This window comes from Coturnix japonica, chromosome 4, assembly GCF_001577835.2.
Source record: "Coturnix japonica isolate 7356 chromosome 4, Coturnix japonica 2.1, whole genome shotgun sequence".
In the NCBI taxonomy this organism is placed as follows: Eukaryota; Metazoa; Chordata; class Aves; order Galliformes; family Phasianidae; genus Coturnix; species Coturnix japonica.
Window position 1 is genome coordinate 48,306,617 of NC_029519.1, and position 59,706 is coordinate 48,366,322.

Consider the following 59,706-nt stretch of genomic DNA (forward strand, 5'->3'; position numbering starts at 1 on the left):
TGCTTCAACAGATTAGAAGGAAATCAGGGCACTTTCTGATCCTGCAAATCAAGCCAGCTGGGTGGTTTTCGTGTTTTTCCTGAGCTTTACGTGCACTGGATCAAGAAACGGTGGACAAAAGATTTAAAGTTACACCACAATCAATAAATTCGCCGTTTTCTGAAGAAAAAGCATCACTGGCTTTAAGACAAAGCACGTTAAAAACTTCATATAATGAGATGGTAGCGTCTTATTTTGGCAAAGGCGCTACGTTCCATTTGAGTTGTACTTCTCCTCGCGCCTAGCGCTCAGCTGGATCGCATCGGTGCGGGTGAGGGAGCAGCTAATGGAAGAGCCGCACAGCCCACCTCCCCCTTTGGGAGGCACTTGGACCCCTGAACTGCTCCCTCTGTAAGACGCTGCAAAAGTGAAAGCCCTCGCAGGGAGTTTCACGTCCGAGCTCACGCTTCTACCCTGGGGCAATCCCCGCCTTGCGGCCACGGGGTCCCGGGCAGGGAACACCGCAGCCACCGCCCGCTGGAGGCGGCCATGGCTCTCCGCCCGCCCGGGGCGGTTCCTGGCCCGGCCCCCGGGTGGAGCAGGCAGCGGCGGGGCCGGAGCTCGCTGCTTTTTCTGCGTCTCACTCGGCGCTCCCTGCGGCTCTGGGCGGCGGCTCGACGGACGCTCGCGGTGAGGGAGCTGCCCGCGGTCAGGGGCTCGCAGCCGCTTTGCGAGCCGGGCGCTCGCTGTCGCTCACTGTCGCTTCTGTCTTTGCAGACTCGGATTCGGCTCCAGCCCCGACCCTGCGAACCGTGGAGATGGCGAAGGTGAGGCGGGAGGCATCGCGGAACGGCCGCCCCTCAGTGGGCTCCCCTGCCTGCGGGCACGGCTCTCCTGCAGTTTCTGGTTTCTTTCAGGTCTTCCTTAAATCGGCCCATCCCCGAGCCTGGCGGGGGATGTGGAGAGAAGGAGGAGGACGGGGAAAGTGGCCGATCATGTGAGGGACACGTCATGCGCTGCTCACTTTTTTTTTTTTTTTTTTTTTTTTTTTTTTTTTTTTTTTTTTTTTCTTTCTTTTCCCGTCAGTTTCCACTAATTTGGCCAACTTTTCGGGGCTGCGGGTTTACGCCGTGCCTGGGCGGAGGCTCTTTCCGCTGGAGGAGGAGGGAGAAAAATCCCGGGGCTTTGGGCCTCCCTTACTCGCTCTGTTCTTCTGCAAGCTTTGCAGCCGCGAGTACCGCTCTCCCTTCCGTCTCCGCGCAGCGCCCTGCCGATGTCCCTGTGCTTGAGCCTGGAGCGGGGCTTGCCATACGAGTCAGCCACATCGCTTGTATATACCCCATCCCTGCTCTGACCGGCAAAATAGGAACTTAGTTGCTTATCTGTGGGCTTTGTACGGCTGTAGAAAGTGCAAAGCGCTTCCCAAAGGTCGCGGTGACTGCGGTTCTGTCCCGTAGCTCCGTGGCAGTTGGACTGGGTGCTCCGCGAGGTCCCTTCCAACAGGACTATTCTATTCCTAAGCAGTAGCGTTATAGCTAGGACAAAGTTTTGAATGCCAGGAATAATAACAGCCCGTGGGAGTATCATTGAATGAAAGTGAGCTGAGTCAGTTATTTATTATTCATAAAATGATTTGACTTATGTTTGGGATTAAGTGCTCTCAGATGAATGTTGGGATTAATTGATAGGAAGACACACTTGTGCGCAGGCACTGAAATGTGCATTTGTGCTCTGGTTTGTCTCACCTTTTGAAAGGATGTTGCATCTAGAGGAAGGAACTTTGTAATTTATTTGCTACTTTGCAGCCAGTGCATGAACTGAGTGTATGATGATGATTGCTGGTATTTGATTACATGCTTAACGTATGAATAGACAGCCAGTTAAGAACTGCTTGATAAAGTTGGGAAAGGAGGTTCAGAGGAAACTTCCTCATAGTAAAAGCATGGAAGTTTGCAATTTGTTTGTAGCCTGTTCCTCTGAGGCATTAATTCTTGACCTTTGTTGAAGCCCTTGGAGCTGGTGGTGTTTGAGAGATGTCTGGATGAGGTGCTATGAGATATGATTTACTAGCTTAGAGGTAGTAATGGTAATAGGAGGACAGGTGGACTAAATGATCCTGTAGGTCCTCTTCAACCTTGTGATTCTATGATTCTATCGAGCCTTGTACCAGGGAGGTCTTGCCTCCTGTTCCCACATTCAGGTGGCTGCTTCCCCCTGACTTTTGTGGCACTCTGCATGTGAGGTGATGCAGCCAAGAAGGAGAGTGTTGAAGCTTTGCAGCCTATCATTCCTTTTAAAAAACAAACTAATATGCTCTGATCCTCGTGGCAGAAACCTGTTTTTAACTTCGTTGCACCATGGAGCAGTGGTTAAGAAATGAAAATAGGCATAAATTAATATCAAAATGCAGAAGATCAATTATCGTTAGTTACTTATATGTGAAACCAAAGGTTCAGCATTTAGAAAGGCTGCAGAGCACAGAGTACTAAAGTCCTGTATAGGCTGGATATATCAATGAAGAATAAAACCTCTGAAGAAGGTGAGTTGTCTTTGGAGACCCTGTCACTGCAGTACTTGTTCACTCTCAGGCATGGCAACAGTTCGTTTTTTTTTTTTTTTTTTTTCCGTGTTGCTGAGGGATTTTCTGTGCTCTGTGTCCAGGAGAAAAAAAGATTCATTCATGTTGTGGAAAACTGCAGCATGCCATAGTGTGCTGTACTGACTGGTCTCTCCATGCCTGTCTTTTTTCCCTTTGACTGGAGAAATGCTGCAGTCCTAAGACACAGGTCTTTTCCTACACATCCATATGCGTAGTGAACTTTGTTTAATGCGTAGACATGTATGAGGCAGTCCCTTCCCACTTGATAAACTACCTGCCTTGGAAGTGCTATTTCATGTTATCTGATTGAGAAATCTTGTAAGAAGGCAACAGGAATATATTCTGTTTGTGTGCTGTGGACTGGTCTGTTTTGGCCTGTTACTCCCCAGCTTTTTGTGGAGACCATTTTGCATCTCCATTTATAAACTGACAGTAAAGGACTGCTTGCAGTTGGTGCAAGTGTAACTGCTGTGTGCTGTACAACAGTTCCTGTTCTGCCAACCTGTGGATGACTTGGTCTGGTGGTTGGTGAGACACTTTGTTTGTTTGTTTGGAAGGCACTTTCCATTTCCATCCTCACCACTCCACAGTTCTTCTGTGCCACCTTGTAAACAGATGGAGGGTTAAAATAAAAATGCTGCTGCGTATCACCTCCTCTGCACTACAGGTTGGGCTTTCCAGTAGGAAACTTCTGTAGCTGCTGTGTAACATCCTGAAGGGGGTTATCTCTTCATGTGTGGGAAACATGGCTACAAGTGGGTGTGGGCCAAGAGTAGCTGGAAATAAATCTGAATCGGTTCAAGTATGGTCTTTTGTTTGCTGACCATGAATATTTTTTAATTGAATAGTGGGTAAGCATTGTGAATGGGAAATTGTGTGTGTGGTAGGAAAAAATAAGGGAACCTCATTAGGTGGCTATTGTTGATGTTACAGATAATGCTGTTACCAGGATATGTGGCCACATGGTGCCAATTTGTAAAGTAAAGCTGTCTTTTGGGAGAAATAATAGTTCTGAGGTGCTGCTCGGGAGCAGTTTGGTTGATGAGGTAACTTCTTGTCCTTCTGCAGACTTCTATTACAGCAGAATAAACAAAGATGTGAAGCAACATGGATTTCCTTGTTGGAGGGGCATGACCTGGATTTTCTCTTGCTTCAGAGTCTTTTGTTCTCTTTCTACCTCTGCCTTTTCATGCCCACTTTGTGTATCCGTAACCTTCACCAGTCCTGTTGACAGGTGTCTTGAGAAAATGGAAGCTGCTCTTTATTTCTAGTCTACCATCTCAAATTGTCTTTGTGCTGCCTGCGATTGCTTAACACTCAGCTTAATGGGGCACGTAGAAAGAAAGACGTGTGGTTAGGCTTATGGTGTTACAACCCTTCAGTATTCTTTCTGTCAAGGTCTTGCCTATTGTCTTCCCTTTGGTTTTACCGCCCTCTGTTTGGAATGCTGATTTCTACTAAGTGATCCAGATTACAAATGGATTTTATATAAAAGTTGATTTGTGTTTTCCTTTCTGTTGTTCTTTGGGTGGAGAGAGGAACTGCTCTGAGGGAGGAAATTACTGACCACAACAATAGTGTCCTACGAGGCTGTACTGTTACAGTGAATCCAATTTGCACAAACAACAAGCTGCTTTCTTAGAGATACTAGAAGTAGGATAATTTATTTACCTCTGTAAAAACTTACAAAGTTTGTAAATAAATCTGTCAGAAACTCTTGTATCAATCTGTTATTTTGTTGAGGACATCTGGTTCATAGCTCCTACTGCTGATTCTCCATGTGACTGCAAGTTGACTTCAGTAGTTCAGATAGTGATGATGGTTGTGAACTGGTGCTTACTCTCTCTTTCTGTGACCCAAAAGAACTGTCTTTGGGAAAGAAGGTGCAGCTTTTTCTTTCCTGGGCTCAGTTTCTTGCCACTGCTGATCTTTCTGCCCACTGATTGTTGTAAATAAGAAGCTGAGACCAGGATAACTGGTAATGGCACACCTTGGACAGTGGAACATTTTTGGATGGATTTGCAATTGTTAAATATAACTGGACATGTACCGCCATACCTTGACTGCTGAGTCACTGCACTGCTCTGAATGGCTTGGTATGTAGCTTCTTGACAGGCAGATCGGCTCAACACTTTCTCAGTGCTGGGGCATGTACGGTCAGCATTAGGTCTTCCCTAATGCTGGATTCTAAAGGTGCTTTTAGAACTCAGATCTGACTAGGTCTGATAAAACTATGTCCAAGGTTGTCTTATATGAACAGTCCCTGCTGGTAGTTGTGCTCGGTGTGTGCTGGTGTACAGTATTAAGGTCAGCACACATAACTGGAGGTTCTCCCACTACAGATGCTGTGTCTGTGGTGCCCCACTGATGAGCATTTCTGTTATCCTGAATGGCAGAGCTGCAGCAGTATTTCTGATGGGCTAGTTAAGTGCCTTTCAAGGAGTCTGTGATTGCTTAAGGGTGGTAGTGTAGCCAAAATCCAGTAAATAATGCATGCTTGAAGAAAGTGTGTGGAACATAAATGGCATCCAGTCATCAAGATAACTTTTATTTTGCAGCTGCACCAAGAACTGCTTATCAGATTTTGTGTATAGTGAGGTTTTCCCCAGTGTGTTTTGAAAGGGAATTATGGAAGATTGCTTGGTTAATAAAAGCAAGAAGAATAATGCAGAGTGATTTTTAATCTAGTGTTTAGTATTTGCTCATACCTGCTCTAGAACAGACAGAGAAATGCTGGGTCATTGTTGCAAGACTTAGGAATCACTCAGGGAAATACCACTTGCTTATAACAAGATAAGCCAAGGAAAACTTTTACTTAAAAACCAGGGATTACTTTATCTGAGATAGATTGACCTGACAGGGATTTCAAAAGGAAGGTCATGGTAGTTGTATAGTGTTGGCTTTATAAAGTGATATGAAGCAAAGCAGTAGGAAATACCCTTTTGAATAACCCCATGTTGGTCAGTATGATAATAATGGAGGAGGAGGAAAATACAGACTTCTCAGTCTTTGCCTGTTCTAGCAGATTAAATTTGATTTTATGATATTGACACCTGAATCCTTGGGATTCCTTCAAGAAAGTTTTTGGAATTACCTAGCAAAAAAGACAGTAAGTACAGACTGATGCACCTACATTTGAAATATCACCTCAGAACATGCTTGTAATGTTTCTGTTGTAATGTTGTAATGTTTTCTTACTGTTGTAATGCTGAAAAGGAGAACGCTTCAGGGGAATTGACATTTCTCTGATGTGTGCTGGCTGCTGGGAAAAGAAAGAAGTTTGTTGTTGTTCTTAAACACAGTTAAACTTTGTGTTCTGAATTTCTGATATAGAGTGGGGTAATCCCAACCTACTACTATTTCTGCTCTGGGAGTGCTAAAGATTCTCTGCTAATAACACACAGATGGCCTGAGAGGCAGCAGTGCTTCAGGGCAGTTTCTGGTTGGTGCTTTCCAGTCCTTTTTCCTCTGTACTTTTCTGGCTGACCTACCCTAGATGGGTACGTTGACTTGGAACTGAAGCACTGTGAGGCTGAACTTGCTAACTCAAGGGAAAGGGAAAGACTGTGTCACAAAGGCCAGATGGTTGTTCTGCCCGTGAAATAATCCGGCCTTATTCTTAGTGGGTTCCTTTGCGTTTCCTTTTGTATTCTTCCTTGAGAGTGGAAAAATGCTCTTCCTATGCTAATTGCTACTTCAGTATGACTGTACCTACAATGAAAGATTTCTCCTGCTGTTAGAAAGCCTCCCTGTTCCCAAAAGCCAGCTGTTTCCCCCTTTGGCTGTTTCTTGACCTCTGTAGTTCTTTAAATTACCTGTATAGATAGAGCACAGCAGATTCTTGAACTGTCACGTCTGCAGCAGGATGGAATCAATTAATGTGATTCAATTGGTGTGATACTGACTGAAAACTCCAGTGCACTTTGCTTGAAGGAAATAAGTTCTTATTTCCAAACACATCTTGGGTCTCTGTGCAGCTTTTCTGTCCCGTGTGGCCTGTGCAATTAATTTCCCAAATTATTCTAAGGTATGATAATTTCACTCATTTTTCTGCTCTCAGGCTCCATTGTGTTGTCAGAACTAATTCTGCAAACTACCCATATGCAAATAAACCTGAATTTAGCTGCTCTGCTGCTGGATGAAATTACGGCAGAACCTTTAGCGAGAGCAGCATTTAAATGCCCACAAATTGCTACTTAGACATGAAGGATGCTATTTGCTTTTGAGTCTTGGATTCAAATTTAGTCTGAGCTCACATACAACTGAAAGACACTTTATCTTCAATATCATATTTTTTTTTTTTCCCCTTTTTCTCAATCTTCTTTTTCTCTAGTATACAAGAGGCACTGTGACAGCATTTGCTCCTTTTGATGCCAGAGCTGATGCAGAAGCCCTTCGCAAGGCTATGAAGGGAATGGGTAAGAAGTATTTAATATTTTAGGGAAAGGGCTCTCACTCCTGCTTTGAAACATCCTTTCTGAACTCATTTTTTACACTAGCAGAAAAGGATAAAGTGTGTGTTCACATGCTACTGATGACAGTCTCAGAACTACAGAAATCTGGGCATGTTCTAGTTCTGACTGTGCTGCTCTCAATAATGTTTGTTTTTAGATTAACACAAGGAAAAAACATGGCTTGGATAGACCTTATTTAAAAATGAATACTCCACAGGTTTCTACGTGTAAGGTTTTATTGCACAGTAAGTTGGACTATGAACTGAAAGGGTATAACTGGAAAATTATTGCAGTGTAGTAGTAGCTCTTGGAAAATGTGCAAATGCTCCCTTGGTCTGGAAGTGAGTAACCGTGTTATGGTTGTGATTAAATACAAAGCACACAGAATGGAGGTAGGCTAAGGAGTGGTCTGTTAACTCAGGCTGTATATTCCTGCCCCAAATCTTTGCCATTATAACAAGTCCTAATTGATACTTTTGAAGCTGCCTGTGGGGATAAGCAGGGAAGGGGAGAATGAAGTTCATTAAACCTCAGGTCCGTTGACAAATTCAGTACAGCCAGCAAGATCCTGTGCTGTGAGGATCACTTTGTAACCTACTGTACATAAACTGGATAGTAGCTCCATACTTTCCTGCCCTGAGACTTTTAGGGGTACTGGACTGAGTTTTTCTGGGAGTTGACTGAGCGTACGGTCTTAAATATACATTATGTATACAATGTCTCAATGCACTCCTAAGTCTCTTGGAAAGCCTGAAAGCAGGGCTCTCTTATAAGCTGCAGCCTGTGTCTAAATGTTCTTTTACCTGACAGCTGCAGAGCTGGGAGCACTGTTTGGAAGTGGGCTCTGATGGAAAGCAGTAAATAGCAGTACTTGGGTCCTCTGCCATATTTTTGCTGTAGCAAAGCACCAAACATGGTGGCTCAGCTAGAGGTCTGGTGGCGCTTGTTATTTACACGATTCTGCTGTTTGTCAGTAGGCTTTTATTTTCAAAGCATCTTTTATTCCTGTTTGAGTTTGTGCTTATTCTGTGGTCTTGTTTTTTTTTCTGTTTGTTTTCTTTGGAGTTTGTTTGTAACTGTTTCTTGTTCTTTCTGACTTCAGGGACTGATGAAGAGACTATTCTGAAGATCCTTACCAGCAGAAGTAATGCTCAACGTCAAGAAATTGCATCTTCTTTTAAAACATTATTTGGCAGGGTGAGAAAAAGAAAAAAAATGAGCTGTATGTGTCCTTTGATGATTAGTTGTGATAGTGAGGCACATTCATCATGGTTTCTGTGAAAGATTCCTTTGAAGAAAATTGAGTTTAGTTTCTGTTCCCCTTTCTTCTTCATATCCTTAATGTCTGACTAGGTTAGAATACTCAAGTTAGATTATCAAAAGAAAGAAATGTTGGTTTTGATTGATTTGTTTCTTCCATGTACACTGTTATAATATGTCTTATGTTTTAGTGCAAAAACTTGCATAGTTTCCTGTTAGTATGATTTTAGTACTGACCTTATCCTCAGTATGGAAGGAATTATTGAATGTTTCAACTTAATATCTGCCATGTAAAGCAATAGCAGGAAAACAGTTTTTTAGAGCTAGAAAATGTGATAGAAACAAAGCATATCAGCAATGAATGGTGTCCCCCAGGGGTCAGTGCTAGGACAGATACTCATTTAATGTCTTCATTAATAGCATTGACAGTGGGGTCAAGTGCACCCTCAACAAGCTTGCAGGTGACACCAGGCTGTGGGTGTTGTTAATACACCTGAAGGATGGAATGCCATTTAGAGGGATCTAGATAGGCTTGAGCAGTGGGCCCAGGTTAACCTCATGAGGTTCATCAAATCCAAGTGTGAGATCTTGCTCCTGGGTCAAGACAACCCCTACTACCAATACAAGCTGGGGGACGTAAGGATGGAGCACAGCCCTGTCAAATAGGACCTGAGGGTACCGGCCAATGGGAGGCTGGACATAAGCCAGCAATGTGACATTGCAGCCCAGAAAGCCAACTATATCCTGGGCTGCATCAAAAGAATTGGCATGGGAGGTGATCCTACTCCTCTGCTTTGTACTAGGGAGGCCACACCTGGAGTACTGTGTCCAGATGTGAAGTTCTCAGTATGGGAGAGATATGGACCTGTTGGAATGCATCTAGAGAAGGGCCACAAAAATGATTTAAGGAATAAAACACCTCTCCTATAAGGACTGAGAGATCTCAGGCTGTGCAGCCTGGAGAAGAGAAAGAGGCCTTTCAGTATCTAAAGGGAGGGGGGCTGTAAGAAATAAATGGACAGACTGTTCAGCAGAGTCTGTGGTGGGAGAACAAGGGGAAATGGATTTAAACTTAAATAGGGTAGACTTAGGTTGGATATAAGGAAAAAGTCTTTTGCAGTGAGGGTGGTGGGGCACTGGAACAGGTTTCCCAGATATATGATGGCTAGCCCACACCTGGAGATGTTCAAGGCCAGGCTGGGCAGAGCTCTAGGCAGCCTGATTGAGCTGTGGGTGTCACTGTTCATTGCAGGAGAGATGGACTAGATGATCTTTAAGGGTCCTTTCCAACACTAAGGATTCTATGATTTCATGATCCAGGTTTTCCAAGTGCAAAAGCATCTTTTTTTTTTCTTTTTTTTTTTTTTTTTTCCCTCCTCTTCATCTGGTTACATTTGTTTAGGTTACATACCAGTTAAAACAAAAAGAACCCAATCCTGTGTCCTTTTCAATGCATCTCCAGAGTCTTCTAACTTGCAGATACACAAGGTGCCCCTTTGAAGTCTTCAGTCATTATTCATTACGGTACTTTTGTTCTGCACTAGGATCTTGTGGATGACCTGAAATCAGAACTTACAGGCAAGTTTGAAACATTGATGGTATCTTTGATGAGACCAGCACATATTTTTGATGCTCATGCACTGAAGCACGCAATCAAGGTGAGAGGGAAAGGACTGAATGTGTTTTATAAAATTTTTGTTCGTATTTTTGGTAAGTTGGTATTTTCTGTGTGTTGGAATGAACATCCAGTTAGTAAAGGGAAAGCTGATAAAGTTCTTTTTAAATTTTAGGAAGAATTGTATATAATATGCTGCAGTAAAGAAAATGCACAGTATTGTTATCAACTAATGCTTTTCTGAAGTCACTCCTGTTCAAGTGTAAGCAGCAGTGGCTTTTCTTACATGCAAAGCAGACTCAGACGTGGTTACTTTGGCTCTTGTGAATTTTATCCTTGTGAAAGTGAGGAGTTCCTGTTGTGGCTACATGTAATGAGAGGGCAGCAACTATTTGAGGGTCTCATTTACAATTCTGTTGTAAAATGTGCTTATTTGTGGTGGAAAAGGGGCAAGGCTTAAACACGGCACAACTGATAGTAAGGTAAAGATCAATGACAGAGTATGAACTACCGCTAAGATGGAAACCATTTGGTTACCTTCATGTCATTGACTGTGACAGTGAAGAACTGAGATGTCTGTGTGTATTTGTACATGGAGAGGCTCATTTGAATCCTGCAGCAGTGAGCTTTTGGTAAGAATTGGGTTAGTGTTTGCATATAATCATACCAGAATTGAAATAAAAAATTCCCAGTTCTCTACTTTCAATATATGAGATAATAATAAGAAAAAATTCTCTGTTTGGTCCAAGTGTATAAATAATGCTTGCCTTTTGATTGTCAAAGGGAATAATTGCTTTCCTGTTGTTATCAAATCAACTGTTTCTACTTGCACCCTAGGGAGCAGGAACCAATGAGAAAGTGCTGACTGAAATTCTTGCCTCCAGAACACCTGCTGAAGTGCAGAATATTAAACAGGTGTATATGCAAGGTAAAATTCAGCATAAAATAAAGTTCTGGGTTCTCATATCAGGTCTTTCAATACGGTTTTAACATGTATTTCAAACAGGACCTATCTGTGAACAGGGGTGTGCGTGCAGCAAGTGGAATTTTGTTCTGCTGAGCTGGGAAACTTCATATTGCTAGAAATTAGTGTTTGAGTTGTAAACAAAAAGTGCTTTTTATTTGGGCCTATGGCTGGGATATGCATTCTTTTGTGCCTTATGCTTAGAATTTGTCCAGATGTATTTCTTTGTCTTACCCAGGGATTTCTGTTTGGAAATTAGAAACCTGGTATAGATTTTCTATTATAACTATTATTATTATTATTTCCTTTTTAATTTATAATAATATTTATTATTATATATTTTTATAATATATAATATTAATATATAATATTAATATATAATATATATAATATATATAATATATAATATATAATAATATATAATATATTATTATTATTATTATTATTATTATTATTATTATTATTATTATTATTATTATTATTATTATTATTATTATTATTTTATCATTTTATTAAAATGCATTTATGCTAGAGCAGGTCCAGCTTTCCGGTGGTCTACAAGAGTACGTGCATTCATCCAATGATCATGGGGGTTTATCTTTCTGAGGCAGTGATTAATTCAGCACATCTGAGTGGGGATTCAGAATCCTGATTCCCAACACAGAAGGAATCCTCATGTTTTAATAAAGTGTAGGGACAAAATGTATGGAAACAAGATTTTTCTGGGCTTACACTTGCTGAATAGATACTGCTGTATTTCAGATTAACCCCAGATGTGTATGGTCTTCAGCTCCTTGAAGAGCTGGGCCTGTGTGTTACCCTGCATTTCAAAATACTTTTAGCACTGCTGATAGCAGGTGTGAGGTACTATCTTTTTATCTTTTTACAATAACGTTATGTTATAAGGCAGAGTATGTCCAGCTGTTAAAGCTGTTTCTGATGCACAATTCCATAATGGTGTTGCTCTTTTGCAGAGTATGAGGCCAACTTGGAGGATAAGATCACAGGAGAGACATCAGGCCATTTCCAGAGACTGTTGGTGGTCCTGCTGCAGGTGTGTATCTCTTCGTATTCATGCTTGCATGTGTGTATGATTTTCTTTCTGTTTTGATGTCTGATGTGTGTTAGTTGTTTTCTGCTCACTGACTAGCATTCATAGGCCAAATTATAGGCAGGACTGGTACTGAAAATGAGTTCCTCTGAACGTACAATCTTGAGCTCTGTTACAGGCTGTTTCTACCCTCCTTGGAAAGCTTCTGTGGTGTTTATGGTATGGATACAGCAGAATGTCTGCCCTGTAGGTTTTTAAAGGTAATAAGGCAAGCAGAATTGAGAAGTGAAGTTGATTTTGAAGAAGGTACATTACAGATTGACTTCTCACAATAACTTTTACAGGCTTAATGTATCAGTTTGACTTTTGATTCAACTATCAATTTAATAGCTTGTATATTTTTCTTTAGGCAAACAGAGATCCTGATGGCAGAGTTGATGATGCTCTCGTTGAGAAGGATGCTCAGGTGGGTGAATGACTCTTTTGAGGGGGAGGAAGAGTGAGCATCTCTACCAGTTCTCTTGTAAAGATCCTACACAAATATAGTTTAAATGTCAGAGAGAATTTTTTGTTTGTTTGTTTAAAATATATTATGCTGTGATTTTATGTGTTCTAGAGAAAAGAAGTGAAAAAACTGGAGTGTTGGGATCAAAACTTTTGTGTTTCAGCATAAAGTATGACTTGTTTTGGTGATTAAGTCACTAGAAGAGAAAATTATGATTGCTGAGGCTTTGTGATTCAGAGATCTCACTGCTGGAAAACTCAGAAGTGTTAACAGTTTATTCTTTAATGCTCAATTTGGGCTTCTCTAAATTCAGCCCTTATGTCAAGTGTAATGTCCTTGTCACAGGGAAATGGTAATGCTAATCAGTGAAGGATGCCTCCAGGGAGGATAAAACAATAAAAAGAGAAAGGATTCCAAATACCCTATGCTACTGTAACAAAATGGCAATCCAATATTTTTCTTCTATAGAGTTTCTAGGGACACACCTGTTGCCATTTGCGAGTATGTTCCTTGGCTGGATTGCTGATCATTAAACTGTGCTGTAGGCGAGAAGAGGAATACTGGCAGTAAACAATATCCTTGAAGAAGTCTTTTGCTAGTTTCTGTTGGCTTTTGTTGTAGGCACAGGTACTATTTTAGTGGCTGGAGTACAGAATGAATGCAATGCATGTTTCTTCTCAACAGTTTTAAATATCTCCATGTACAGATTTTCTTTCATAAACTGTTAGCTAAGATGGGAGAAAACATATGGGTTGTCCAAGATGGCAAGGAGGGAAAGAAGCTCACCAGATCAATTAAAGATTCTTTTGAAAGTAGAGCAAGGTGCACAGAGACATTGGCAAAATCTCTTCTTGGCGCAGGCCTATCATTTGTTATGTGAAATCAGAAAGCATCTTTCTCCTTCAGTTAAAATTCGTATGGGGCCAACCAGAGCCTGGCAATTAGTGAAGCAAATATTTAAATGGCTAAACTGACTCTTTCATGAAACCATGCCAGTTTTACCTTTAGCTGGGTTTATGTAGCTGAAGAAAGTCATGAACCGCAGTCCTTGTTAGATAGGTGCCTCTTTTTGACTGTCTAAATTTAGGAGGCACCCTACCTAAATATAGAAAAATTCCTCCGTTTTTAAAATGTTCTTTGTGGTCTGCTGTGTGCATTTGGCTTGAGCTGGGACCCACACAGGGTGGTGTTCTGTCATGTTTCTCTTAATTATATCTTTGTGTTCAACAGCTAATGTAACTGGAATAGATTCAGAGCATTTTCTAATGATTATTGCCAGGTACAGATGGTCAGAACTGAAGTATGTGACTGCAAATGCAAGACTATGTCTGGCTTCCAGATGTTTCCATTGATTACTATGACATTCCAGGAAGGATATGAAATATTCGAGTACAACTTTTTAAATTCAGTGGTAATTTTCAGTGATCTCAGACAAAATTAAAACCAAACAAACATAATTTAAATAAAAGTGGTTGGGGAAATGACATTTGAGATGGTATTATTATGTAGGGAACTATTAAGAAGAGAAAGTTTAACTATTTGGAAGATGTTTTGTGTTGCTTTTTTAAACTATGCAGTTGAGGCACATTTTGAGTGTTGTGCAGTAGCAAAGCACACAAAAACGTAGTAGTGCGGTTGTAAAAATACTTGAGACTTGTTTTATTATTTATGAACTGTTGTTCCTGGCAATGATAAGATCGATAGAAGTGGCACCTGGTTTATCACCTGTTTTCAGTTTCTTTATAAATGGATGGGCATATCCCTGGTTGTTGGACTCTGCTCTGATTTAATGGGTATTGGAACCATTATTCAGAGTACTTCTTGGGATAGCTATTAAGTACTGGGAAGGATTTTTTTGTGTATCATGATGGGAGAAATGTATTGAGATCCATTATGTGTAACTAAGGAAACATTTAGAGAAGAAATGGGTACACTGGGTAGCTGTTTGCCCCAGTGAGGTGGGAGGAAAAAAGCTATATACTCTGATATGCAAAACCTTTTTCCTGATGTCCGGTTTAGCACACAATTTGAAGAAAGGCTTCTGAGTTTTAGACAAAAGAATTAATTTATTTTTCTGAATTTCTAAAAACATTCTACTTTACTATAGGCTGCAAGTAGCATTCAGACTTAGCTGAAGAGCAGTCACTGTGCTTTAACAGTTACAATTTCTTACCAGTGTAATTCTATATTGCTTAAGAATTTAGCATTTCACAAGTACTGTTTCTGCAAGCTTTTGAATCCATTTTGGCCCCTCTAGTTTGGAAAGCTCCCGAGCCAAGTAAACATAGTTGTCCCATTGAGATGAGTCATATTATAATGACGTTTTGCCAGTTTGATTGAAAAAAGGGAAGAGAAAAAACAATTTTAGGAATAGATTTTTCTCTCTTAGATGATGGCAGTTTCTGAAAACTTGAGGCTTATGAAAGGGACTGTGCACACATTCAATGTTAGGGCCTTAAGCATTATTAAATGCTTTCACAGTCAGTTTCAGAATTTATCATTTATTTGCTTCCAAAGTCACTTTAGTATTTTATCTCATCTTTTCCCCTCCAGCTATTGCTGATTGGTGAGTATAATGCTCCTTAGAGTAAGACAAATGGAACTTTTTTCAACAGGACGTGTAATCACATGACAAATTCTGCTGTTTTGTTCTTTTCAATTTACAACAGGTTTTGTTTAGAGCTGGGGAGCTGAAATGGGGAACAGACGAAGAAACATTCATCACCATTTTGGGAACTCGAAGCGTTTCTCACTTAAGGAGGGGTAGGTGATACGGTTCATGGATGGCTAAAAACTTCTGACTGAAGTCCTGGCATTACCCTGACGATGGTAAAAGTGGTAGTTGTTTCTGGTACTGCATTGGTAAAGTCCAGCAACCTCTATTCACTTTTCTTTTTAGTACCCACAGTTTTGTTTCCCATATTTTTTTCCCCCATAGCAAGAAGCAGAGATCATCTGCTGCTTGAGGGAGTGGTGCAGTAGATCTGAGGGACAGCTGGAGTGCTTCTTGCTGGATGCATGTTTACATTTACTTTTGAAAGAGGTCATGGTAATAAAGTGACGATAACAATCTGTTATGAGTCACCATAATCTGAAACAATCTACCATTTCCTAGGTGTGTTTTTTTATTAGCTCTTAATAAATAAACAATATTTTTTTTCCTCCTTCTCACCTGTTCATAAGTCTGTTTTACCAGGCTGCTTAGGTCACTGGAGTTAATAACCAGTAAGTTTTTTTTTTTCATTCTCCAGTCTTTGTTTTTCCTTTATCTTGGATTCATTGGATTTTCAAAGCTAATTTTATTTGCGATTTTATTTTTATTTTTAAACTGCTGTAGGCAATAAAGTAATCCTAAAGTTTGTTTTATATATCCAACATTACCTAACATGATGGGAATATAATATTTTATAACTACTGATAAGACAGCAGTTTTCTTTGGATGCAGAATAGACTGCCAACAGGACAACCTGGGCAAAGCTAAGTGGATGTAGTAGCCCAGCATAGAAAAGATCTCAGATTCAGCCTGATGGCAGCATTGCTCTGGGTAAAATGTTTAGGGCTTCCTTCAGCTTCTCACCTTCTTTCTTTCTGCAGTCTTACTGGGTATGTTCACAGAATCCCAGTATGATGAGATTGGAAGGGCCTGCTTGAGGTTAAACCCATGCTCAAGCAGGGACATTTGGATCAGGCTGCCGAGTCCCCCTGTCTATTGGTCTATTAGGACCCCTGGATCTTTTTCCACAAAGCTGCTTTCCTGCTAGGATGTCGTCAGCATGTTCTGCTTCATGACATTGCTCCTCTCAAGATATGTAGGAATGTGCTGTATAATAGCAGTCCAGTAAGAAATAGGTATTTAAAATATTTCAGAGCAGAGAAGGAGTGAACAATAGCATTTGCGCAGTGGATAACGAGATACAGATGGCATTAACCTGTACTGAGGAGGATTCTAGGAAAAATGCTGACAATATGTGTGTGACTGTAAGCACGCTTTCTATTTTCCAGTGTTTGACAAATACATGACTATTTCTGGCTTTCAAATTGAAGAAACCATTGACCGTGAAACCTCTGGTGATTTGGAGAAGCTGCTTTTGGCAGTTGGTAATTACCCGAACTGGCCTTCTTTTGTTTACTCCCAAGCCTTCTTAAATTGCAGTTGTTACAGGATTTGGCATGAAAACATGGTTCTTTCTTAAATTACTCACCTGGGGTCTATTTTTGTGTTTAGAGAATAGGCTTTTACTCTTTATGAGATGGAGGCAAGGAGGGGGAGTGGGGAAAAAGTGGGAACAGTGGTGTTGCTAACCGTGCTCTGTTCAGTAGTGCGTACCATCACCAGAAAGTGAGACAGAGCTCTGCCTTTGGTTGAATTCTTGGCATCCTGCTTACCATGCTGAAGTGGGTTTGTAACTGGGAGTGGAATTTGGCAAGTGATATTTTTTTTCAGTTATAACTCTTAGAACCCAAAGAGTTGTAGTGGGGGAACAGTTTAGCTAACTGTAAGCATTTGTATACAATCATATATAATTGTCCATACTGGAGAAAATGATGCAGAAGCATTCAGCTTGTCTTGCCAGTGAAATATTGCCCTGTGGTTGAATAACAGTCAGTAATTTAATCCTTTGCCTTTTTTCAGTGAAATGCATCCGAAGCGTGCCTGCCTATTTTGCTGAAACTTTGTATTATTCCATGAAAGTATGTATATATTTTTCTACATGTCACTTTCCATCTCCCCTGGATATCGTCCTCCTTTTCACTTGTTTGTCATTTCTTTTTTTTCCCCACCGCAAATGCCAATAGGGCACTGTATCACTAAGCATATACCAAAGGTTTGGGGAATGCAGATCAATTCATATGCTGCTTTTTTACCCCTCCCTGTAAATTTCTCAGACCATAAGTATTTTACAGGAAACATCAGTCTCATCACCTGTTTTTGGCCTTGATCTTGTTACGATGGAAAATGTCTGGCTAGATTCACTGAGTACGTTCAGCTAAATAAAGACTTAGTTGCCTTTATTTAGGTGGTAGATATAATTAGGAAGTCAAGATGACCAAAGCTGAACTGCCGTTTGTGCAATCTATTGCTCTTTGCTTTGGATGAGAGTGTTTAGAGACTAAAGGTGCGGTTAACTTTGAAACACAAACATAATGACCATCCTGTTTTGAAAGGGAAAATAAACTTGTAAGAGAAAAACAAAAGCAATCTGAACAGCTATAAAAGCTTTAGCAGGGGAACCCTATTGGTCACACAGCTGTGCTTTTCTTCGCCTCACCTCATCTTGGATGGGAAGAGAGAAGCAGAGAATATATATTACTAACTTACATTGGACAATAGTAATTAAAAGAAGAAGAAATCTTTCCTTTCTTCCTCTTGCTGACCAAACACACCAGTGTGCAAACTTTTTTTTCCCCCTACGGGCTTAAGAATCTTTTTAATTTCTATGATGAGATGCTTTACTAAAGCCTATGAATGAGATCCCAGATATTTATATATATAAATAAGATGGTTAATCTGTTTCCATAAGAAAGAACTTCATCATTAGTAAATTTGGCAGAAGAGTTTATACTCATAATTTAGCGGTTTGGTATGACAAAGTTCTACAGTGTCTGCTTTCATGCTAAGGTGGGGCAGAGCCGAGCTTTTACCAGATTTTACTATCAAATCCTACTCAGAAACAACTGGACTCATTCCATAACTTCTGAGCAGCTTTAGGGCACTTTTAGATGTAACCCAAGAATGTTATACCCAGTCGAAGGATTGAGTGGCCCTGGACATTAGGCTGAAGATGATCGTGGGGACTCTGCCAAGTCCTTCCTTGAGGTGCACTAGCAGGTCAGCATGTGACAATCTGTATTGCTTCAGCTTGTGTGGAGTCTGATGTGTCTGGGCAGGAGGGGTCAGGATGTTGGTCTGACAGCACTTGCTAGTGCAGAAACTTGGAATATTTAAAGCCAGATGAATAAAAGAATTGCATGGTTGGAAAAGGCAGAGGAAGTTTGCCTTCTAATAAACAGCTGGATAACTTGTGGAATGGATTGGTCTGCCTGTGCTCGCATAGTCATTGTTGAGATTTATGTACCCGCTTCCAGAACTCACTGCAGGTTTGCAGTCTGAGACTTCATTGAAAAGATGATTTGTGTGTGCTTCTGGTTGTAGTGATCAGACGTGCTACTGTGTAATCTTGGAACTGGAGGGTTTAAAATTTATCTGGGTGCTCACAGTTGGAGTCTGTGGAGATGTAACACAAAATAAGAGGGTTGAATGTATGGCACCTCACAGACTTCTGGAGCTTAGAGCACCTTGCATTGCTGGTCCTCTGTTCTACACACTGCAGTGTGGATGTCTTGTGGTACTGTCCTATAAATCCCATTTTGGTATAAGAATGTAACGCAGGAGTGTTTTGAGATACCACTTGCTTTGTTGTTGTTGTTTTAATACCGTATTTGTCTGGAACAAACGTATAATGTAATATTTAAAATCTTTTCTTTAGGGGGCTGGCACTGATGATGAGACCCTGATCAGAGTGATGGTTTCAAGAAGTGAAATCGATCTGTTGGATATTAGACATGAATTCAGAAAGAATTTTGCAAAATCGCTGTATCAGATGATTCAGGTAAAACCACTTCTTTGTTGTCAGGGGAAGCAGGGGTAGTCAAGAAGTAATTGTTTCCACTGTTTATGAGAGGGAAGCAGTAATGCAGGACAACATAGGGTGCTCTGAGGACAGCTGTGGTTGGCCTGCAGTTCTGTGAAGTACCAAGCAGCATCATTTAAGTAGGAAGCATTTCTTATGAAAAGCTATTTTGTTTGTTTTTTTTCTCCCCTCAGTGTTCACTGGGAGACTAGATGTGGTCTTCCCAAAATTACAATTACTCTTATTCTTTTTTTCTTCTGCTTTTAGTTACTGCTTCATTTCCTTTTTCTTTTCTGAGTTCCTTCTGTTTTGTAGTGCTTTAGAGAGGGTGATGGCTCCCGAGGAGTAGCACTGGGGGTTGGAGAGGAAATCTATGATTGTGATGTGGAACCTTTAGCACCACTCGAAAGTAGGATGAAATCTCACAGTGGAATGATTGTCTGTGTCAAAATCTCCACTGAGTGGATGTGGAGGAGGAGGAAATGTAGGAGCAAGCAAGAAATCCAGAGCCAGCTGTGAGAGGATTGTCATGGTTTTGCAGCAAACTTAGATCCCAAATGCTTTTTTTCCTGGTAATGTTTTGGGGAATATTTTAAATGCTCTTGCCACTCCTTAGGTGGTGCTCCATCAATTAGGCTGGGTTACAACATAAAGGCTATTGCATTTGGTGCTGCTTCCAGCTTCTTCTTTGCACTTCCTCATTTGCAGTTGAATGCTTTCTAACATGCAGTAGGTAGCTCAGTTCTACTAAAGGTTTCAGGGGTATTCAATGTTTCTGAACTTCTTTCTCTGTAAATATAACTCTGGCAGAAGAGGCAGAGAATTTCCTTCTGCCATTCCCGAGTGGAGAGTCATCGACTGATTGGATTTCCTGTGGATGGGATGTGTGTGTAATCTGTTTAGTCTTTCCTTGGCAGCTGCTTTTCCTTGCATTTCTGTGGCTGTGACTCATGGTGACTGGTTTGTTGTATCAACAGAAAGATACGTCTGGGGACTACAGGAAGGCACTCCTGCTCCTCTGTGGTGGAGATGATGAATAATGGTGGCAGCGACATGAAGGATTTCTTGTACTCCAGCTTTGCAGCCCTTTAGTTAGCATCCCTAGCTAAGATTTTGCATCTTAATGCTTTATGGCTGTTTGAATTTATATTCATATCGCACTTATTAAAACCAAACATATTACTACCCGGCTGATAATCAGTCCCTTCTCCTCAGACATCCCAACCTCTGGGAATTTCAAGTGCCTTCTGGGTGTATGCAAAAGTCGTCTTCATGGAAGATGAGAACTGAACACAGAATGCGGTTTATTTGCAATTGTTTTGCTGAAATATGGAGGGGGAAAAAAATAATCATGTATTTCCACTAATAATTTAAAGACTTTTTTGGCTTTTATTCCTTACATTTCCACTAAATCTTAAACTAGTTCTAACAATGCAAATGAAGATGTCCTTTGTATGTAATATTTGAATGAATTTGTAGAACATATTACAAGCAGTCATTGGAAATCTAAAGAACCAATAAACTTTTTCCCTCTTGGCACTGTTGTTTGTGGTTTTCAATGGGCAAAGATCCATTTTCATTTAATTCCACTGCTTGAAATAGTTGGTGTATTTTTCCTACTAGTTTGCAGCTGCACATCATGATTTCCAGCCTAGTAGCAGGCAGTATATTGTTGCTGTGGTGATGCTGCTATTTGGTATAGCTGGAATATTGAACTACTGATATATACTCAGCACTGCATTCTTATTTTGTGCTGCTTTCTTTTCTTGTTTTCTTTTCCTCCAAAGCTGAGAAAGGAGGAGAGCTGTTAGCATCAGTGCCAGAGTAGAGCTGATATGCTGCATTTGTAGGACTGGTTGAAGATTTCTGGGATAGGCACAGGTGAAGAAGATGGGAGGAAAGTGGTCCATACGTCGGGGATCTTGCATGGAATAAGGATGATGAGAGCATGGTGCTGCAACAGGTTAGCAGGGAGCAGAGGGCACAGTGCTAAAGAAACACTGGTCTGCTATATAAGCTGCCTTAAAATTGCTGCTTTCATTTACCATTTATGAATGGCTCTGAAAATTACATTGACACGTGTGGAAAAGAACAAGGGGATTGTTTAATGCATTATGAAGTCTAAACACCACGGTTCTAAACTTAGCTTATCAGTTAGTCACGTACAGCAGCTGTGCAATCTGCACATTTTAATAGTCCTGATGAAATTGATTCTTCACAGATTTAAACTTCCGTATTGAATAAATGTGAAGTTTGAAGTTTTGGAAATTATAACTGTGATTTATTGCTGTAATATCTTGCTAACAAGCACTTGGTTAGTCAAGTAAAATATGAAGAGTTGTTTTAAGTAAACATGTTGTTATCCACTCTAAAACCTTTACTTTCTGTACACACTCACTCACTGTTCCACTCACTATCTCTGTCTTCCCTACTTTTTTGTGGGGGTCCAAATTTGTTACTTGCAGACTTAAAACCAACACAAATGATTTTCTTTTGGCAGTTAACTGCTTTTCTCAACCCTTCCTGGAAGGTCTGCTGAATTTCCTCTGTCACTGCCTGTACATGAGGTTGGTAAGGGGTGTGTTCTGTGTCAATGAGATGATCTTAGAAATCTTTTCCAACCGTAATGATTCTATGGTTCTGTCTCCACCATAGCTTAAACTGATGTATAAGTGCTGCTGCTGCAATCCTGCCCTGCCTTGTTTGTCAGCCTGCACATTCCCCTGACCCTGTGGTGAACTGCTGGAGGGCCCTGGAATGCAGCCACGGAAATACAGCTGGATGCAATGGTTCAAAAGCATTTTAAATTCCATTTTGAATTGAGAAACAGTCTGCAAACTTGAGCTTTCTCAAAGAAGTCAAACTACATAGAAATACAGTTACTGATTCATGTTTCCAGTATTTGCTATCTAACTTCCCTTTAGGAATATGAAATATAGATTGTTCAATATGCTGCAACAGTAAGGTAACCTTGAACTACAATCACCTGAGAATTAATTACTCTCTCTACGTGAATTGTTTATCATGGCTGTGTTTGTTTTTCGCCTCTACATCTTCTGATTTTGATTCATGAAAATTTATGTTCAGTTTCCAGCACGGTTATGAAGTGCTTGGAAGTTGATTGTCCTATCAATCTCAGTTAAGTCAAGAACCCAAGGTCACATAGAATCACAAGGTTGGAAAGGACCTACAAGATCATCTAATCCAATCATCCTCCCTTTAACACACCTACAGAAAACCATTAAACCGTATCTCCTAGCTCACTATCCAGACGCCTCTTGAACACTGCCAGTGATGGTGACTCCACCACCTCCCTGGGCAGCCATTCCAGTGCCTGAATAGCAGATTCAACCCCCTTACCTACAGAGTTCTATTTTAAAGCAAATTTATGTAGTTGGAGTTGCATATGGTATATCAGACAATTTTTTTGTGTGTATGGAATTTGCTATTTTATTCACTTGATTTTTTTTTTTTTTCTTCCTTTTTTTTTGTTGATGCACCACTTTGGTCCTGTTCATATCATTGCTTTTTTATCCTCTTGCTCCTTTATGACAGCTGGAAAGGAAATGCTTTAACACTTATTTACTCTGAAACCCATCTTGAAAGTAATTTATGGAGAAGGCAATACTACAAGTGAAAGCTTAACTGATAACGTTTTTTCTGCTTCCCAATTTAATGTACGAAGCATTTAGAAGTCTCAGATCAGCAAAATGCATCCAGTGCATTGGTGTGTGAGACGTTATTTTGAAGAGAGTGAACGATAACTTTTGCATTCTGTGTAGGTGTTTTGACATCCTTTAGAAGTTCACCTTGGCTGCATTCACAGCTGGTGCTTTATTCCCATTCCCCTCACCCTTCAGGGAGGAGAGGTGGGGGGCCAGAAACAAGGCAACAGCTTTTGAACTCTACCTTGTGTTCAAGTCAGAGGATGACTAAATCTGAGACAATGAGATTTCATCAGTCCTGAAGTAAGTCAACTACAGGTTTCTCTGCTGAAGCTGCTAATAGCAGTGCTGACTTTGACTTTCTTTTTTCTTCTTAGGTATGTAATGAAGTCTCTCAGAAATTGGCTGTATTCAGATCTCATTATTTCCGTAGCGTCTCAGCTATGGCCATAGCTATGCAGTTGTCTGCTCTTTAAAGAAATTCATATCTGTTCATGGAAAATCTGGACCTTGGTACTCAGGCCAGACAGAACAGTCAGGCACTTACCTTCTTCCTTTTGGCATTCATAAGGGTGTGTGTGTGTGAGAGAGGTGACTGGTGCAGAACGTGCAGCTGCTCTGGGTTGCTCTCATCAAAATCAATACCTTTCTCCTCTGAAATGAACCCTTTCAGTGGTGGTTTGGTTTAACCCCCAGCAGGCAGCTCAGCACAACCCAGCTGCTTGCTTATGCTGCACCCCTGGGGGAAGAATTGGAAAGGTAGAAACAGGAGAACTTGTGGCTTGAGACAGGAAAGCAAAAGATTTATTAGTAAAGCAAAAGCTGTGCTTGCAGGCAAAGCAAATGCATTTGCTGCTTCCCAGTAGCAGGCAGATGTTTCAGCCACACCCAGAAAAATAGGGCTCATCACACATAGTAGTTTCTTGGTGAGACGGGTGGCATCACTCAGAGCATCCTCCCTCCACCCCCTTCTCCCTTAGCTTTTATGTGTGAGCATGTTGCTCTATGGTGTGGGATATCCCTTTGGTCAACATGGGTCAGCAGTCTTGGCTGTGTCCCTCCCAGCTCCTTCTGCACTTCCAGCTCCTCTCTGCCAGCAAGTAAATGTAGCTTGCACTCTGTGTAAGCCCTGCTCAGCAACTGTTAAAACATGGGGGAGTTAGCATCAATGCTTTTCACCCTGAACCCAAAGCGCAGCACTGTACTGCTGGTAAGAAGACACTGAGCTCTATTCCAGCATCTCCCAGGTTTAAAATGCAGGAGATGAGGGGAACCTCTTCAGGAAAGTGTGCAGAAATGTGGTATTATTGCAGTATTATCGAATCCGGAGCACCAGACAGGTCGGTGGGCTGCGACCAAAAAGCACTTTGGAGGTAACGTACCTGTTCAAGCACTTGTACTTCGTTTCTACCGATGTTGCTGTCCCGGTTTCTAACGAAAGGCTTCACCTTCTGGGCTGTTAGTCGTGCTCTCTCTGGTGCCGGCTCATGCAGCGGGTGCGGACAGGGCCAGGTCACAACCGTTCCGTCGGTGCCGGGCACGGGGTGGTGCTGCTGCACAAGCGATGCCGGCAGGATGGCGGTGCTCTTTCTCGCCCCTCGTACTGTGGGCTTTTTTCTTTTGGTTTCGTTTGGGTTTTTTTTCGTTAGATTTGTTTGTTTTACGTGCCTTCCAGATTGCTTCCTCTGGTTTCTTCGACCTGAGGCGTGGCTCAAAGCATTCCTGTTTGTTGTTGTTCTTTTATATTCCTTTAGGATGCTACAGGATGTTCTTGTTTTCAGTAGGAAATGAGAGCGTGCCATCATGTTCCTTGATGAATAAACAATCCATAAGATATAGAAGCTGGATTTAGGCATGGCATAATTTCTGATGTTGAATGCTGACCTTCTGAAGGGTGAGCTATAGAAAACAGCCATTGCTCCTTTAACAACTTGTTAAACTCACTTGTTTCTAATTCATTGTTGTGCAGTGTTTCATATACACACAGATTTCTGATTTCTTCTCCCTCAATTACTAACATGTTTCATAGATCCATGACATTCTTTCTTATCTTTCAAGCCCTGAAGTAATCGCGCTGCTTTGACTGTAGAATCTGAGAGACCGTGAGTGTTCTGATCATAGAATGATAGAATGAATTGGATTGAAAAGCACCATGACCATCTAGTTTCAACCCCCTTCTATGTGCAGGGTCACCAACCACCAGACCAGGCTGCCCAGAGCCACATCCAGCCTGGCCTTGAATGCCTCCAGGGATGGGGCATCCACAACCTCCTTGGGCAACCTGTTCCAGTGCGTCACCACCTTCTGTGTGAAAAACTTCTTCCTCCTAATATCTAACCTTAATTATTATTTATAATTAACAAAACTTAAGTGCTGTAGTCATTGCTTTAGAAATACTTTACCAGTTTCCGAGTATGATGTCACTGGGAGGGAACCACTAAGTTACAGATACACAAGCTCAGAAAATGTTGATTTTCTCTGAGCAGAAGCATTATATATATATATATATATATATATATATATATATAAACACAAAAAGAGTAAATACTGAAAATCTACAAAGAAGTTTGTTAAATACTTGATATCTGTATTTTGTCATGCCCCATAACCTCTCTTTCCAAAACCCAATTGGGATTTGCAACAAAGGTGTTTCTTTATCTGTCTCTGTAACGATGAGAGAGTCTTTTGCAAATGAAAATGGAACGGGACCCTTTCGGTTGTTAGCAAAAAGGAAATAAAACCCAGGGATCCTGTCCAAGTTGGTGAGAGTTTTCCCTTTCTGGCAGCATGCCTAGTAAACCAACCAGATGCTCAGAACGCTGCACAAATGTTAACTGATGACACATGAGGTGGCAATATTGCATGTGAATTGCTAACAGTCATCATGAGGGAACTCTGATTGGAAGCAGAGAAATTGTCAGGGTTTGTCATCCTAGCTATCATTTTAATAGTAACAAATGATAAATAACTGCTGAGCTGGGAAATGTATCAAAACAAAACGTACTGATCCATGAAGTTTTATTCAGCTGTTGACTCAGTTAAGCATTAGTTCATCTGATTTTATTCTATGAAATATAGTTCTGTGTAGTATGCTTAGTAGAGAGAGCTTGCTTAAGTGAAATGGGTATTCTACTTCATGGACATCTGCTGCATGCAACTGGATAAAGATCTTAGCAAAGTGTTGAAGAAAACCCTGCATCACCAAACAGCAAATGGAAGTGCTGTTTTTTAGCATGTTTTTGCCAGCAGAGGGGGTCTTGAAAATACAATGCTAACATAAAGACAGGATTTCCTGAGAGAGCTGATCACTGTTAGAAGTCACTCAGTGCAAGAAGTGGGAAAAATAGCACGGAGGCAGAGACAATTTCCAACAGGACTTGGCGTTGGTGTCACTGCTTGCACAAAGGATCAAAGTTCTCCTTGTTTTTGATATTGATGACAAGCTCTGAAGCTGTGTAAACAGATGGAACTGCTCTGACAAGAAACCTTGTAATTTAAGCTATTTGGACTTCAGAACTTGCCCGAGTATCTTACAGGAAAAATCAATAGCACATCAACTGGAAGAAATCAGACCTTGACAAACTACCATTTCTGTTATACAGATACCATATATTATATATTTTCACGCATGAACTCTGATAGGTCACAGCTAACAAAGTGAAGGAACTGGGATTGTTCAGTCTGGAGAAGAGGAGGCTCAGGGCAGACCTTACTGCTCTCTACAACTGCCTGAAAGCAGTCGTGACTATGTAGGAGTCAACCTCTTCTCCCATGTAAGTAGCAAAAGGATGAGAAGGATTGGCCTCGAGTTACACCAGTAGAGATTCGGATTGGGTATCAGGAAACATTTCTTTTCTGAAAGAGCGGTGATGCACTGGCATAGGCTGCCCAGGGAGGTGGTGGTGTCATTGTCCCTGAGGGTGTTCAAGAAATGTTTAGTTGTTGTACTGAGGGACGTGGTTTGGTGGGGAAATACTGGTGCTTGATAGGTGAATGGTTGGACTGGGTAATTTTGGAGGTTATTTCCAGCTGAAGTGATTCTCTGATTCAGTGATTTTAAGACGTTATAACTTTTTAATGAGATTAAGGAGAACTTGGGATCATATTTGTTCAATGTGTAATTTCTGTCAAATCTGTCAAATCAAACCATTTGAACAAAATCTTTTTGTAGACATGGTTACTGTTTGGGCATCAATTTTTATAATGAAGTTAAAACTATCTGCTGTTCTTCTTTCACTTCCTTAGGACTAGAGGGGCAAGGCTGGTGTTTCTCCTATCCCTGGCTGTGGGGTCTGAGGGTTCTTCCAGCCTGCCAGTCCCACCAAGACCCCATAGTAGATCTGCTGTGGGGCTTTATGCTGTTTAGCTCCTTCAGGATTGCAGGCTTTTCACTGTAACAAATCTCCCAGCCCTGCCCCTCTCATTCTGGGGTAATCTCTATCCCAGTTTTCTGAGCTGTAGAGATGCTCAGTACCTTCCTCTCTGTCCAAAATTGCATGCTTTTTTTAATGCTCAAGCTACTATGAGTTCAGAGATAGCACTTTGGTTTCTCTTTCCTATAATAGCAGGCATTGGAACACTGACTAGCTGGACAAAATGTTCTCAGATATGATGATAACTTTTAAAATCCATGCGAATCTATGGCTAGTTCTGTGGCAGTGATTTCATCCATGTAACTGAGAGCAGAGATCTAGCCTGCAGCAGCTGCAGTTCCCCATAACTGCTATGATTGGGATGCCTTGAGCTAATTCTGATTTAAATAATCACATGAAATGCAAAAGTGGCTTTTCTCGAAAAGATAAGTACAGATAATCAATATGGCCTTGCCTGACTAATGGTTGAATTGTATTTTTTTTCTTTCTCTCTATTCTAATATTCAGTTGCAATTTATATTTCAAAGAGATTTTATTCCCTAATGCGTAACTTGATCAAATATATGAACATTTTTCAGGGCCTTTAAAGAAGAAAGAGGGAAAGACACAACAGAAATGATGGGAAGTCGTGAAGTAGGTGGAAGAAAAGAGGAGACCTGGAACACATTGACTTTCATGTCGTGTTGGCAGTCACACATCAAGGAGTATCAGGCATATCTGTTATCTGAGGGAGTGTGTTCACTCTGCCGGAAGAATTCGTGTTCCTCCAGGCTAATCAGCTTGACAGTCATGTCCTGAGGCCATATAGATGAGGTACAAACATGGAATACACTGTAGCATGTCCCAGAACAGCTGCAGGGAGGGGAATAGGCAGAGCCAGGACTTGGTATTTGGTCACTGTGGTGCAGGTGAGAAGGGTACACACAGAGATCTCCCACACTGTTTACATTGCAGAAGGAGGAGCTAAGTGAGAAAAGTGGCAGAAGTTTCCCAACTGGCTCTCCAAGTACTTTAGATAGCTTCTGAAGAAGGATCTCGCTTCCATGCACCTACTGCAAAACTGGCTAAAGAGTGACACAGCATTGCAAGCATGGCAGCCAGGAAAGGAGTGTGCCTTTCAGAAAGCATCTCTTTTTTTGGGTGTGCTTAGGTCTGGTCCTGGAGTTCTAATGACCTCTTTGGATTTGGGATGATGCTCCTGCCTTGCCATGCTGCGGTTCTGAGCATTACAAGTGGATGGGTCTCTTCTCTCCCTTCCTGTGGTTTGCCATCTGAGTTGTGTTTGGAGGTGCCACTGTTTCCTTTCCCCTGTGGTCCTGCAGATCTGCATCCAAGCCCTGAGGTTTCTGCTGGGAAGAGGAACAGCAGCTGCTAATTACAGGCTGGGAAAGAGGAGCGCTGCTGGAAGGCTCAGGAGTGTCCTCTCCACACTCTGATAGACAGACTCCTTGCACTTCCCTTAAGCACCCTCTCAGGACAATATTCTGTACTGTGATCTTTGGGTCTGGGGGGAATAAAGGGATGATTTGCAGAGCCTGTGGAGCACTAAGCATAGCAAGTGGATGGGGGAAGTCTTATAAGTGGGTTAAAGAAAAGGTTTTTGGCAGGTCTGCCTCATAGTCTAGGGAAATTGTCTTTGGGGGAAGGGAACATGGTTAGAAAACAGCCTTGTGCGTGTTTTCAGACCATAGCAGGCTACTGAGTAGCCAGAAATAAGAGCTCTGCCTTCCATAATGTAAACTGAGAAAGTAAGTGAGGAAGGAAAGGGGCTTGCCATGACAAACTCTCTATTCTTTTGTGGCAGTCTCTCTCTCAAAGTGCTTTTCAAACACCAGCATTACACAGGGCAGCCCCAGTGTTTTGACAGTGAAAAGTTTTCTGGATGGAGGGTATAAAAACATCCGAGCACACAATTACTTAACAGCCTGAAAAAATGTGGTAGAATAATGAGTCAAAGCAGGCTTGTTTTTTTTGTCGTGATGAGTGCAGTGCATTTTCTGTGCTAGTGATTTGTGCTGTCTTCAGTGAAATACATCAGGGTGTACAGCGCTACCACAAGCGATGTGTACTCTGTATCTTTCACCCTTCTGAAAGTTTGAATAGGATTTAATTTAATGGCTGACATATTTAGTTTGCTTTGTGAAACTCGGCTCAACAAATAAGAAAGTAAAAAAAATGTGAGGGAGACTTCAGTGGAGATCGAGGAAACGTGATGTTGCATGGAATGAAGTGTTAGAGTAGTGTTAGGAGGTCTGTGTGTTTCTAGATTGTCATTCTAATATAAAAAAGCTGAAAAATACAAAGTTAAATGCTACCATGCTGGTATGATGCATAAGAAGCAAGACCTAAGTAAATTTTATGGTTACATATACGTGAACTAATATGGTAAATAGTAAGAAAATGCTTGAAAATCAATGACTGAGGTTTTCCTTCACAATTTTTATTAAGGGGGGGAAAAAAAAGAAAGGCAAACAGTACTCTTTGGCTAAGTAATTCTTTCTGCATGCCATACTATGAATTAGGAAAGCTTCTTCCATTGTAAGTCATTGGTTTGTTCTAATTTATATTCTTTCTAAAAGATGTGTGTTTTTCTTTTTGAGCTCCCAGAATTTGGATAATTTGGATGAGGCGGATGGATGTGTGATGGGAAAAAAAGGGGGAGGCTGAGCGATACCTGTTGCTGGCTCAGGTTAGTCCAAATCAGACTCTGATTTGTGAGTTAGTCACTCAGGACCTCAGAGCAGGTTAATCTGGATACATCTGAACATATTTCTTCAGCTGATTTTATGATAAACTTATTCATAGTTAGTTAATTGCTACTGTTTATTGCTGAGTGAGTTCATGATCTCTGAAGGAGGAAGCTTGAAGCAATGATTTTGCACTATTATAATCTCTAGCAGAGTTATCAGATGTCAATTGATTCACAGAACTACAACTTCAGAATCCAAAGGGCTGAAAATAGAATAATTACACAGAAAAGCTGTGAGGTCATGCATTTAACGTTGCTTGAGTCATGTCATGTCTTATTACTTGAAGGCAGGCAGTTTGAATCATGGAGCTAATTGGCACTCAGAACTCTGCTCCCTGCAGGATTCATCAATGGTCGTGTTGAGTAGGCATATAGCAACAGATCAGTAGATAAATCCAAGCTTTTATTTGATGGACAGATCTGCAGCTATGTCTTTAGGCACAAAGGATGAGTTCTTGCATTAAATAAACACCAAAATCTATTGATCTTACTTTATAGAGCCATTAAGTTTGAGCTAGGCTCACAAAGAAATCCGTGACAAGAACAATATTCACATCTGCTGAGATGTGGGTGTGACTCTTGTGCATGACCATGTAGGGAAGGTCAAGGGAGATTCAGGTCTTAGGGAAAATTTCTTCTCTGAAAGAGCTGCTGGGCACTAGAGTGGGCTGCCCAGAGAGGTGGTGGAGTCACCATCCCTGGAGCTGTGAAAGCAAAGGGTGAATACGGCACTGAGAGACATGGTCTAGAGCTGTCACAGGCATGGGTAGATGGCTGGACTAGATGAGTGGTTTTTCCAACCTTTATGATTCTGTGTGATCTTCAGCTGATGGCAGGCTGCAGTTAGCTATTGGGATGGGATCCCAAAGAGAGCCATGTGTCTGAAATCTTGCTGTGTTAAGGGGGTCTTTAGCCCCCAAATTGTGTTTGGAGGCCTGATGGCTCTTGCAGAAAGGATTGAAATGTGTGGCCTGGAACCCTGCCTTCCAAGTGGGAACCCAAGTTGTTTCATTAAAAATGAGCCGGACAGATCCCTGCTTTAAAGCTACCTCACATTTATGTGGTCCTGAAACAGTTAAAGCTGTATGTAGCAGATTTATCAATTTATCAGTTTTCTTTCCTGTGCAGATGTATTCATGCTCATAAAGGCCAAGTGCAAAAGCTTTTCCCTTCTCAACAGCAGTGAAATGGATCTCTCTACTTGATTTTTATGAGACTTCATTTATTGTGGAAAGTTGTATGTAGAAGCTGTATGGCTTCCTTGCAGATAAGCTGGGGCTAACAGCTTTCCAGGTCTTCTGCATTTCACCACTACATTCCAGAAATTATTATCTGACAACTTACAGCATCAGATGCACTGTGAAGTTCTGGAGTGCTTTAAAAGGCAAAGCCACAGTAAATGCCCTTATGTGTCTGTGTCCCTTGTTTCTCTAAAATGATTTCCCTCTGATTTGCTTCTCAACAATTTTTGAAGCGATTTGGATTGTGGGTTCCTATTCAGTAAATTGGTTTATCATTAAGGAGTAGAAACCTTGAAGATTAATCTTGATTTTCTTTTAGCTGACTTGTTGAAAAGACCATTTCTGTCTGCGATACAGACCAAATGAAAATTGACAAAACATCACCCCAGCCTGGCATCCCATAGCAGCATGTATCAATGGATTAAATGCCTAGTCTTGTGCCTCATTTTATTTCTTGGACTCTTTTCATGCCTCTCATCTCTTTTTTGTCTCCCTCAGTGTTGGAGCTAGTTGCACTGTTATGCTTCTTTTTCATTCAGGATGAAGCCCCCCCCAGCAGGGAGATGGGTATGTTGGAAAATGTTTGGTGATAGAGTCACCCAGCCCCACATGTGCTGTGGTGTTCTGGGCACACAATACTTGGCAGGCACTTGTCTGCCCCGGGTGTTTGCTGTGGCTGCAGCACAGTGGAGAGGAGATGCATTGTTACCTTCCCATTGCAAACAGAATCTCTCACTTTGCCCATCTATTTCTTACATGCAGCGGTTATGGCTTCATTGCTTTTTTATTTCCTCTTTTCAAGTAGATCTCAGCAAAATCCGTCTCTGTGGAGTTAACAGCCTTCCCCTTTTGGTGTCCATCCTATCTGCGTGCACAGCTTAATTCTCAAAGAGCTAAGGCACTCTTCACCTACCCAGATGACATGGATGTGGAAAGAACAACTCAGACACCTGAGCCGTGTACTACTGTAAGCGGGAATTGAATCCTGCACAACATGTAGATTGGAGGGGAGCTCTGGGATTGTATCATTAAACACAGGACTAGCTTTACAATTAGGCTGGGTTGGTAGGGGTCTTGTCCATGTTGGTTTTAATAATCTCCGAGGACATTCTGCAGCCTTCCTGAGCAGCCTGCTCTTCTGCTTAATTACTGTCACTGCAGATATTTTTCCTATGCCTTATCAGAGTTTTGTTGTGCCACGTAATACTGAATTCTGCTTTTAAATCCAGGATCCACATGAATGTGTTTTGTTAAATGGTGCTCAAAAATGATTCCTGTTATGTTTTTATGTCTGCAAAGCACGGCTGCTGTGGAAACCGCAGGACAGCACATTCTCTTGCAGTGTTCCCAGGCAGTTTCTGTCACCCCTGCCCTGCTCTTCTGACTTGCTTGTGCAAGGTCTGTCACGCACTGCACCGTGCCTATGCCACAGCATGACAGAAGCTCATGATGTGAGCCAAAAGACCATGTTTCAGGGCTGTCTTCCTTTCTCAGAGTAGGCAGCTAGGTTTAATCAGAGGAAAAAAAGAAATTAATACTGTTCATTTTGACTCTAATATTTCTGAAACTGAACAAATTCTGGGAGAAGCTTAGAAGAAGCATTCTGGGTAATTCTGGAGTTTGAAACAGGTAAAACACTACGTAGAAGGTGAGAATTTCAATCAATCCCTTTTCTCCAATCTCCTTCCTGCTGTTCCGTGGGAACATAATTCAGGATTTTATTATATGAGTTTGCAGATGCCTAGAGGAAGGAAAACTACTTCATACTTTTTTACTGGCATAAATTAACTCGAGCTTTCTTAGCTGTCAACATTTTATGGATGCCATATAAGGGTATGAGTAATGCTGTAATAATGGCACAGTTGGAGAAAGTGGTGAGAAGCGTGATGGTGACAATATAATGTATACTTTGAAAATGCTTCTGCTGTAAGGAGGAAAAACCTGCTTTTTACCCCCATAAAAGCGTCTGACACCTTCAGATGGGTCTGGCTGGTTTTTGTTTTTTTCTTTCTTTTTTTTTTTTTTTTTAAGTTGTCAAATGCAAGAGTGCCAATAAGCTCTTCCTGATGCCTTGTAGTGGTAATTAGTCATAATCGCGTGCCAAGTGTCAGCGAGTGTTATTAATGAACAGAGAGAAATTGCTTTATGCTTGGTGTGTCTCTAAAGCCGATTGCAAATAATGGCAGCACCTTTCTTTCATTTTCTCCCCAACTTGAATTTTGTGGAGTAACTTTTCACAAATTCACACAGATTCCAATAATGGAGTGGAAGAGAAATGATAAGAATTCTGAACGATCCCAATTTAAAATGCTAGTTTGAATGATGATTCTCTAAAGAGAGCTCAGCAATGTATTGCTCTATGTGATAGACACTGTATTCCAACAGCAAACTGCAAAGCATTTGAAGACCGACAGGACTTTTTTTCTCCCAGGGTATCAAACTGACCTCTGACACTTGACTGCACTGAGTGCAGTGTCTCTGAGATCGCTGCAGAAGGGCTATTGCCTGTTTGTCTTTTCTGCAGGTGCCCCCCATCTCTGTGCTGCGCCATGATGTGTTCATTTGGTTGGCATTCTGTCTCGCATCCCTGCCTAAGCTGTACTGAATAATCTAAAAATAAAACCCAGAAACAGAAATCTGCATTTTTGGGTCGCATAAAAGCAGCTACCACGGTGGTTCATTTTATTTGGATGGTATAAGGCAATACGTTGTGGATTGGCTGGCTGGCACAGAACAGGCACAAAGGGATCAGTACAGAAGAGGTCTTGGGGAACCTGGTGGATGTAATGCTGTCGGTCTGAAAGGATGTCTCACAAGTGGCAAACATTTCACAGAGCAATGAGCAGCTTGGTCGGTTCTGTTTCCTGTCATACACCATGAAAAGCACAGAGTCCTCCCTGTGCTTCTTTCCCTTGTGCCAGCTTTGAGCATGGGTTGCTTTAGTTTTGCACACAACTGAGACCTGCACTTGTGATTTCTATGAGTTCCTTTGTGCTTGTTTGTTTTGATCAGCAAAACCTTATATTTCTAGGTTTTGCTTTCCCCAGTGCTTGTTTTCTTGTGTGTAATTTTAGGGAAATATTATTTGGAGCCTTTTTATTGAAGCAAAGCAATTTTCTAGTGAGCACGTTTTGTGACACTTAGTAATTTACTGAAAATGCTGTACTCGCCCCTGTGAAACTACCAAGGCTTTGTCCTCCCCATCTTACAGATGTTTGCTTTATCCGTTGCCTGTCTGAGGAGGCCCTCAGAATTGTGACAAGCCTCTCTTTTTCATATGATTTGAACTAAGTTGCAATCCATCACTTAGTGGCTAGATCAGTTTTGCATATGTGTGCTGGGTTTGTTTTGTTTTGTTTTTGTTTGGGTTCTTTTTTGGTCAAAGTAGGGGCATTTCCTTATGCCTTCAAGAACCAATTATAAGGTGGGAAAAACAAACTTCAACTTTATTGCTTAAATATCTTTCTAGAATCTCTCAAATTACTTTCTCCGAAGCATCTGTTGGACCAACATCCTAATGACTGTGCAAATCACTCATTCCCGGGGTGTGATTGGAGCTGCAAGCAGTTTGCATAGTAAACAAAGTTTTTTGCCTTACCCTGTGGCTCTAATTATCTGCTCTGATGCATAAAGTAACACAACTGCTTGGGTGAAAGATGCTATTTCCATTTCGTACTGGCTTTTATGTGGAGTTCTTAGCTTTGTTTTTAGCTTTACTTTTGTTTGCAACAAGATGTAAACCACATGACTTCTCTCTGCATAGGCCTAGAATCATAGAATCATAGAAAGGTCTGGGTTGAAGAAAGGATTTGGTTGCTGGCAAAAGGAAATCTCTACACTGGAGCTGTGTTACATTCTTTGAAAATGTTAAAAAGTTGCAAGTGCACATCTGGAATGACGTGTAGACATTCAAATTAAGTTTTTGGGTTTGATTCTGTCTGAACTCTTGTGCAAGAGGTGACATTTCTCTTCCATTTGAAATTAAAATGTGACTCTGAAGTTACGCCCAGTGCTTGAATACTGAGGAATGCTCGCAAAGCAAAAGGTAGGTATGCTAATCTATCTTTGAATTTAGCTTGCACACTAGTAATGGTAATGAAGATGGCACAGTATGGACATCCTGGGCAATATGCTAATCTACCATTTCCATTCCTCCAGCAGCACACACTGAGATCCAGGAAGGTAGTGGCTGGGGTGAGATGACTTCAGCTGATCTGGTTAGTGTTACATGGTAGCATTCAGAATCCAGTATGGAAGCTTAAGAAAAGCTCTGAATAGGATAATGCCAAAAGCAAGGCTGTAAAGTATTGTCCTAACAACTATCTGCAGTGTTTTTTCAGCTTTCATTCTGTCTCTTCAAGGCTGACCTGCAGTCTGCTTTGAGAATCTCTCCAGCCATTGGAAAGCAAAGTGCAGCACGTGTGGGATCAGGGAGGGGTAACACTCTGTAGAGCAAGCTGAGAGATCTCTGCTTGTCAAGAGAAAGTGCAGCCTGGTGAGCTGCAGGCTGCTAGCAGCCCAGCTTTCCTCCCTCACTGTGTTGTGCTGTGCTCACTGCTGAGCTACACTCTGGCTCTGTGCTTCTGCATGTGTGGTGAGGTCCTGAGGCTTTAGGGCAGGCTGACCTAGAGCTTTCCCTTAATGGGAGTGAAGTGAAAAGAGGTTTTTAGATTAAGAAGCCAGTTTGTTTGCAGATGATTAAATGCACATAAATTGGAGTCATTTAAACTAAGTCTGACTGGTAGAGGTGTGACGGAGAACAGGCTGTCCCACGAGAGAGGAGGATCATAAGCAATACACAACAAAGTTTTTAGGTGAGGTTAGAGCGTAACAGAATGAGACTTTTGAGCTGTTATTTTTTTCCCTCTAGAAGGAATGTGTTGGCTTCATAAGCTCTTTCACAGGATTATCTTCATTATCTCTGAAAGTCAGTGATTTCAATAAATGACTGTTTCATAAATCCGTAATAACCAGTGTCCCAAAGGCAAATAAACTGCATAATGTGCAGAGGAAATGTGTAAATATAAACAAACTTATTTTCCCTACTGTTATTGTGCTGCAGACCAATTTGTTTCTTTTGTTCTTCTGTATCTAAAGCCATTTCCTCATGTTTAGCATTGCCTTTGGGCTCCCAGCTGTCATACTGTCGCTGGAGGGAGAAAGAGCTTGCTGTCTGTTCTGAGCTTTTCTCCTCAGCCCTCTGAAGCTTTCTAGGTCAGATGAGTGACTTTCTTCAGTGAAAAGAAATAGTGAAGTACTTCAAAAACTGGTGAGCAGCTTGCTGCCCTGTCCGGGTCAGAGCAGTGATATACAATAATACAACATCCTGTTTCCTGAGCAGAGGTGGGACTTGGTAGCCTTTTGCACCCAACACACAGAAAGGGCATTTCAGACCATAAGCATGAACAGCAATGCAGGATCCTACCAAAACTGGAGTAGCACTGGGAATGTGAACCAGCTGTGAGTTGCATGGGTCAGGTTAAAGCTGCTTGTTGAATAGAAATGCAGTCTGACATGTATAGTGAGTGTGAGGTTGTTCATGGACATGGATGGATGTGTGCTGTGCCTCTGCTCTTGGCTTGGAGGAACTATTTGGGAAGTGGAAAAGGAGTTTTCCAGTTAGCTATACAGCCAGAGTAGGGTACAATATTTAACTAGGAAATGTGCAAAGTAGCATGTGAAAAGAATACTTTAAGTGAGGATACAGATTTGGTGTAGAAAGTAACATGACAAGCCTAAGGACAAACCAGAAGATGGTAGCTGGTGACACATCACAGCAACAGGAGCCTCTTTGACTCAATCCAGGAGCTTTGCTACTAAGCAGGGAGAAAATCCTTTTCCTAATAGATGGTAAGTATTTAGAAGATCTTATTGTGGGTGTTTAATAGAAAGACTTTTGGAAAATTGGATAGAACAGACTGGAAGGTAATGAAAAAAAAAATGATGGATCACAAAGATTAAGCAGAACAGAGTTGAAGGTATTTGTAGAGTCTGAAATAATGGTAGGTACAATATTTAGGCTAAATATTTGGGGTGGTATTTCCTTGTGGTGAAAACTATTATATATATATGAATGACTTCCTGGAAAGAGCTGACATGTTGCTCAGCCTCTTTTAGAATCAGTCTGGAAGAGAAACTGGTAGAGATACAATGAAGAAAACCAAACTCTGATGAGAGAAGGGTGCTGTAGGTTCATTGTGGGGACTTTTCTCTGATTAGAGTCAGTGAGGCAGCTTGAACAGGAAGAGCTTTATTACTGCAGCATAAACACTTTACTGATCCATCAGCTCCTTCTTTTTCTCGAACTTTTTCTACCTTCTCTGAGTTCACAATAGCAGTAGTGTCAGCCTTTGGGGCTCTCCAGTGTGCCTGGAAAGCAGCATTGGTACAGCAGGGAGATGCCAGCTGCAAAGCCCATGCTGCTGGGCACCTTCCTTGGCCTTTCCTTCTTCTTAGGTTATCAGTGTTTTCTTCTCAGATACTATATCACAGAAGTAATGTTTTCTTTTGTAGCTGTATCCCTAAAGCCTGTATCTGATGCAAGCCTGTATCTGGTATCAACCCCTCTGTTCTGGTTCTGCAAGCTGATACATTTCCCCAGTGCTATAGTGCTGATACATTTCCCCAGTGCTATAGTAATATAATTTGAGCAGTCATCAGGCTGATGCATCCTTGTACATTTATTTTCTATCCATGATCCAGAAATCTCTTGGAAAGACCTGGGAATCTGTGGATATATCTCCCATTGCATCTCATGCTGTGTTTTGTTGAGGATGTTATATCTTGTTTTGTTTAAAACAAAATACCCTGCCTGTGTGTGTAATCACATTTTGTGATATTCCATCCTTGAGGGAGAACACTGGGGTTTCAGTTATTTGGCAGATGAGTGACAAATAAGTGGTTTTAATTCAAATCACATGTTTAATTTAATTCTGCAATCAAATTCGCTTCCAAGATTAAAAAATAATAATTCCCCCCCACTTCACCCCTCTCCCAAAGCTATTCTAGGTATACCTTGGTTATTTTTTGCTTCCTTCTCACACCTCTATTCCTTGTTACTTCTCTTTTCTGATATTGCCTGATATACATTTGGGCTTAGCAAAGAAAATGGCTGATTGGTTTGATATATTTAAGCAGGTTTTGTAGTTAATTCTCAGAGGATTCAGTCTGTTTTACAGGATTTTTGAGCTGGGCCCACAGTTTCTAAACGTTTACACCTTCCTGTAAAGCTAATGGAGTCCGGTGCTACAGGTTTAGCTGTTAAAAAAGCAAAACAGAGGTTCCTCTGGCTATTGTCATGGGGCATTATCAATTCAGCCTTGCAGGGGAGGTAAGAGATAGTGCTTGGGAACTTAAAGTAGGGGAATTCTAGTCACAGGGGTGAGAATTCACCCCAAAACTGACAAACTCTGGGAGAAGAGGGGGAGTTTTAGGAGCACAAACAACACAGATATTTAGATAAGAATGCAGAATTTATGTGAAAAAACAAAACACAACAACAAGAAAACAACATGAAAATTGGATGTTTCTAGTAGCTAAAATCCCTCCAAGCCCTCACAGGATATGTTTGATGCTGTCTCATGAGTGAGGACAACAGCTTAATTGGCAGGAAATGTTTGGGCTGTATGGGGAAAATGGGAGGGATTTCAGAGCAGACTGTGCGCAGCAGTCTGGCTTTGCAGTGGAACAGGAGCAGCTCTGCTTTTCCCCCTGTGCCACAGACAGCTCCCTTTTAGAGGCTTTCAAAAGGCAGTGGAAGAGAAAAGCAAGCTTATGTACAACTTTCTTTGACTAAAGAAAGGGAACTGTCAGATATTCATGAAAGAAGGCCCAGGGTTAGACTTACCCTGGTTTCAAAACATTTGCACAAGTTTTGTTCTCTTCATTCAAATCAATCCATGAGTTGCTGGGATTAATCCCAGGGATTTTGCTCTGCTAAATTCCAGTATAAACATATAAACCAGCTCATTCTCAAAGCGTTCTTTCATAAGCAATGAGTTCCATTAAGTGGCAAATATCAAAACATGTTCACTGCCCGCTCAGGGCTCATTCCAGGGGCAGCTGAGCTCTCTGATATGAGACTGGAGTTGCTCTGCATCTGCCGGGATGTGGCCTGCACAGGGATCCAGAGCCTGTGGCTTGCAATTGCCTTTAATTTCCTTGTTTGTTGTTTAATTTATTCACAGTTAATCATCTCCTTGTATTTTTCTAGTGATTTACATTTGTGCAACGTGGCTGTAAATGCTGCAGCAGTTTATGGAATACAGTTGTGCCCCTGTGAATATAATGGAGAGTGTAAAGCAGTGGAGACTCAGGACAAAATATGTGCCGTTCCATCCACTGTGCTGCTGCTTCACATTCAGTTATGTGATCCTGAGCTAAAACTTGCTTAAGATGAGTGCATAAACAATGACTCTCAGCTGTGCAATATTTTTCCACAATAATTAACACAGTTTGGTGCTTGTGATCTTTACCTGAATTTAATCTGCATACTTCTATTGATGTTTTGTGGCTTTTTGTCCTGTTTTGCTCGAGTGCAGCATGAACATTTAGTGGAACATGAGGGGAAAATAAATCAGTGGAACAGGCTCTATTCTAGTGGTTACTATTATAAAAGGGAAATATTTTGTGGAACTTGTCAATCTTGGAAAAGGTCTGATTGGGAGAAAGTCCAGTACAACCTGGTCCCATCTGAACTGCATCAAAGAAGTCTCCATCTGTTGTACTGTTTCAGTGGTGTATTGAATTATTTCCATTGTTTCTGTTTCCATTTCTGTAAGGCATTTTTCCTCTCTAGTGAAATGAAGTGCATTTGCAGTTCTGATTTGAACTGGTAGTTCCAGAGTTCTGAGAAAAAGAATTGGTTTTGTTGTTGTTTCATTAACCAGGAGATGAGGCTGCTGTTGGAGGCAGTTTCATTCAGAACAAAAAGAGTTTCTGTTGGAATTTCCCATATACCAGAAGATCCAGGTCTTTAAACAGCTCAAGTACTTATTTAATCTTTCTGTGAAGACACTTGAATTATTGTAGGTAAGAACTACAAATCCTAGCTGTCATGGTGGTGTATTTTCTTTAAAAGGATAATGGAAGTCTTAGCCATATTTTACATGGTATTTGGAAGTGTCTACACAAGGATCTTGGTAATAGCCAAACAGGGATTAGCAAGTGCTTTTTAAGGAATGCATGAAACTCATTAGCAGTAGTTGTGTGACTGTCAGAGGGGCAGTAACCCTCTCCCTGCATATGGGTGCAGGTTCCTCTTCTGTTTTTCACTTTGATCTCGTGGCAGTTTCTATCTCTGCTCTAGGTTACAGTCAAGAAAAGACCTTTTGCGGTCACAGCTGTGCTGTCAAGAGGAGGATTGCATTAACTTAATACATATTTCATAGCATATTTCATAAAATCTTATGCTGGATTGTATAAGGTCCACTGCATACTGACCTGCCATTCAGAGGGTACGTTTTAATGACCATTGCTGTTTTATTTTAAAATTCTGCAAAACTGGAGCTTAACAGAAATGCAATTTAAGTTCTGGTTATTATGTTATTGTATTATCATAGAATCAGCAGGGTTGGAAAAGACCTCCAAGATCATCTAGTCCAACTGTCCACTCACCACCAGTATTTCCCACTAAACCATGTCCCCCAGTCCAACATCTAAATTGTTCTTGAACACCTCCAAGGATGAAGATTATGATAGTAAACATATGGATTTTTCTTGTTCCAGGTAGCAGAGTAGTTGAGGAAAGTGTTCTTCTAGAGTGATAATGCTTCTCTTTCTGTCAAGACCTCTCTGAATATTTCTACAATGTCAGAATGTCATAAAAAAAAGATTAATATCTTCCTCATTCATCACCATAAATACATCCTAGTCCCTGTTTCTAGGAGACACTCTTTTGCTGAGAGCAGGGGCCATTTTCTCAGTTGGGAATGCTGAGTCTTACTGAGTTCATACCCAAAGATAAAAGAGATCTCTGGGACCTGCTGGGAGCACAGAATACACATAATCTTTGCTCCCTTCCACTCTCCCTGCTTCATGCTGTCAGCAGGCAGTGCTCGGTGATGACTTTGTCATTAGCCTGGAGTCCTCTGAGCACCCAGTGTGACCCGAGCATGGGCCACCTGTTAGATGCTCCAGGCAGAACAATCTATCTGCGTAGCTGCTGATGGCAGACCTGATGGGGACAATGACTGTGGATTGTTGGGCCTATGCAGAAACTTAGGGGGGACCCAGATGGAAAGTGAGAAGTTCACTCGACCTTTAATTTTGTTCTCCATGTGTGAAAATATTGTTTCTTGCTGTTTTCAATCTTTACTTTTTTAATAGAGCTTTCTGACTCCCCATTGTTTTATTCCATGTGGAGTATTTTATTTGGGCAGTCTGTTCCCTCAAAGAAGGGCTGAAGAGCTCTATTCTCCATAATTTTACATCATACAATCATTTCCATTTGCAAAAAGTGACATTAGGATGATACCTAATACAAATGCAGTGGGCTGTACAATTTTGGCCTAAGTATAAATATGTAATGTGAAAGGAAAATTGATATCCAGCCAATGTGTGCAACCTTAATGTCTTAATGAATGCTGTGCTTTCTCTTTATGGCAGCTTTAACCTTTGCCTTCAGCGACATGCAAGTATTACAGCAGAATGTGATAGCAGTAAGTTGGAATACCTGATATAGCCTCACTTTGTATTTAATTCTGGAAGTTAGTCCATTATCTATTTAACTAGATATGCAATGGTTGAGATTCACATTATGAAGAAGGCAATTTGTCCTGGTTTTGCTAATACTTTTGCTATTACATGAGTCTCTGTGGTATTTTTTGCGTGATTGATTAGCATTGTTGTTAGAAGTTTAAAATTTACCCTTCTCTTTCCATTAGCTTTTATAATTTCACACTGACAGCGTATTCTTTTCACTGGCATTACATTCTTACTGGAAAATTACATACTGTGTTCAGCAGGAAAATGTTTTACTGGTTACTTGTTTTCAGGGGAGGAGTGGTTACTTGTGACAGCAGTACTTAATGTAATGCTTACAGTGTATGAATTAGTAAGAACAGTGAGTTGGACAGGCTTACTGCAGAGGTGGATGGTTTACTGCTGAGAGAGTTCTGGAGTGAGAATCTGTTCCAGCAAACTGCAGCAGCAGATGAGGTTGCTTTAGAGCCTTTTGCTGGACTAAATGCTGTCTTGACTGGTGAGCAGCATTGGGGAGGTGGATAGAACTCTCAATCTGATTGTGAATCAGGACAAATGATTTGTTGCTTAAAAGTGGTGAGTTTAGGGGTCACAAGATTGTGTTTGGGTCCAGTTAGAGGTGGAAGAGGCTGGACATCAAGTTTGTTGCTGGATCTTGAAAGGTGAGCAGAAGTAGAATGGGGACTTGTGAATGCCAGAACTTTCTGGTTTGTTGTGGTACAGCTGAGGTTGCGTGGTTGTAAAGGTGGGATTGAGTGAGGGTATGGGTTAAGGTTTTGGGCAGCAGTAGCCAGAGAAAGATTTACTGGTGTATTACATACTTCCTCTAAAGTTTGGTTAGCCACACTTTGGTGGGACACAAAATTTTTCTTCAGGACATCAGGAAAGGTAACATAAAGAGATGACAGTTGAAATTATTTGGGATTATATTACTCATTGTCAGATATATCTGTTATTCACATCACCTGGCGGTTCCTTACTAGTTATGTCACTAGAGTTTATGTAAGTTTGATTGAGACCCAAGGTGCTAAGCCAAGAACCAGGCTGACTGCTTCAGTGTGTGTTGAATCCAACTGTCCTAATTAGTTTTTTTGTAGGAAAGGATCATGATGGTTTTGCTGAGTGTGGGCTTGGGGGTTTGAGTTGGACAGTGTGTTAGGATCTGAAAAGCTACATTTCTTGTTTGTCTTCCAGGCCTACAAGATGAGAATGGGGGTGATCATGGCCAGCCTGCTTGCAAATGATTAAGAGCTGACAGGTTTGGGTAAAGATGAGTATTGTGTTGAGTAGCATTTTGTGTAGCTACCAGATGAATTTGAGGATTGTATCCTTGTAACCGTAGTGGCACAGAGCTGAATCCATGCACTCAGTTTTGGAGACTCTTGTCAACTCCAGCAGTCCAAGTAGGGTCAAAATGCAGATACATTTTGTGTTAGCTGTCCTTTTGCGTAGGCAAAACCAGCAGTTCGGGAATTCATGAAGTTCTACTTGCTGAAAATAAAACATGCCAGACAAAATGTATTGTATCCTAGTTCAGTATACTTGTGGGAGGGGAATTCAGTACAATAAAGATTTATGTATGAATACTTTAATTTTAAACTGGCTTGAATTTTATCTTCATTTCAGATCTTGTCTCTCTCTTCTACTTAGAAATGCATTGTGAAATGCCTGGGGGAAGGATCTGGGTTGACAAACAGAACTGAGAGTGAGAGCTGTACAAATGAGACTAAGTGTTATTGCGTTGATGAGAGAAAGTAACACCAGTTCTGTGCTTCCCAAGGTTATGTTTTATATTTTTTTATCCATTTCCTGGTGGTTTAAATCAAAGTTGTATCTTTCTGAAAGGATCAGTAAAAGTCAGATTTGCTAGCATGATTTCAAATAGATGATGTAACAGTAATTTCTCATTGCTCAGTGCAGCAAGAAAACTACTGAATATAATTTCCTTATTTTCACTACAAATAGGAGTCATAAATTATTTTTGTGTGTTTGCTTTCATGCTGCTATGTGAGCACAGGAGGGATTTGTACTACACTTTCTTGGCTGTTCCTACCCAGTTCAATATAACCACTCCATTCTTGGGGTAGTCCCATTCAGCCTCATGCAGAAACGGACAGCCAGCTTCATCCTTTGCCAAATAGGCATGGGCTTTATGATCTTAATAACAGCATCAGCAGTATGCATCCGTGTAAGATGTAGTCCTTTGAGTACTACAGAAAAGAACTGCCTCTTCCAGCTCAATCTAGTGCCTTTGGCACAGGTACATGCAGAGTAATGGGGACCTACTACTCCTTCCAAGTTGTGGGATCAAGGAGAAATAATACAACAAAAGGCAAAGGTGAATTTGCAGGCCTCAGAGAGATTTACATATTTTTTAATGTATGTATACCCTGAAATGTATTCCTAAGGACTTTGTTAAAAACTTGTGCCAACTTTATCAAAACACTTAGACAGTACCAAGCTTCCAGTAGGAGAAGTCCCATGTGTAAATTCTGACAAATGTGCAAATAGAAATCTAGAATAATTTCTAGTTAGTACCTTATGGTAACTCTGTGAGTGTCCCTAGCTACTATTTACTGACAGGCTCATTTCTATAGCAAACTTGAAAAAACAGCCTTTTTCATTTCACCTCTGAGAAGAAATGGAATAAGATACTCATAACTAAGCAAGAGACATTGAAACATGTTTTGTATATATGATCTGAACTGATTCCTCAGGGCAAAGCGATGCATTTGTAGAATCAGTTCCAGTGAGCTAATTCTTGTTTTCTAGAAATTAATGATGAATGATGGGAGGCATTAAATCAGGAAGGAGTGCAAACAAGGCTTTCAGAATCATGGAACACTAGCATCACTTCTGAGAGAATGAAGTACAAGGTGAAATGATAGCATGAGGATGTAGAGGTAGGGGAAGTAGAAGTTTCAGTGGAATTAAATCATATTCTTTCTGATGCATTTTAACATTTTCAAGAAGATTCATAATTTGAAATTGAGAATTAGTTTCAAGACATTCATAAGTAATAATTAGATGTGTCATGTTTCGATGAATTCATTTCTAACCAGATTGCCAGCTACCATAAAACATATTCAGTACTTCTTGTTTCCATTCTGTGCAGGTGTTGTTGTTTAACATTGGTATATTGAACTAATGGTGTTGTTACGAGTTTAAAGTATTTTGGTGTAGAGAGACTGAAGAAGTCAATATCCAGAAATTAGTCTTGAAGAAAAAGCCTTTGAACTGTATTGGAGTTGCTTGATTCTTTTTCCCCTGTAGAAATCTTCTTTATTACTCCAAACCATTTAGCACTAAAAAACGGAACAACAGGACTTTGTTTTCTTGCCCTGCTTGCATATAGAATCATAGAATTGCTAAGGCTGGAAAAGACCGTAAAGATCATCAAGTCTAACCACAACCTAACCATACTGTCCTAACTTCAACAACCCTCTGCTACATCATGTCTCTGAGCAGCACATCCAAATGGTTTTTAAACACATCCAGGGATGGTGACTCAGTCACTTCCCTGGGGAGCCTACTGTACAATTTTATCATTTGCTTAAACATTGAGAAGGTCAAGCCTGGAAGCATGAGACACTATATAACAGAGAGAGTGATTTCTTGAGGTTTGATACCTGGTTGTAAGTGTTCATCACCTGGACTGCATGGATCCAGGCATGGTAAAGACTCCCTACTGGTCATGAGGGCTGAAGCAGTGGAGAAACTGAATGTATCTGTATTGCTAGAGTATGGACTGAATGGGTCTGGTGTGCCTGATTTGGATTTCCCAGGTATCTATCACCACACTGTTTGAGTAGGAGATTAGAAACCAGCTAGCCCATCACATGAAGTAGGGTATTATCCTCCTGATCCGAATGCTTGCTTGACTGTAGTTGCCATGGATATTCTGGGTGACAGCTGAAGGACTGTGGTTCAGCTTACGGATGGGGAAGTGTTAGAGCTTCACAGGGGCAGGCACTACTTGTAAGGTACGTAAGCATGTAAACTGGCAGGTTTTCCTTTTCATATAGAGGGAATTAAGAATGCTTAGCAAACCACTCACATTCTATTACTTAAGCGTCTGATTAGAACTTAAATTTTAATTTGTGAGCAGTCAGGGACAACATCCACTTAGGATTCAAAAAAGAGAAGAAAATAGTTTGTTAGAGTAATTTAATTCTTGGCTGATGTTTATATGCCCTATGTCTAACAACCATGTGTAGGAAAAAGGTGCTTCTGACACACTGAAAAAAACAACCGTTAAGTTAAGAGCACTACTGGTGAACATGTTTAGTTGCTGTTGACAGTCTTGTAGGATGCATGAGGAATAACGGGCACTTTACAGATAGGTAGCAGGTGCCGAGGTAATTAATTGCAGAGAGAGCAGTCTTTCTCATTGCCTTTATTGAGTGGAGTGTTCTCTCCTGTTTATTTTTTCCTTATCCATCATGTAAATTTATATATTGAGTTCTGAAGAAATGTTGCTTCTCCCTTTTTCAGATGTTGGCAAATCTTTCATCCTAGCTTTAGAGGAGGAAGGCATTTGCTTCAGACTCATCCATCAGTATTGTGGCATCTTACTTATCAGCTCTTGCAGTGTGTACTTCACTCAGGACAGACTTTAGTTGCCTTTCCCTGAGCTCCTCACCCTGTGCTGTCCTTATACTTCATGGAGGGAAATCTGTATGTTTAGGGCATGACTAGGTGTGTGCTTCACTATGAGATGAATCTCAGTCTAGAAACTGTACTAAAAAATATACTGAGCTCAAGAGAAGCATCTTCAGCCAACATGAACCACCCCTTGTTTGCAGACTGGGGTTGCCTTGGACTGCATTGTTCAAGAGCCTCCTGTTCAGGAAAAACCTTGTAACCTTTATGGTAGTTGAGGAAGTTATGGTGAAGGCTGCACCAAGTGTTTGAATGTAACCCTGATAGCGTTGCAGGTGGGACTCACCGCAGCTGACAAATTCACTTGCTCTGGAAGACTGGGCTTTTTTGGTTGATACAGAACTTTGCAACTTTTTGTTGTTGTTTTTTTTTTATTTTTTAATTTGAAAATTCTTTATTATCAGGAAACCAGGAATACTTAAATATGAATTATTTTCACCTGCTCAGAGGCACTTTTAAAGCTGTTTGAAATACCTTATCTCCCTGCTTTACCACAGCCCCTCTAATCACTTGGGAGTGATAATGACTATGAGGAAATACTTACCTTTAATCTTGTAGTTGGAAATTTGCTATCCTGCTTTCAGGCTGTGGGAACAGTGAGACTGACTGCTGTCGAGGCTGATATCTGTAGTTCCAATCAAAGTGAGTTGAAATTGTCCTTCATTATGATGGTCTGGTTTTGTAATTTCCTGACTGACACTGAAAATGCTGTTTATTTCTTAAAATAAAACATTAGCAGAAGAGGCAGGGAGGCTCATGAAACATGAACTGAGATTATGAGCATCACACAGACATTAATGAGAACAGATAGCTTGCTGTTCTGATGTGGCTAATTGGTATTTCTGGAAGGTATTTCTACACTGATTGAAAGGCTTAAGGTGAAACCTTAAATTATGACTTTTTTAAGCAAACTCACTCCGTAGATCTGCAATCTTTTCCTGAAAGACAGCTCACCCACACCTGGTTTTTGACAGTACTAGAGCTATTTGTGTAGGAAAACTTTTCTTTGTACCATATCTAAGCAGGAGGAAGAAACAATTTCTTCTAGTTTTATTTCTATTTGAGAACATGGGATTGGAGGAAAAAAAATCCTCAGTGACCAAGTCCTGTTGCTTGCTGTCACAGCTACCACATCATACAATTCTCTTTGGAAACGTATTGTACTTAACCTTAAAAGTAGTTTACTTGTTTCCATTGCCTTTTGTCTCATTTTTCCTGGGATGTCATTGCTCTGCTGATGAGGGATTTCCTGATTTTTTTGATTCAAAATCAGCCACTGCTTTTCCTGTTCCTTTGGCCAGCACTGTGATTCATCTTGAGCAGCCCCTCTTCCTCCCAGTATTTTATTAGTGGGAAGCAGTCACACTGTGCCTCCCACTCTCTAATTTACTGGCCTGATTGCACAAAGGCAATTTCTTACTCTCTAATAGATGAGGTGTTCTGCTTCCCTCTTTGCCATTCCAGTTCTGTTCATCATTTCTAGCTTGAGTTTGTGTTATCAGTAAGAATGACCAGAATTGCACATGAAATGCCAGCTTTGAAAATACTCTGACAAACAAATTGCCTTTTATTTCTACAGTGCCTAAGGGTGGTGGTTTGTCAGCAGCCATTAGCATGTGTGCAATCATACTTGTGTAAATTAGACCAGATCTCGCTCCTCAGTGAATGAGTGATGGTGGAAGAAGCAAGTAGAAACTCTCACGTGGGTTTGGATGCTTGCTCTGAGATGCTTGAAGAAGGCATGATTATGAAGGATGCTTTGTGTGCCAGGGCTTGGTACACCTTGTCTTGACAGTGTTTGCTAATGTTGCTGAATTTAGGAGCTGCTGCAGAAAAATGCACGCATTTGGGAAATAGTTGCATGGCTTGTTGAGTCAGACGGTGTAATTGAATTTGCACAAGCATTTCTTGCTGCTGGTTGCTGAGACGGGGGATAGTCTTTCCTTTTCATATCAGAAGTGTCAAGTGCCAGCTGCCAAGAGAAAAGGCTACCCTGCTGAATGGGTGATAGATTTGGACTGTCAGCTTTCCAATGGCAATTGTAGCAATTAAATCAGATAACATAGACTGTCTTAAAATTAAGTCTAAGAAATGAATGTGTGGTTTTATCTCCTGGTTGCCAGACTGATCTTCCCTGTAATTCCTGTCTCCAGAAATATTACCTGTGTTTTCAGCTGTGCCTTTTGCAGAAGTGCTGAGCAAATGAACAATCTGATCTTCCCAGGTTCAAGGGTGACTCAATAGCTCAGCTTAGGTCCCAGGAAGGAGCAGCTACCAGGCATTGTTTCCTTCATGCTTGGGCCTGGCTGACTCTGCCCTGTCCTCAGCACTGGGAAGAGCTCAGATAAATGATGTATCTGTCTGTTATCAAAGCAGATGAGGGTGGTCATTTTGAAATTGAAATCGAATTAGTTTTCTAGTGCTAGAATTGGGTAGGACGAACTGTTGCCTAATCCAGTTATAGCTCTAGGCTGCAGGCACGCTACCTGAGGGGCACTGTCATTGCTCACCCTTTCATTCTCTGCAGGTCAGCTCAGGCCCAGAAGCTCAGTTCTGTCACCAACACACTGGGATCACTGCTGTCCTACAGCAGATAGTGTGTGTTTATTGGGCTAAGCCCTCTATTAAATCAGTGATGATCAGTTGGAATTGTATCCTTCTGTCCTGTAAGCCCATACTTCAAAACTATTCCTCATATATAAAAATAAAAGACGGTACGTTGCATTGGTGTTTTTTAATTAAATCATGCCAAAGAAATACTTTTTTTCTCCTCTTTGCAATTAAAATTCTTCAGCAGCAACCATTTTCTTCTACCTTTTTACCTATAAATACATTTATAAAGCAAACTGTTGCTCAATCCTATTAGGATTAGAACAAGAGGCTTGATTTTCAAAGAGCAGTGTTCATAATCTGGCTGTAGATCACTGCATGTTTTGCATTCTTTTGTCAATTATACTTCCATTTGGGATTTGGCATCAGCTCAGAATATCTGACTTTTTTTTTTAAACCAAAGTAAATATTTCCTGTAGCTATAAAATTGAAATGATAGGTGAAACAGGCTAAATAAAACCTGAAAAAACAATCAAATGGTACAAAGGAAAGCAAATCTAAGTGTATGATAGAACCTAGAATATAGGCATAGGCAAGCAGGATTTTTGTGTGGTTTTGACAGAGGCCACGTGCATTCATGGGCTGGTAGGAGCATGGCACAAATCTTGTAGCTAGACTCCCACAGAACAGCAAGCTGTGGATCTGCTTCTGCAGTGTGTTTCCCTTGAAGGGCGTGGGGCGGGAACTGCAAGAACAGATATTGTATTTGCCTACTTGTGCCTTGAGCAGTAGGGCTTGGTAGTCCTGCTTTGGATGTCATATTTACATATATATGTGAATTGCATTTAGGATATGGATTTGTTTTTTTGCTTTTGGTGGTATCTATTGTAGGAATTAGGAAAACTGTCCCTCTCAGTGCCAGTCTGCAAATAAGCCAAGAGCTAAATGCAGGAACGAGACCTTTAGTGAGATGGAAATCACTGTCAACATAATGGCAGTCACTGAGATCAGAAGTACTTGACATTTTCATTATGAACTTATATCCCTATTTGGGTCATTCTTGTGCCAATTTTGCATTAGCTTCAGTGAAACTAATTCTAATTTATGCAATTCTGTATAGTATATACTGTGCTTTTCTTAAATCATAGTGAGAATCATAACTGGCTCATCTCCGCATTGCAATTGATTTATTTTCATGATTTTTGCTACATCACCTCACCTAGAAAACATACATTATCCCATAAACTTTATTTAAAAGGTTTTCAAGCTTATGCATGAAAGTAATTCAGTTTGGTAGAAGGCATTTGGTTTTTAAGAATTTTTTTTTTTTTTCCCCAGGATATTAATAGAATAAATTTCATTAAATTGGAACCAACAGCATAATTTTACAGTAGTTTTTATTTTCAAATATGGGAGGAATATCTGATTTAATTTTCAAGATCAAAGTTTAATTAAAGCTCAAAATTTATATCTCATCTGGAATGGTTGACTTCTCTGTGTATTGCACGTAATTGTGGATAATACTTTAACATGTTTGATGATATGATCCTAAAAAAACAAACAACACACATGCAAAATACCACCTCTCCCAAACAGTAACAATACATTTATAAAACATTAACAGATAACTGGCCAGATAGTTTGCTGTGACATACAAGCCACTATAAAATTTTATAATGAGGCCATATTCTTTCAGGCTGCTTTTAAGTAGAGAGAATAAGGCACAGTGTGCTGAGGCCACATTTTTATTATACCAGTATCATTGTGATAATTACTAGTGACAGTGCTTTATAACTTTTTCTCTCAGAGAGTGGTCAGGCACTGGAATGGCCTGTCCAGGGAGGTGGTGGAGTCACTGACAGTGTTGAAGAGGTGTCTGGATGAGGAGCTATCTAGATATCAAGCCACTACTTTGGTCTTTCTAGAGATTATTCCCTCTCTGGCTTAGAATTTGAGCTATATTATGTTTGAGCACAGGTTCTTGTTTCAGCATTATGCATACAAGAAAAGCATGGGAACCAAAAATCTCAAAATTACTCAGCAGCGTTGGTGATCTTTTGGGTGATTTCAGTAGCTTGTATGGATTACTTTTGTCAAGTCAAATCAATCTGCCATAGAGTTGCTGTATTTAATGAAAGATGTTCTCATTAGAATACCTCTTGAGAAAATAGTTCAGCAAATGGTTGTAGACTTACATGAAGATCCTGATAGATTCCAATGTGGACGTTTCACATGGAACCTTGACCTCATATTTCTACTGGCTTCAGATTTTAATGGATGTGAGCAGCAAAAGTATATAATCAAATTTGTTACTGGCTATTGTTTTTTCACCACCTGCAAGTTGTGCTTCTTGTTTCTTGAATCATTTGAGATAATCCAGTTGAGGTATGGACTGGTGTGTATGGGAAATTGGTAATCGCAGCCTGAACCTTTGATTAATCAGCTAAGGCAAGTGTTGGGTCAGCTGTGGGAGCACAGGTGAGAGTAATTTAGCTGTGCTCCCAAAAGGGGTGGAGCTTGACTCCACCTCCTCTAGACCTCATTTAAGGGCTGACCACCACTGAGGCAGCGTCTCTTGGAGATTGCTCCTTGGTGGGGATTGTCTCAGTGTTTCCCAGCAGACCAAAGGCTTCCATATGGGTGAGTTTTTCCTGTAATATCCTTTTGGATATTTTTTACCATCTTTTCATTATTGTCATTGTACAGATATTTACTACCTTCTTTTCATTATTGTTAGTGTACACTGGTGGTAAGCAGCAAGACATGGGCATCAATATTAAAACTAGCTAGCTATAGTAGGAGTTAGTATAAAACTACCTGCAACTGCAGTGTGGAGAATAGGTTCTTTTGCATATGTTATTGAGGAGTTTGTGACAGCAGATGTAAAGCAGTGACTGATAAAACCAAAACATCAAAGGATGGATTAGTCACTGCCCCATACAGGGGATAAGATAGGAAAACAAGAAAAGCAAAAATTGAGGTTATCATGTGAAATAGAGATCAGGAGCTTTATGGCGCTGTTTGGCACTGTTCTTCATGAGTAATACTTGACATAAGCAATAGGCATCTTCCCTCTCTGTAAGTGGAGGCCCAAGTATCAGCCATGCAGGGGCACTCAATAATTACACTATGTAATGGGAAGATAAAGCAGTGAGACTTTAGCAAGAAATGACTAGACAGCAAGATGAAGTTCTGTGCCACGAAAGAGAAAACCTATCAGTTTTTAAACAAGTGTTTTACTGAGACAGGTGTTGCCTTCCTGACTGACTTATGTTTAAAATCCTTCATCCATCCTGATTTTGAGGGTTAAAGCACATTTGATTCTGCAAATGCAGGTACACATGCACGCACACTTGAGCTTGCAACGTGAAGGCAGTATTTGATTAATTTTTCAATTTGTTTGAAAGTAATGCTAAAGCAAGTCAGATAGATTAATGAGTACTTACTCTCTGTCAGTCAGGTGTCCAATAGTGCTCTAAAAACCAGTGTCTGTAACCTGAAATAGATAACTTCAAAAGAAAGACTTGCCGAGTACTTAGGGATAAGTGGTAATGTAACAGTAACTTAAAAATGTTGGCGAGAAATCCTTTAGGCTGCTAAGCCCTTTAGTTACTCCTCTAGAGCCTTAGTTGCTTTCCTTTGTACTGGAATATGTAATAAGAATTGCTTCCAAATACCTTTCATGAAGATAAAATCCTACCTACTTCACTGTTACTGCACCATGAATTTCAATTATCTTAACTTCTAATCTGTTAAATACAGATAAGATCAAAAATATTCTCTGTCTTTTAGTTCTTTTTATTTTTTTTTTTATTATTTATTTATTTATTCCTGATTAGTTTTGTTCAGTTACTGGATGGATGGAAAAGTTGATTATATCCATGAAATTTCAACCCATGTGGCATAATGAGGCCAAATGAAATTGTTCTGAGAGGAACATTCAAACAGGTGCTTCGAAATACTGGAAAAATAATAATTCCAAGGTACAATTTTTTATTTCATTAGTTCATCAATCCATGGAAATAAATTTTAGGTTTATAGGCATTTTGTTCTGCTGTAGTGTTTTCAATTACAAGAATTTGTCATTCTTACCATGTTAAAATTCCATGCAAAATGTGTGTTAACTTCTTTTCTGTAAAACTTTCATAACATCACAAAATAACTTCGGGGTTGCTTGCTTATTGCTTGACCTATGGACAAAATTATTGCCTAAAACTTGGTTTAACGAGGTTGATACAAAGCCCCTTGCAAGTCTGAATGCATACTACCCCTCACAACACAATATTTTGAAGAGTAACATACTTCTAAGGGAAGAGAATGTTTTTGGAGCCTATTTTTATAGCACAGAAATGCAATTAATAATCCTGTGATCTTTGGGTTTGAAATGCATATTTGACAGTCAGTTGCTGCAGGTTGAACCTCAAACCGGAAGAATGGCACAAATATAGCACAAGTGATTTAAGACCTCTTTTTGAGATATGGTTGGGGTGGGGCACCTAATGCTAGACTAGATTTCTGATAAGAGATGTGAAACTAAAGGGAAGATGCTTGCTTGAAATGTTTTAAATGGGAAAAATGCTTGTGATCCCATGAAGGGAAAATTTTACTTAGACTGAGAATTTCATTCCTGGCATCTAGGAGAGTATGCAGTGTTTTGTACATCTCCAATAAGAAAAATGTCATAAAAGAAACAGTGATTGAAAGTTGATGTTAAGACTTTCAGTTATCAGAAAATACCAAATACCATAAAAAAAACCCTTGAAGTTTTATCAAATTTACTTGATAATAAATTAGATCTTAGTTTGCCATGGTTAGAAAAAGATAAATCAATGATATCTGAAGCAGTAGCCAAAGGGCAAAGCAGTGCCTACTACGACGCAGATAGATGTGTCTGCCTTTTCTTGAGTTGGTACAGTCTTCATGTTTCCTATAGTGCCATGTGGGTGTACCTATTATATGCTATTGAATACATCTATTTCTGTTTCCTTTATTTCTGCCTTGAGATTATACTGCAAAACATCAGCCAGTAGTCGAAAACTTTTTCTTGTATGTCACACTGTGTGCACAGTGCCTCAGTGCTGGCACTAACCTTCCACTGAAATGTTTACCATTAATTACTTTAACAACTTGCAGATATTCAGGGCACTGTCTGTTAAATGCTGCACTTTGCTTGCTGGAGCTAATATGGCTCAAGGCAACACTGTATCTTAAAGCTAAAGATAATAAGCTTTACAACAGTTGTGAAGGGATGTGCAGTTAAGTGTTTTGCAGAGGGTGGAGAGATGCTAAATATTTGAAATGACCCCAATGGCAAATTGCACCCACATTCTGCATCATCAAGAGACAAATTGGGTCCTGAATGATTTCCTCCTTTTTGACTTTAGCTAAGGTAAAATACATATACGTTTTTAATACCATCTACTGGCAGCCATAACAGCTTTGGTAAATGTGTGAGATGGAGTCAAATGGTGAGAGGAGCAGGTGAATCCACAAAGCAACATGTACTCCTGTCTCAGTTTGCAATGCAAACTGGTATAAGTTTTTCATAGATAAACTGGATATCAAATGACTGTGTATAGACAAGGTGACTGGAGGAGCAGAATCAAGTGGGGAAAAAACCTTATGAACAATGAAAGGCTTTCCAAGTGGAAATCAGAGAAGTCTTTTGTGGTTTGGAGTTATAAAGCAATATGAAATCTAGGCTGGCAGAACAAATGGTTGAAAACCTGAAGGTGTTGTACTGCTGGGGGGACAATAACAACACACCTCAGAAATACTGAAATTCAACTAGCACTGAGCAAAATGATAATGGTTTTTAAAGGTTTCAAAGATATGTTGTTGCCTGCAATATCATAATAGAAAACTCTGAAAAAGTCTTTCAGAGAAACATTTTTTTTTTCTGTTGGGGATAACGAAGTAATGTTCTCCTTCAAAACCGTTTTCTGCCCATGATGGAAAAAGGAGTTGCAGAAAAGTAACTTACTGAGTGGAAAAGGAGTGAAGATTTTTTTTTCTTCCCACTTGAAAGTACTGCATGTCAATCTGATGATAGCAAAGCTTCATTATTACGCTGGAGGATGTGAGTATCTTGAGCAGACAAAAAGGAGAAGTGGACAAATAGCATAAAATAGGAGGCTTCACAAGAAACGCTTCCTCTAGTTGATACTCAAGCTATTCTTTTGAAGACATCGGCCATCTTTTGCCAAATAACAAACAAGTGTGATGAGCAGTGCTAAAGCTAGGCCTTGGTGCAACATAAAGATTCTCCCTTGAGAAAAGGAGAATAGATGTGTTTTATAAGGGAATCAAACTGCTGGTGATTCCAGACGTGTCAGGTGTTAATGATTTCTTTCTTATAAAAGGATGGAAATTGCATTCCATTCACAGTTTAGGACCAGGTTTATTTTTCAGTTCTTGTTTATTAGTGTTGGATGACCCAACTCAGAACAGCCAAAAAGCTATCAGTAACCAAGTGCATGGATCTGTATGTAGAACATTGAGAGTGCAGCTCTGAAAAACTGCATATGTTTTAACATGTGAGTTAAAATAGTTGGTTGCCTTTTGTTGTTGAGCCAGGTACAAAAACATGGTAAATACTGTAGCAGATTAGAGGCAACACACTCAAAATGAGCAATCAGAATGGCTTTGCTGGCATGGAGCTTCACACAGGTTAATCTGTTTGGCCTTGTCACTGCTGCAATCAGTCTACATTTGGTTTAAAGGCTAAAGTCAAAGTGGAAATCTTTGTACCCTGGTCCAGACTGCATTGTAGCTGTTGGTTTCCAAGGCCTGTTTATTTCTTTTATAGCCAATGGAGCTGTGACAGTGGCCTGGGGACTATTTCCTCTTGTACAACGTCAACCAAATTACAGACTTTGTTTTGTAAGTCTATGTGAAAGCTCAGAAAGATGGAAAACAGCATAGTATTGTTCTTCAGCTGTGCTTGTGCTGTCTCCAGGTGGAAAAAAATTTCTTCCCTTCTTAATACAGGGCAGTCAAAATGAAGTTGAGATTCCTGGATTAAGTTGCTTGGGAATCAAGCGAGTTATTAAATTTGAGGTGAAGCTTGTTACATTAAAAATTGATACCAAAGATAAATGTGATGTTTGATCCAAAATAAGGGGATGTGGGGAGCCAGGCTGTGAGGAACAAACATTTGCACTGTCTGAGTTTTGCTTCAGTTTAAAAAAAAAAAAAAATGTTGGAGACTTAAACAATACAAAGGAATCCTGGATGTGGGGAAGCTGATGACACAGCAGGAGGGATGTATTTAATTTAATGATGGCACATGGCTGGGAATGGGATGGGTCTGGCTATTAATTTCAACTGATTCAACTGACCAGCACACCTTTAGATACCATTGCTACTTATTAATTGGCACAGGTTTGGAAAGCACTATAAAAATTGCTGGTGACTTGCCAACCTGCTGTGCCTCCAGATGCAATAAAACAGAGGCATATATTTTATTAAATAATTGCAGACTATGCAAATAAGAGCCAATTGAATCAAACTGTAAGTGATTAGCTGTCTGTGTTCTGTGTGCCCAAAGGAGCAGGAGAAACCCATGTACAACTCAGAAAATAAAAAAGTGGTTTCTAGGCTGAGTTTAGGCTTCTGGGATTTTCCTGACTTATCAACCATCACAACCTTTAGCTCTCATATTGACTTAAATATTTTTTACATTTACTTATCATGGTGTTATACAGTTCTGTTTTTACAACCAGTGCTTCAGGAGGAATATGTTCGTGGTAGAATCAGCTGGTGGCAGAGAACTCTAAGGCAGATGTGCTAACAGTTAAAGAAATACACATATATTTTGTCCTTATGAGCAATTTTCAGTTATTCTCAGCACTCTACACAGATCAGATGAAACAGCTGGGGTTCCCAGTGCTGATGCTCAGTAAGGTGGGATTATGGGACTAGTTTTACAAAGAACTTGCTTTGGTTATTTCATTGGCTTGGAAATATACTGATGTCATTTACCTGGACCTGAGCAAGGCCTTTGACATGGTCCCCCATCACATCCTCCTCTCCAAATTGGAGGGAAGTGGATTTGATGGGTGGACAACTAGATGGATAAGCAATTGGTTGAAAGGCCGCAGACAGAGGGTGGTGGTCAATGGCTCTATGTCCAGGTGGAGGCCGGTAACGAGCGGCGTCCCTCAAGGGTCTGTCTTGGGACTGGTGCTCTTTAACATCTTTATTAATGACATCGATGAGGGAATTGAGTGCACTCTCAGCAAGTTTGCTGATGACACCAAGCTGAGTGGTGCAGTCGATACGGTGGAGGGAACGGATGCCATTCAGAGGGACCTTGACAGGCTGGAAAGCTGGGCTCGGGTGAACCTAATGAGGTTCAATACGGCAAAGTGCAAGGTTTTGCACTTGGGCCGGAAGAACCCCAGGCACCTGTACAGGCTGGGAGGAGTGGTCCTTGAGAGCAGCTCGGCAGAGAAGGACCTGGGGGTACTGATGGACGAAAGACTCAACATGAGCCAGCAGTGCGCTCTGGCAGCCTGGAAAGCAAATGGGATCCTTGGGCTCCATCAGGAGAGGGGTGGTCAGCAGGGATAGGGAGGTGATTGTCCCTCTCTACTCGGCTCTTGTGAGGCCCCATCTGGAGTACTGTGTCCAGGTGTGGAGCCCTCAGTACAAAAAAGACATGGAGATTTTGGAAAGGGTCCAGAGGAGGGCCACAAAGATGATCAGGGGGCTGGAGCACCTCCCCTATGAGGACAGGCTGAGGGAGTTGGGTTTGTTCAGCCTAGAGAAGAGAAGGTTGCGGGGTGACCTCATTGCAGCCTTTCAGTACCTGAAGGGAACTTACTCCCAGGAGGGGAGTAAACTCTTTGAAAGGGCTGACAATAGCAGGACTAGGGGAAATGGTTTTAAGTTGAAAGAGGGAAGATTTAGGTTGGATGTTAGGGGGAAATTCTTTATTAGGAGAGTGGTTAGGCCCTGGAACAGGCTGCCCAGGGAGGTTGTGGATGCTCCATCCTTGGAGGTGTTCAAGACCAGGCTGGACAGGGCCCTGGGCAACCTGATCTAGTACATGTGTATGTTTGGTGGCCCTGCCAGGCAGGGGGGTTGGAACTACGTGATCCTTGAGGTCCCTTCCAACCTGGGTCGTTCTGTGATTCTGTGATATCTCAGGGAAACTTTACTGTTGCAGTGCAGGTGAAGCTCATCTGGGAAATTTAGGGAAATTTACTTTGAGGTGTCATCTTGTTAAATGAATGACATGCATTTGGTAGTCCAGACAAACAGTGGATTGGAAACAAAGTCTGTATTTTAATGATTAGAGAAATGTCTATTTAAAACTGTTTCTAGGTGATTAGATAATGTTATTTTAATATAAAAGCAAGATGTTTGAGTAAAAATTAGCACTATCTGTAAGGCTCTATTTAGCTTGGAAAGAGGTGACAGATGCAAGGTGAGGTTTTAGCAAACATTCCTTCCAAGCACAAACTGCCTGGGGCTGACTGATCTCTGTGGTTAAATGTATTCAAGGCAAACTGGTATTTTAGATATTTTTCTTCACCATTGTGGTCTTGAATCATCTGGAAGAAGGAATAGGTAAAGGATTGCTATGATGGATTGTGGTGAGAACTTTTTAGTATATAGTTTGCATTAAGCTACAACTCACAGAATGTCCAGTGGATTTGAAGCTCTAAATCTGGATAATTTTGGTTTGGGCCTCATAGTTCCTTGGATGTCTTTTAAAGAGCCTGAAGATTTGTCACTTAACTTTCACATGTTTTGTCTCTTTAATCTTACAAGTCACAATGGTACATGTTTTGCATCTGTGGAAGAAACCTTCACACTGATTATTTTCTCAGCAGATTGGAACAGTTTCCCCTGTTCTCCATTCCATCATTTTCAGCCCCAATAAGACAGCAGTACCATGCAGTCTTGCTTTGGTTTTCCTCCTGAGAAGCTCATTGAGATGGGCTTGTATTTACTGCTTTGTGGGACTGCCTGGGATGCGTCTACAGAAGCAGCTTGCAGGCTTGATTTATGTTTTACTGTTTGGCCACGAAGTGCTAACAACAAGTTCCTGTGATGTTGATTGATCTGTTTATTACAGATGTGCTCCCAGTCAGATGGGATATTGGTATTGCCTGGCCACTTTGAGCTGGTGTTGACAAATAGCGGTGTTAGACATTTGCTGCTTCTCACATCAGAAGCAAATGGTAGCTAGATAAAGTTGTGGATGTATTTAACCTGACTTTACACATAGTGAAGTTCCTTCAGTGTTGCCTTGGTGTCATAAATACTCTAAAATACTCCTCACCTTGGTGGTGAAGGACTGTTAAGCAGTCTTGTTAGCTCTCCTCCTTGTACATAGCTGCTGCCTGAGAAGTAAGCAGGTTGTGAAATGTCCTGGAAATGCATTCTTTTACTGGGAAACTACTATATCTGTTTCTATGTGTGCACGAAAGAGATTATGAGTTAGCTGCAATTTATAAACCACCTGGAGAATCAAAGCTTTCTCTGTTTTGTTATGGTCATCTTGGAGTAATTTTTAAGCATCTGTAAGATAGCCTTGAGAGAGATTTGGATAAATAGAAACATTCTTGACAAAGTGCTCTTAGGTTAAATAAAAAAGTTTATCTGCAATGAGGAGAATCTTCAGGAGATGCTTTTCTTACCCTTAAACAATTGGTGCCGTTGTCAGTGAGAAGCTAGCTTCTCCAAACAAATGC

The 59,706-nt window shown here is 40.7% G+C and overlaps 1 protein-coding gene across 2 annotated transcripts; it reads left to right on the forward strand.

The window, feature by feature from the left end:
* Positions 1-536: 536 nt before the first annotated feature.
* ANXA5 (annexin A5) lies at positions 537-20,598 on the forward strand. 2 transcript variants are annotated; one of them, XM_015861905.2, is made up of 13 exons: positions 537-669; positions 757-806; positions 6,912-6,996; positions 8,135-8,229; positions 9,837-9,950; positions 10,745-10,835; positions 11,846-11,925; positions 12,332-12,388; positions 15,097-15,190; positions 16,430-16,525; positions 17,061-17,119; positions 18,916-19,038; positions 20,037-20,598. In XM_015861905.2, exons 2-13 carry the CDS (start codon positions 798-800, stop codon positions 20,097-20,099), a joined length of 966 nt encoding a protein of 321 aa, XP_015717391.1. In that variant the 5' UTR covers positions 537-669; positions 757-797; the 3' UTR covers positions 20,100-20,598. The 2 variants fall into 2 exon arrangements, with proteins under 2 accessions (XP_015717391.1, XP_015717393.1); XM_015861907.2 differs by lacking the exons at positions 537-669; positions 757-806 and adding an exon at positions 1,140-1,336.
* Positions 20,599-59,706: the final 39,108 nt, after the last annotated feature.

What these genes read in the sequence shown, in the direction of transcription:
- ANXA5 (XM_015861905.2), top strand. An exon ending in TGTTGGTGGTCCTGCTGCAG is followed by an intron (nt 11,926 to 12,331) that starts GTGTGTATCTCT and finishes ATTTTTCTTTAG; the next exon opens with GCAAACAGAGATCCTGATGG. An exon ending in CTTTGTATTATTCCATGAAA is followed by an intron (nt 17,120 to 18,915) that starts GTATGTATATAT and finishes TCTTTTCTTTAG; the next exon opens with GGGGCTGGCACTGATGATGA.